At 42.8% G+C, this 67,487-nt stretch overlaps 1 pseudogene; it reads left to right on the forward strand.

The window, feature by feature from the left end:
* The first annotated feature begins 7,667 nt into the window (after nucleotides 1-7,667).
* On the forward strand, nucleotides 7,668-45,057 carry LOC101974113 (stimulated by retinoic acid gene 8 protein homolog; annotated as a pseudogene).
* The last annotated feature ends 22,430 nt before the right edge of the window (nucleotides 45,058-67,487 follow it).

Genomic DNA, 67,487 nt, shown 5'->3' on the forward strand with positions numbered 1-67,487 from the left:
CCACCCGTGCCCGCAATGTAGGCAGACCTGTAACCGACTGGCAGAACAGGCCCAGCGGTCCGCAGGCGTGGTAGATATGTCACACCAATTGAAGGAGGGGCAGAGCAGAGCTGCTTCCCACGCCTGCAAGGTAGGCAGACCTGCGACTGACCAGTGGATCAGGCCTAGCGGCCTGCCGGCTTGGTAGTCACATCACCCCAATTGGAGTAGGGGCAGAGCAGAGCCGCCGGCCAAACCCGGAACAGGCCAAGCGACCTGCCGGTGTGGTAGTCACGACACCCCAATTGGAGTAGGGGCAGAGCAGAGCTGCCACTCATGCCCACAAGGTAGGCAGGCCTGTGACCGACCAGCGGAACAGGCCCAGCAGCCTGCCAGCGCAGCAGACACATCACCCCATTTGGAGTAGGGGCAGAGCAGAGCTGCCGCCCATGCCCGCAAGGTAGGCAGACTTGCGCCCAACTGGAGAAACAGGCCCAGCGGCCTGCCGACATGGTAGACACATCACCCCAATTGGAGGAGGGGCAGAGCAGAGCCGCTGCCCGCGCCCGGAACAGGACCAGAGGCCCGCCTTCATGGTAGTCACGTCACCCCAATTGGAGTAGGGGTAGAGCAGAGCCATCACCCGTGCCCAGAACAGGCCCAGCGACCCAACGGCGTGGAAGTCACGTCACCCCAATTGGAGTAGAGGCAGAACAGAGCTGCCTCCCATGCCCGGAACAGGCACAGCGACCCGCCAGGGTAGTAGACATGTCACCCCAATTGGAGTAAGGTCAGAGCAGAGCCTCCGCCCGTGCCTGCAATGTAGGAAGACCTGGGACCAACCGGCAGAATAAGCCCAGGGGCCCGCCTGTGTGGTAGTCACGTCACCACTGGAGCAACAGGCCCAGAGATCTGCTGGCATGGTAGACACGTCACCCCAATTGGAGTAGGGGCAGAGCAAAGCCGCCGCCCATGCCCGGAACAGGCCCAGAGGCCTGCCGGCATGGTAGTCATGTCACCCCAATTGGAGTAGGGGCAGAGCAGAGCCACCGCCCGCACCCTGAATAGGCCCAGCAGCCTGCCGGCGTGGTAGTCACGTCACCCAATTGGAGTAGGGGTAGAGCAGAGCCGCTGCCCCGGCCCAGCGACCCGCCGGCATGGTAGACACGTCACCCCAATTGGAGTAAGGGGAGAGCAGAGCCGCCACCCGTGGTAGCAAGGTAGGCAGACCTGCGACCGACCGGCAGAATAGGCCCAGGTGCCCGAGGGCATGGTAGAAAGATCACCCCAATTGGAGGAGTAGCATAGTTGCCGCCCGCCCTTGCAAGGGAGACTTTTCAACTATACAAGAGCAATATAAATATATAGGGGAAAAATTTCAAAAACACAACAGTTTCACCAAGCAGAAAGAAATGCAAGCAGTATGAAAAGACAAGGAAAGAAAGGACCACAAGCAATGCAGGTCAACTCAACTTCAGAAGAGGTAATAGCTGCAGCAGATGGAATGTCAGATAAAGAATTCAGGATATACATGCTTCAGATGATCTGGAGTCTCAAGGAAGACATTAGACAGCAAAATCACACAATGAAAGATCACTTCGACAATGAATTACATGAACAAATCCAAGAAGCAAAAGATCAACTATACAGGGAGATAGAGGTTATAAAAAACAAACAGAAATCCTGGAAATGCAGGAAGCAATAAATCAACTTAAAAACTCAATTGAGAATACTACCAGCAGAGTAGAACACTTAGAAGATAGAACATCAGACAATGAAGACAAAGTATTTCAACTTGAAAAGAACATAGACAGCTCAGCAACACTGTTAAGAAACCATAGCAGAACATCCAAGAAATATGGGATAACATAAAGAGACCAAACTTAAGAGTCATTGGGATACAGGAAGGTATAGAGATCCAAACCAAAGGAATGAACAATGTGTTCAATAAAATAACAAAATAACAAAAACAGCATAGTACTGGTACCAAAACAGGCGTGTGGACCAATGGTACAGAATAGAGGACACAGAAACCAATCCACAAAACTACAACTATCTTATATTTGATAAAGTGGCTAAAAGCATGAAATGGAGAAAGGATAGTATCTTCAACAAAATGGTGCTGGGAAAACTGGAAATCCATATGCAACAGAATGAAACTGAATCCCTTTCTCTTGCCATGCACAAAAGTTAACTCAAAATGGATCAAGGAGCTTGATATCAAATCAGAGACTCTGCGTCTGATAGAAGAAAAAGTTGGCTATGATCTACATACTGTGGGGTCAGCCTCCAAATTCCTCAATAGGACACCCATAGCACAAGAGTTAATAACTAGAATCAACAAATGGGACTTACTTAAACTAAAAAGTTTTTTTCTCAGCAAAAGAAACAACAAGAGAGGTAAATAGGGAGCCTACATCCTGGGAACAGATCTTTACTCCTCACACTTCAGATAGAGCCCTAATATCCAGAGTATACAAAGAACTCAAAAAATTAGACAATAAGATAACAAATAACCCAATCAACAAGGACCTGAACAGACACTTCTCAGAGGAGGACATACAATCAATCAACAAGTACATGAAAAAATGCTCACCATCTCTAGAAATCAGAGAAATGCAAATCAAAACCACCCTAAGATACCATCTCACTCCAGTAAGATTGGCAGCCATTATGAAGTCAAACAACAACAAGTGCTGGCAAGGATGTGGGGAAAAGGGTACACTTGTACATTGTTGGTGGGACTGCAAATTGGTGCAGCCAATTTGGAAAGCAGTATGGAGATTTCTTGGAAAGCTGGGAATGGAACCACCATTTGACCCAACTACTCCCCTTCTTGGTCTATTCCCTAAAGACCTAAAAAGAGCATGCTACAGGGACACGGCTACATCGATGTTCATAGCAGCACAATTCACAATAGCAAGACTGTGGAAGCAACCTAGATGCCCTTCAATAGACGAATGGATAAAAAAATGTGGCATTTATACACAATGGAGTATTACTCTGCATTAAAAAAGGACAAAATCATAGAATTTGGAGGGAAATGGATGGCATTAGAGCAGATTATGCTAAGTGAGCTAGTGAATCCCTAAAAAACAAATGCCAAATGTCTTCTTTCATATAAGGAGAAAAACTAAGAACAGAGTAGGGACGAAGAGCATGAGAAGAAGATTAACATGAAACAGGGATGAGAGGTGGGAGGGAAAGGGAGAGAGAAGGGAAATTGCATGGAAATGGAAGGAGACCCTCAGGGTTATACAAAATTACATACAAGAGAAAGTGAGAGAAAGGGAAAAATAATACAAGGGGGAAAAATGAATTACAGTAGATGAGGTAAAGACAGAAGAGGGGAGGGGAGGGGAGGGGGAATAGTAGAGGATAGGAAAGGCAGTAGAATACAACAGACACGAGTATGGCAATATGTAAATCAATGGAAGTGTAACTGATGTGATTCTGCAATCTTTAAATGGGGTAAAAATGGGAGTTCATAACCCACTTTAATCAAAGTCTGAAATAAGATATATCAAGAACTATGTAATGTTTTGAACAACCAACAATAAAAAAAAGAATTAAAAAAATCATTATAATAGCCTTCCTATCTTCCTGAAATGTCCATCCGTCCTTTCTCCCTATCTGTTTCTCAGATGCAAATAGTTTTTCCTCAGATGTGAGCGGTTTTTCTTCTGTCTCACTCATCTCCAGGGACAGGCAACTTAAAACAAAAGTGAAACAAAAAAAAGAAGTATCTTAAAATGGCTACCCATCCTCTCACTCTGCCCTCAGGGGCGAGCAGTTTACCTTATCACTTACCCTCAGTTGTTCCCCATGCGGGCCACCAAATGCCGCAGTCTGTCTGGGCACAATTCAGGAGCCACTTATCAAGCAGAAACAAACTTTATTTTTAGAACACACACGTCACACCACACGAGCTCTTCAGGAATTCCCTCAGAGCCCAACTGCCACCACTGGCTTCCCACAAGCTTCTCCACTCCCCCACTCCTCCTGCTCTTGAGGCTGATTGGCTGGCTCGCATGGGCGGAGCCAAAAAAAGTCCACCAGTGAGCAGCTCCATGGTCTTAAAGGGCGGGAAACAGCCCAATGAGCATCACTACAGAGGAGCCAATCAGCTGGCAGCTAGAAGTTTGCTGGGGAAGCTGTGAGCCAATCATCAGCTGGCAGCTGAAAGTTTGCTGGGGAAGCTGTGAGCCAATCATCAACTGGCAGCTGGAAGCTTGCTGGCAGCTGGAAGTTTACTGGGGCCCCTTCGGCTGTGGCTCTCAACATCCAACAATCCCACTTTGCTGATTAAGAATGTGATATCCAGGTTCTTGCCCCTGTATAACCTCTCCACCTTTCTTATAAAGGAATTCGTCAATGCCACCTTGAAAGGGGCTTTTTAAAGCTTTTCAAATGCTCCCACTGTGAATCTTGCCAAGAACTTAATTCATGTGACAGTGAACACTTGGGATCCAGAGAGGTCTTTAGAGTTAGGGTAGAACTAAAATGTTACTTCCCCTCTATCAATTTTTTCTCTTAATCTTCATTTCCTTCAGCTTATTTCAACTCAGAATCTCTGCTCCTTCCCATGCCTGGAAGAGTTTCTCCTCATGGGCCAGGCAATAGAACTCTTAGCAGGTTAGGTCTGGGAGAAGCTACCAGGAAAGGGAGTGTGTGATGAACCATTCTGTATCAAGGGAAGGACACCATCATCACTTGGTACATGAGTCCTGACCAAGGATTTTACTGACCTGTGGGAAAACAAGATTAGGTTAGAAACTAGTGTGGTCTGGGGATGAGATGCTTCTTTGAGTTCCAGGGGAACTTTAAAGACACATTAGCTCTAGATAGGAGGAAACTGGGGGTAGGGGCAGAGAAGGTGGCACTATAGATAACAGGAAGAGCAGTGGGAACTGTATGGAGGTTAATAGACAGAAGACCAAAAGTGTATCCTTTTAAAAAACAAAGTGAGAGGAAGGGAAACTTGGGAGATTCTGAGTTTTCAAGGATATTAAAATGCGGACTCATAGCCCTGGAAGTGGAGCTGCAGGCAGTACACTCTACACTGCTCTAATTCCTTGCACTGCTGGGAGCTGTTTTCTTAATACACTTTTGTCCATAGAGGGTTTTGATTTTTTTAAAAAAAAAAAAAGGTGTTTTATTTTAAATAAAAGATCACTTCTTGGGCTGGGATTGTGGCTCAGTGGAAGAGCACTCACCTAGTATGTGCGAGGCCCTGGGTTTGATCCTCAGCACCACATAATAATAAATAAATAAAACAAAAGTATTAAAAATAATAATTAAAAAAAGATCACTTCGTAATCTCATTTTACACTACACATGGGCCCCATTTCACAAGATGTTCCATTCCCCCTTCCTAAGGAAAAGAGCTAACTTTGGCTCTGTGCAGTGGTACATACCTGTAATCCCAGAGACTCAGAAAGCTGAAGCAGGAAGATTGTGAGATTGAGACCAGCATCAGCAAAATTTTGTGAGACCCTGCTTCAAAATAAAATTAAAAAATAAGGCTAGGAATGTAACTCTCAGATTGCCTCTGGATTAAATCCCTAGTACCACAAAATAAAAAGAATAAAAATCCCTAAATTTAGAATAAGGCAGAGGAGACTCCTGTCTCCCCTCCCCCATTCGAGACAATGACTTCTGTGGCACTTGTCCCAGGCCAGCCAGCCCTTTGCACCAATATTAGGTGCTAACCGAACAGATCTAAATGTATTATTGCAACAAAAAGCTTACTGAAAACTATTAACCAGTGCCCCTATTGGGGCCACAGAAAACCAAATTCCAAGCCAATAAAGATAACTGGGAAAGAATGCCTTTTGGAATCATAGCAACATCACTGCGTGGTGAACAGGAGGAACAGCATTTATGGGAAGGATATAGAAAATTACACACGTTCCACTTAAGTTTAATATCTGTTGGGCTTCACTCTCCCCTTCAAGCAGAGGGGAGGCTCTGTTTCTAGCTTTCTTAAAGTGTCACGGCACCCCAACCCAAAGGGAAAATTTTTCCAGGCTCCTGACTAGGTGGAGGGAGATGACTGCCTCAGCTCCAGGCAGGTGGCCAAGATGTGCTGGCACTGTTCCCACCCCTTAAGGTTGGTAGGGAAGGTCCCCAGAAGCAAGCCCCCTCTTGTAGGTGGCTGGAGGCTGAAGACTGTACCCATATCCAGTGACTGTACCCATAGCCAGTGACTCTACCCATAGCCATCTAGATATCAGAGTGTGTTTTAGAAGATGTCTTAAAGGAAACTCAAATCATTGACATGGAGAGAGTTCCAGACTCCCCATATCCCAGAGGGATTTGGTATTAATATTTGATGACTGTTAGAGAATTTGAAGTCCTAGGAGGACTCTGTTAATTTTATACTTTCATTTACCTAGAGTAGGGTTTCCCACCACCTTCCCATTTTGTGTGTTTTCTTAGTCCATGTTCTGCTGCTGTAACAAAACACCAGAGTGGGTGAATTAGAAACAATAGAAGTTTATTCTTCTCAGGGTTCTGGAGGCTGGGAAATTCAGAATCAGGAAGCCATATGTAGTAAAGGACTTCTTCCTGAAGCATGACATGGCAAAATGTGTCTTATGGCAAAAGATTGCCTTGTGGTGAGGAAGCACGAGAGTACAGGAGCATGAAAGTGAGAAAGAGAGGATAGTAGGGGACAGAACTCATCTTTTCATCAGGAGCCCATTCCTATGATAACCCACTCCAGAGCTAAAATTAATCCATTTGTGAGGGGAGATCCCTCATGGCCCACTCACTGCTAAAAGGTTCCACCTCTTAATACTGTCATAATGACAAACTTCAACCTGAGTCTTAGAGAGAACATTCAAATCACAGCATTCTTATATTTTCAACAGTCTTCCCAAGTGACTGACGTACTTGAAAACTGGCAAAAGCCTGCCCAAAGTCATTCGATGTCCCTATATTGCAGGAATGAGCTCAGGAGAGAATGGACCCAGCAGAAATTTCCCATTCTAATTCACTCATAACTGAACTCTGAGCACCTGTTGGGAGCTGGGTGGGTACCAGGCACTGGGGGTACAGATGTAAAGATACGGGCTCTCTGCTCAAAGAACCATGGGGTGTGGGAAGCAACTCTCCTCTGAGTGTATGTGGGGTACACCCTTCTCTGATAGGAGGGGCCAGGCTCAGGCAAGACACCCTCATCTCTGCCTGTCATTAAAACAGACATTATTCAGACATTAGAACAATCTATCTAATCCAGACTGATTCTGGATCAGTCCCACAATCACCTCATTTAGGGAAGGGCTCCTGGTTTGCAAGCTCAGAAGTGACACAAGCCAACGTAATGATCATCTTCCGACCCCACCAGAAGCAAGACAAGGCTTCCACTTCCACCTCCTCATAAAGTAACAGGTAACTTTTTGCTTTTCTGGGAGATCAGTGTGTTCTCTTCTTTTCCTTCTTTTTGAGGTATAGTATATCTATGGAAAGGCTCATGAATCTAGAGTGGATGCTTATTGGATGTGTGTGTATGTGTGTGTGTGTGTGTGTGTGTGTGTGTGTGTGTGTACACCAGTGCAACCCTACCCAGATCAAAGGGGCCATTCTTAAGTTTGCAAGGATCTCACAGGGTAGGAAATGCACCCATTCAGCTTTGAACAGACTGTGAGACACAGTATCTCAAGGTCTGACTGTGGTCCTTGACAATGGAGATGAACAAATGGCTAGTGAGTACCTGCAGTGTGCTAGAACCTTCATGGGGTAAGCTCCATCACCTCTCACCTTGAAATCTAACATAGGTGCCTTGGGGAGCCGAGCATCAGTAACACATTTTGTGTCATCTTAATTTATTTTGTGTCTGATATAACACTCGGGGACTTTTACTTGAGAGATACCTCTTTCTGCCAGTCTGCCTTCCCTTTGTCCTTGATTGCCGCAGTCTGGCTGGGCACAAAATCACTAGCCACTTAAGCAGGAACAAACTTTATTTCCAAAACTCCCATGAAAGCCATGCACATGGCCTTCTCCCGAGACACACTACACCAACAGGAAATACCTCCTCCAGAATTCCCTCCTACCGCACTTCCCCAACCAATGGGAACTCCCTGGGGGTCCTGAGAGAGCTCCAAAGTAGCAGGCTGAGGCAGACAGCAGGGGTCTAATCTCCAATCGAAGGCACAACTTAACATAATCATTATCATCTCAATGGCTTGCTGGGGTCACCTTTCAACCAAAAATGCCATGCATCATTCCTACTTGGCTATAGCTCTCAGCACTTGATGTTGTATCATTATTATTGCAGGTAAAAAGAAGCATAATATTATGTTACAGCTTATAATGGCAACCTCTGGAGAAGGGCAGCCACCTCAGTGGCACAGCGACACCCAGGCCACTGGCACAGCTGCAGGAGCTCGAACCGCGTGTAGCCCGCAGACGCCTGTCCCAGGCCCGCCATAGGGCCACCTGGCAGGGCTCTTCACCAACCTAAGGAAGACTGTTTACTCCCAGTCTGAGCTCACAGCCTGGAAGGTACAGGGACCTCAATGTGGGGCCTGGCCCTGCCACCCTTGGTGCACAAGGCTGAGGGCTGGACCTCCCTGTGGTGGGTGATCTTCGGTGGATGCTTCCGTGGCTATACCTGCTGTGAGAGATGGGTCTTTTCTACCTGCAGCAGACCAGCCTGGCATAAGTAAAGCAATTATGGGCCTGAGGAGGGGCCTAGTTTGCCAGCCCCTTCTGTGCCTGTCCACTCAACAGGCAGTGGCCTTTAGCACACGCTCAGGCACCCTGTACATCTACCCAAACACACACACCTGTATGCACACACAACACCACACACACGTGCACACACCATAGACATACACGCATGCATGCATTATACCACTATCACACACATACACATGGCCACACGTGCCACACATGCACGCACACCCCCAGTTTTGCATCATCCAGGTCTTTCCCCCAGGCAACAGGGCTCTCCAGGCAAGTATTTATCTTTTCCTGTTCTTAATTCTGCTTTTGTCCTCATACAATTTTTTAATTGCTAATTAGCAATCAATAAATTAATTTTCTAGCAGAGCACCAAGGTCCAAGTATATTAGGGTGGTGGAAGGAATGGAGTAGTCATAATGGTGGAAGCATTATAGAAGGTCAGAGTGGAGGAGTCCCTCAAGAGGTGCAGTTCCCCACCCCCTTTTAGTAAAGGAGTTGAGCAAGGACTTACTAGCTGGTTGACATTAGGTCAGAAAGAGTCTCTGTTCCTACTCCAGGCCTGGCCCTCTCCCCACCCTCTACCTCTCTGGACTATCCTGTTGTCTGGTGTCTGTTCCCAACCCTGGGGGGAGGGCAGGGTCCCTTTTGGCTGATGCCTTCTGCAAAGCAACATTCACAAGCTTCATGTTTTCTGTTCATGGCGCTGGCAGAGGCTTCTCAGTGCATATGAAGAGCTCTTGAGCAAGCACGAACCAGGGCTTGGTGGAAATTTAAAAAGGTGCCCTGAAGCCTACATCCTGGGAACAAATATTTACCACTCACACTTCAGGTAGAGCTCTAATCTTCAGAGTATACAAAGAACTCACAAAATTAAACAACAAGAAAACAAATAACCCAATGAACAAATGGGCCAAGAATCTGAACAGACACTTCTCAGAAACAACAAATATACGAAAAAATGCTCACCATCTCTAGCAATCAGAGAAATGCAAATTAAAACCACTCTAAGATACCATCTCACTCCAGTAAGAATGGCAGCCATTATGAAATCAAACAATAACAAGTGTGGCAAGGATGTGGGGGAAAGGGTACACTTGTACATTGCTGGTGGGACTGCAAATTGGTTCAGCCAATTTGGAAAGCAGTATGGAGATTCCTGGGAAAGCTGGGATTGGAACCACCATTTGACCCAGCTATTTCCCTTCTCGGACTATACCCAAAAGACCTAAAAAGAGCATACAACAGGGACACAGCTAATCAATGTTCATAGCAGCACAATTCAGAATAGCTAGACTGTGGAACCAACCCAGACGCCCTTCAATAGATGAATAATAAAAAAATGTGGCATTTATACACAATGGAATATTACTCAGCACTAAAAAATATCAAAACCATGGCATTTGCAGGGAAATGGATGGCATTAGAGCAGATTATGCTAAGTGAAGCTAGCCAATCCCTAAAAAACAAATGCCAAATGTCTTCTTTGATATAAGGTGGTGACTCAAAACAGAGCAGGGAGGAAGAGCATGAGAAGAAGATTATCATTAAATAGGGATGAGAGGTGCGTGGGAATGGAAGAGAGAAGGGGAATTGCATGGAAGATGGTAGGAGACCCTCATGGTTATGCAAAATTACATATAAGATGGTGTGAGGGGAAAGAAAAAAGAGAGAGAAACGTGTCACAGTAGATTGGGTAGAAAGAGGTGATGGGAGGGGAGGGGAGGGGAGGGGAGGGGGGATAGAAGGGCAGCACAATACAATAGACACTAGTATGGCCCTATGTATAAACGTGGGCGTATAACCAATGTGATCCTGCAATCTGTACACGTGGAAACATAAGATTACGTGCCCCATTTGAATCAAATGTATGAAATGTCAAGATCATTGTAACGTCTTGAGCAACTAATGAAAAAATTTAAAATAAATAAATAAATAAAAATAAAAAGGTGCCCTGAGCACCTTGGTGCAGACTTTATTATATTTAGCTAAAAGAATCCCAACACAGACCCCACCTGCTCTTGTAGAATGGTATAGGGGCCTGGTGAGGGATGGAGGGAGAATCATTCTTCCCCTCTCTGCTAAGGTGAGATCAGGATCCAGTAGGAGGATGGCACATCTGGGCCTTTCTGTCAAGAACCTGACCAGCATAGCTGAGCTTCATGTCCATTGGATGAAGAGACATTTGCTGTGTGCTTCCAGAGGTGCATGAAAACCTAAGTTCCTAAAATAGGCCCATGGAGATGTGCTCATAGGTTGGCAGCTGGAACAAAGAAAAAATAGACCTTCAGAACCTCACAGTAAGAAGTCAAGTAAATCCAGAGGAAAACCACATCCATACCCCTAAAATTTGTGCCACATGACTTAGCATGTGCTAGCATGGCTATTAACTGGCCTCAGTGATGGGAGGCAGGTGACTTCTGGCCTTCAGTCAACATGTCCATTAAATAGGGAGGATAGTAATGGCTGCCTCATTGGCCTAGAATAGAGTTTAATGGGATAATCCAACACAACATTGCTCTTAGAGCCTTAAAATGTTAGAAACATTATTCCCTAATATATTATCTTATTTATCCCCCACAGCTCTATTCCTGTCATTCTCATTGTACGGGTCAGGAAACTGAGGCTTCAGAAGATTAAATTACTGGCCTAAAGGATGCAGCCATGAAAATATCTGGAACTCAGCTGTTCTCTTATTCTTCTTTATCTCACTTGAGGGAAGGCCCAGGATTGTGCATGAACAAAGGACTTGTTGTTCTATAAGACTAATGGTGTAACAAGGTCTCATGAGTCCTCTAGGCTGCCATAACCAGAAACTGGGCAGCTTAAAACAAGAGAAATTTATTGACTTCTGGCTCTCAATGCTGGAAGTCCAAGGTCAAGGTTTCACAGGGCCATGCTCCCTCTGAAGGCTCTAAGGGAGAACATTTTACCTCTGCTAGCCTCTAGCACTTGACAGTAGTGCTTGGCTTGCAGGTGCATCATTCTGACCACATGGCAACATTCCCCCAGTAACTTCACACCATCATTCCTCTGTGTGTGTTTATCTCTTTGTCCACATTTTTCCTTTTTGTAAGGATATGGGTCATACAGAATTGGGACCAAATCTAAAGACTTCATTTTAACTTGGTTATTCTATAAAGTCTCTGTTTCCAAATAAGGTCACATGCATAAGTTTCAGGGAGTTAGGACTTCAACATCTTTCATGGGGTGGGGGGACATAAATCCAACCCAAACAAACGTTCTACAAAAATTAGCACTTCCAAAACATTCTAGAAACAGAATTTCTATGAATGGCACACTGTTTCCCTGGATTGGATTGATGCAGTAAGGGTGCAAGCAGGCCTGAACTTGTCCTGCTGAGCCAGTGTGGGCAAATCATCCTGGACCAGAGGAATAGTGTTGGAGTCCATTCAGGCTGCTATAGAAAAATACCTTAGACCGAATAATTAATTAACAGAAATTTACTGCTCACAGTTCTGTAGATTGGAATTTCCACAATCCAGACACCAACAGATTCAGTGTCTGAAGAGGGCCAGCTCTCTGGCTCATAGGTGGCACCTTGTTCACATAGTAAAAGCAGCAAGTAAACTCTCTGAGGCCTCTTTTATTAGGGTACTAATCCAAATAGGGCCTCTACTATAAAGCACCTCCCCAAGGAAGGACTGTAGAGAAAGGCAAAATACCGGGGAGTGATATTGGCCAAATTATATTAATGTATTATGTGCATGAACAAATACATTAACAGTGAATCCTACCATTATGTATAATTATAACACACCAATAAAAATAGGAAAAAGAAAGAAAGACAGAAAAGAAAAGAAAAAAAGCACCTTCCTGAAGACCCCATCTCCTATTACGCTCACATGGGGGAGGGCAGGTTTCCAACATATGTGTTCGGGGGAACATAAACATTTAAACCATAGAAGCTGGGGAATCACCTTCTCACCCTAAGAACAAACCCAAGATTCTGGCCCCTCGTTCTGAGTCCTTGCTGCTTTGACACCATAGCCATGTCAGACTAGGACAACAGTGGATAGGAAGAAGGGGTGGGCCTTGCTCAAGAGGTGTTCAGAGGTTTTGCAATTAACTGTACACTCACATAGGTGTCTTTCCTGTCACCTGGTCTTTGGGTCAGCAAAGCATCATGCTTCCAGCTCCCCTTAAGTCTCTTTTTATGTACCATCAGAATCCCCAAAAATCTAGAATGACAAAACCCAGGCTGCCACCCCTAGCTTCTGTAGCTTCCTCTCCCACTGCCCACCCCAACTCTGGCCACATCTCACTATGGCAGTGCCCTGAGCAAGGCTGGCCTGGCCTGCCTCTGTCTTTACTCACACAGTTATTTGTGCCTTTAGACTGTGTTCTCTCCAGAGCTCTGTCTGGCTCACTCTGCTGCCTTGTTCCATGGAAGCTTTCCCCCTGCAGTCAGAATATTCTCTCCTTCCTATGTATTTCCACAGCCCTTTGCTTCTACCCCTGGTTAGCTCTTAATTTCATCTTGTGTTAAGGAGAGCTGTTGCCATGCTTGCCTTCCCTGTTAGAATATCAGCACCTTGATGAAAGGACCATTTTGTTGACCCTTCCTGGGGCCCAGCACAAAATTTGGGCTTATGCAACCTGAGGGAAGCCATGACCCATGGCAGATGTGGGTGCTCAGCCTCACAAATGACATTGAGGGTTTCTTGCTTTTGAATGGTCTTGCAGTTTCTATTTTGACACACAATAAAGAAGGAAGGAAGGAAGGAAGGAAGGAAGGAAGGAAGGAAGGAAGGAAGGAAGGAAGGAAGGAAGGAAGGAAGGAAGAAAATAAGGAGGGAGGAGGGCTGGATGGAGAGAGGGATGAAGGAAAGAAATTAAGGAGCGAAAGAAGGAAGGGGAAGGGGAAATGCAAAGTTCAAATTTATAGATCATTTGATAAGTTTTTAGATCATCTGGAGTGTATGCATTTAGTGAACACATATTGTGAGATTAGTAATGTAATATTAACTAGCCAGTTGCACATGGTCAAAACTAAGCAGAAATCTATTCATTTGGTGGTGCCTCCTCTGGCACCTTATCCCACCTTCTGGTAGCCATATAGTCACTTGCTTTCCTCAGTTTTTGAATGCAGCTCATTTCCAAATCTTTGGTATTTCAGTGAGAACTCATTTCTAGGATACAAAGGAGATTTCCTGCCTTCTGTGCACTTAAATAAACTTTCCAATCTCTTCACCATCAAGGCCAAAGATGTAACTTTGCATCTGAGAGAAATGAATGTGGCCTTAGGCTAGGGAGGGGGTTCCTGGGTCCACAAAAGCAGTCTCTGCATTGAAAGGCTATATTTCCAGCACTGTCTCTGTCCTCAGTGGCAGGTTCTGAATAAGGCGAAGAATCACATTCAGGAACTGGAACAAACCCTGGACAACTTGCTGAAACTGAAAGGTAACAGATCCCTCCCTGGAGAAGGCTGGCTCCATTTTTCTATTGAAAACAGAGAGAGATTGGGTCACATTGAGTCAATAGATATTTATTGAGGGTCACTGTGTGCCAGGCACTGTGCTTGGTTATCACTAAGGTTGATGTCCAAGTCCCTAGGGAGCTTGCAGTGTGGCCGGACAGGCAGGGGTCACCAGACTGTGGGGGTTTGATGAATCCCCTAATGGGGTGCTGCTGAGAGCACCTGACCTCACCTTGAGAGGTCAGAGAAGTGGTCAGTACTTGTACTGAGCTGCCCTCTTGCACCCAGAAAGGGAGGTGGAAAATGGCCTCTGGACTCCCTAGTACTGAGCCTGGGAGGGTTCAGAGCTCCACCATGGAGCAGAAAGGCAGGAGAGACTTAATGCAGGTCTGACTTTCTCCTTTGTGACTCTTGCCTCAACTTCCTAATAGAATCCTTCAATCTGGAGGATAGGAATGCAAGCAGCTTAGAGGAAGTCAAGGAAGAATATGCCAGAATGTTCTCTGGAAATGACAGATAAGAACCAGTGACCACAGGAGAACGAGAACCTGCTGTCTTGCCCCTTTGGCCTTGGAGGCTGCCTCCCAGTAGTCCACCCTCCCTCTATGTGCAAGATGGTCAGGGCTGCTGCTCACTCACAGCTGTCTGTCCTGGGTTCTCCTTTATCTTAGGTGCATGCATCAATTTATTTTTATAATTATAAAAATGATTATTACAGAAAATGATTACTATAGAAAGTGATTATTACAGAAAATATAAAAAAATACAGGAAAACCTGAGAATATGTATCAATTCACCTTTCAGAGAAAATATTGATTTTGAGGAATATTCATCCATCTATTTTTCAAATTTTACATGTTATTTTTAGAGTGATGACATCGTCATGTTTATCTTATATAGTGTATTACTACATCTCATATCTTATATATATTTCTTAAAATCCTCAGTTAATAGCGTTATTGGAAAGTACATATGAAAATAGGGAAAATACAAATCTTGGCCTATTTTACAAGTCTCTTAGGAACCTAGGAAAAAGCACATTATACTTGAAAGAGGTAAATAACCATCGTACACATAGGTGTCACAGATGCTGAACGGGGAATGTTATTAATAATGCCACATTTAAATTGTGAAAGACTGATTTGAGAAATGTCTTTCTTGTACTTTTTTATATTTAACTCATGCAGTTTCTGGGCTTTTCATGCATGCTGTGTGGATATATGCTCAGCACTCAAAGGATGACCTAACCCTTGCGTTCACCTGCAGCTTGCAAAGCTGCTTTGACTACAACCTGGACTTTAGGGGCAATGGCTGGGCCCCTGTCATCTCTGGTAGCTCTGGGCATGTTCAGCTCTAATAGCATGGTGTACATCCAAGTTGCCCTCTGACAAAACAGAGCTCAAGCCATCTTTTCCCCCTCCCAGAAGGGGGCTGCGAACTACTTGCTATTCAGAGTAAAAAGTCCTCCTGGATGAAGCGATGTGGCTTCTAGTGTTTGATGGTGTGATCACGCATGACTTTTACTGTCTTCTCAGTATTTTTTGGTGTTTTCCAAATGTTTAAACAGTGAATGTGTATTATTTCTGATGTCAAATAATCAGGGGAAACAATTATTAAAAATGAAATAAAATTCACATTGTAAATGATGTGAAAATATACAAAAATGTGTCAAGAGGAAAATAACTGCCTATGTTTAATCTTATTTCATAGACAACTTGATCACCATTTTGTTCCCAGATGGGAGGCAGGTGTGGTGTGTATGTGTGCATGAAGGTGGCAGTTAGTAGCCTTGTTTTAAAAATCACACTGGGGGGCTTGGGATGTGGCTCAAGTGGTAGCGCGCTCGCCTGGCATGCGTGCGGCCCGGGTTCTATCCTCAGCACCACATACCAACAAAGATGTTGTGTCTGCCGAGAACTAAAAAAAATAAATATTAAAAATTCTCTCTCTCTCTCCTCTCTCACTCTTTCTTTAAAAAAAAATCACACTGGGCTGATGGTAAGGTGGGGCCCAATCCGAGATGGTTTCAGTCAGGCAGAATTCTACATCGGCTTTTCCCAAATGACTAACAGTGATCCCAACCCCATTTATTATAAGTTGTCTTTTCTTTACTGGAATAAAATATGAAATTTATCATACATTAAAAATCTTATAAGTCCTTTTATCACCTGCTCATAAAAGAATAGCTAAATTATAATAATTAGGGAGGAAATTTTTGCTATACTAATTAAAACTGTAGTGCCAGCATAGAAAAGACTAATTTTATTTTGTAATTATTATATTTTAGTAATTAATTATGTAATTGAGTGCCTTTGTTCAAGATAATTTTTATTTCCATTCCTGGGAATTGTTTGTACCTTTTGTTTTGTCTGTTTTCCTGTTGCACTGTCTATCTTTTTCTTATTTAATTATAGAAGTTCTTTATATATACAGAGGAATTAGCTCTCTATGGTGAGACTTGCCAAATTCTTTCTTTTGGTCATTTGTTCTATTATTTTTCCTATTGTTTTTTGCTTTTTGTATTTGCCATGCAAAAAAAATGAAGTCTGATCTATCAATCTGTTATGACAACCTGGGTTGTAGAGAATAGATTCTGTCTTTCTCTATTCTGAGATTTAAAAGTTGTGTTTGTTGTTGTTTGTTTTTTTCTGGCAAGTTTGCTTTTTAACAGAACTTGGTTGATTGGAGAGTATTCCTATCAGTATGAAGAGAAGCTGGTTTTAAGTTCTGACTTTCTAAATTGTGTTTCATGCTATTAAAAATGTATTTTGAAGAGCAAAATTCTATAATGTTGATGCGTCCATCTTATTCTTTTCTCATACTTTGAACTTTTGATTTAAACTTAAATATTTCATGATTTTGGTACTATTATAAATAATAATTTTAAAAATGTTAATATTCAATTGTTCATTCCTAGTATACAGAAATATATGTGTGTATATATATATATACATATATATATATATATGTTTTTAACATATATATTAATTGGCACATAGTAGTTGTACATATTTATGTGTTAGTGGGATACTTCAATACGTGTATATAATGTTTAATTATCAGACCAAGGTAATTGACATTTCTATCACTTTAAACATTTATCATTTCTTTGAGCTGGGAATATTCCAAATCTTCTTTATTAACTATTCTGAAACAATTAATTCTTGTTAGCCATAGTTATCTCTATAGAACATTAGAAAATCTACCTCCTCTCCTGGAACCCTATACCTGTTAACCATCCATTCTCTATTTCCCACTTCCCATACCCTTTCTAGGCTCTGGTAACCTTTATTCTAGAAATAGTATTGATTTTTGAGTATTGATCTTGGTTCTGCAACTGCCGCAGTCTGGCTGGGCACAATTCAGGAGGCACTTGTCAAAAGAAACGAACTTTATTTTTAGAACCACACACGCCAAACAAAACAGCTCCTAAGAAAAAACCCTCAGAGCCCAACTGCCACCACCAGCTTCTCACAGCCTCTCCACCTCCCCTACTTCTCCTGCTCTTGAGGCTGATTGACTGGGTTGTGTAGGCGGAGCTAAAAAGTCCCCAATCAGCAGCTCCATGGTCTGAAAGGGCAGGGAAACAGCCCAATGAGCATCACCCCAGAGAAGCCAATCAGCTAGAAGTTGCTAGGGCCACTGTGAGCCAATCATCAGCTGGCAGTCTGAAAGTTTGCTGGGGCCCCTTCGGCTGTGGCTCTCAACATCTCCCCCTCTCTGTTTAAACAACAAGCATGTGGCTTAGAGACTGTGCCTGCCTTAGGTTGTCCAATTCTACATATGGTCCTTACCTGTTATCAGATGAGCTGACCTCAGGGCGTCAGCATCCTGTCTTAGGTTGGTACCATTGTAATTGGATCTTACCCATCACTGACTACCGGTCCACTATACAGCCACACCTGTGGATAGGTCTTTGTACCAGCAAGGGGGTGAGGTTCTTTGCCTCACCTCTGTTGGCCCTCAAATATTAGCTGAATGATCATGACAAGCAGAAGGGAAGAAGATATAATGGTTCCTTTTGGAAAAATTGTACCACCGATGACATCATCAGAAAAAAATACCCCAACACTACCACAAGTCACTGCACCAACAGATAGTTCACAATGCATACAGGTGAGTTCACAATGCATACAAGTGATACATAGTCCAGGCAAGTTCTGCAAGCAGTTCAGTGATGGCTATTGTAGAAGCTGTAGATTGGTTTTATCTTTGTCTTCACTGCACTGGGATGAAGATAGGAATTCTGGCAATAATGGCTAAAGAAAAAATTATGTAACATTCCAGAAGGCACTAAAAGAAAACAATTTTCTTAAAAATTTACCTTATCTTGAACAGAATGATTAAATATAATGAAAAGAAAAAGTAAAAGTAAACAAACATATCTGTTAACCTCCTTTTTTGTTCACATATTAAAACAACCCTCAACAGTTGTTTACCCAATTTAAATTAAACCATTTAAATCATGTAAATAAAAAAAAATATTTGGATCCAGTTTTTCATGAGCACTCATCATATATGATATATGGACATATGTACATTCAAACATATAACACAAAACACAAGTGTGCACACATAATATAATACATAAAACACATAACATAATAGTAAAGGCCTTATAACTTTTTACACGTGAAATCTCCATTGCAATGTTTAAAAACTCTATATTCAAAAAATAGAACTAGGTGTGTATGAGCTCAAAAAACAAAATACAACTTCATGATATGGGAAAGGGCAATAATAAAATAGATATTGAAAAAAGCATCCTGGTTCTGTCGCAGATGTAAGGGTAGCCAAACTGCAGTTTTGGAAATCAGCTGTTATGGATTTGAGCCAAATTAACTTCTTTTTGGTCTGTAGAAATCACGTTAGTTAATCTCTCTGGAATTCATATCGGTTACCGTTCTCCCTGTGGAAGCAAATAAACAGACCCCCGATTCCAGGCAATCACTGGGTCAGGACCTTAGTTAATCTCTCTGGAATCCAAATCCGCTGCTGTTCTCCCTGTGGAAACACACAAACAGACCCCCGACTACAGATAATTCTGGGTCAGAACCTTTCCATTGTCCTGTTAGAATATCTTTCCAAAATACCTTGGGCTTATGCACATTTTTGGACACATATGCCTTCATGCAGCACTAAGCCCTGAAGAATCCAAATTTAAAAAGTTTAGAGTAAAAAGGGTTATTTTAAGTTTATCTTTGGGGAATATATACCCCTTCTCAACTCCCTCTTTTGGCTTTAATAAGTACATTTTAATAGTTTGATGAGCTCTTTCAACTATGCCTTGTCCCTGTGGATTGTATGGGATTCCTGTTATATGAGTAATGCCAAATGATGAGCAAAATTGTTTAAAAGAGGTTAAAGTATAACCAGGGGCATTATAGGTTTTTAACTGTTTTGGAACGTCCATAGTGGCAAAATTTTGTAAGCAATGAGCTATAATATCTTTAGTTTATTCTCCAGCATGAAGGGAGCCCATCAAAAATCCGGAAGAAGTATCAACTGTAACATGCAAATATTTCAATTTTCCAAATTCTGGCAAGTGTGTGATGTCCATCTGCCAAATATGGGTAGGTATCAGTCCTCTAGGATTGACTCCAAGATTAACTTGTGGTAAAAAGGTCACACAATTTTGACATTGTTTTATTATTTATCTAGCTTGTTCCTTAGTTATTTTAAAATGCTTTTGTAAAGTAGTAGCATTGACATGGAACTTTTTATGAAAATTTGTAGCTTCTTCTAGTGTAGAAAAATATGTATGTTATGTGTAGTTTTATCTGCTAAATCATTGCCCAAACCAAGGGCTCCAGGCAATCCTGTATGTGCCCTGAAATGTCCGACAAAGAACGGATCATTTCTGTCCCAGATTAGACTTTGTATAGTGGAAAGCAAAGAGAAAACAGTAGAGGAAGGGGAAATCCTACCAGCATCTTCAAGGGATACTATAGCATTAACGATATACTGACTATCAGAAAATAAATTAAACACAGAATCTTTAAACATCACAAAAGCTTGTAATACTGCATTAAGCTTTACATTTTGAACTGATTATTTAGGTACTAAAAATGTAAAAGTTTGATCAGGGGTAACTATTGCTGCTGTACCATTATTTGACCCATCAGTGAATATATTTGGAGCATTCATGGTAGGTGTTTTTCTTGTCATTTTTGGAAAAATTACAGGATGCAATGACCAAAAAGACAATAAAGGATTAAATGGTAAGTGGTTATCAAATGAAACATTAGATTTGCACACGATTATTGCCCAAGTATTTAACTCATTAGCGAACTCATCCATTTGATTCATAGTATATGGAGTAATAATTTTATTGGGAGAAATTCCAAACACTCCCTTTGCTGCTTTTATTCCTTTGAGTATTAATTGTCCTACAGCCTCAGGATACCTAGTAAGAATAGTGTTAGAAGAATAAGATGAATGTATCCATAATAATGGACCTTCTTGCCAAAATACTCCTGTAGGAATATTTTTGTTGGTAGTACAATAAATAATAAAGGCAAACTTATATCAATTCTATGCAAATGCATATTTTCCATATATGTTTCAATAATTTTTAATGCCTTTCTTGCTTCAGGCATTAACATTCAGGGTGAATTTGGATCTGATGGACCCTTTAGGATATCAAACAAAGGGCCCAACTCTCCTGTTGGTATATCTTGATAAGGCCTTATCCAATTTATGTCTCCTAATAACTTTTGAAAGTCATTAAGTGATTTGAGTTGATCTACTCATATTTGAATTTTTGGTGGACGGACCATGGTTGAGGATAATAGAACTCCTAAATAATTAATTGGAAAATTTAATTGTACTTTAATATTGCTATTATAATTTTTAATGAGTTTGTAAGTGTGGCATAACATTCTAACAATGTGTTTTTTCAATATCGAGATTGATTTATTAATTTTCTAACATCAATCATAAGTCATTATTGAAAACATATATTATGATCAAAAGTGCTACTAAGGGAGCTAAAAACATGAGTAATACACAGTTCCCACACTCTGTGAGCTTAAAACTCCACCAAGGATTGCAAACTGAGAATTTGTAGAACATCGAGGATAAAGTGAATATGGGAGTTCCTTGTGCCAAGATTTCAAATTGGAAGACTAGTATTATTTCACAGAGAAGCCACTTAGATCTCATTGGACAGCACAGTCAAATGCAGGGAGGATTGCCAGAATCACATGCACCCACACACAAAGTCCAATAATGGGAAGAGATGTCAGGCAACACAGAGATCCATGCTTAAGTTAACACTTACACGCACCAATGGTAGGGATTGTGTTAACTTTTGCCTTGTTTAAAATTGTACTTGTTTATCTTTCTTTTGTTTTTACTTTTTTATTTTTTTATTGTTGGTTGTTCAAAACATTACATAGTTCTTGATATATCACATTTCACACTTTGATTCAAGTGGGTTATGAACTCCCATCTTTACCCCGTATACAGATTGCAGAATCACATCAGTTACACTTTCATTGATTTACATATTGCCATAACTAGTGTCTGTTGTATTCTGCTGCCTTTCCTATCCTCTACTATCCCCCTCCCCTCCCCTCTTCTCCTCTCTTCTCTCTCTACCCCCTCTACAGTAATTCATTTCTCTCCCTTGTATTACTTTTCCCTTACCCCTCACTTCCTCTTGTATGTAATTTTGTATAACCCTGAGGGTCTCCTTCCATTTCCATGCAATTTCCCTTCTCTCTCCCTTTCCCTCCCACCTCTCATCCCTGTTTCATGTTAATCTTCTTCTCATGCTCTTCGTCCCTACTCTATTCTTAGTTACTCTCCTTATATCAAAGAAGACATTTGGCATTTGTTTTTTAGGGATTGGCTAGCTTCACTTAGCATAATCAGCTCTAATGCCATCCATTTCGCTCCAAATTCTATGATTTTGTCTTTTTAATGCAGAGTAGTACTCCATTGTGTATAAATGCCACATCTTTTTATCCATTCGTCTATTGAAGGGCATCTAGGTTGCTTCCACAGTCTTGCTATTGTGAATTGTGCTGCTATGAACATCGATGTAGCCGTGTCCCTGTAGCATGCTCTTTTTAGGTCTTTAGGTAATAGGCCAAGAAGGGGAGTAGTTGGGTCAAAAGGTGGTTCCATTCCCAGCTTTCCAAGAAATCTCCATACTGCTTTCCAAATTGGCTGCACCAATTTGCAGTCCCACCAACAATGAACAAGTGTACCCTTTTCCCCACATCCTTGCCAGCTCTTGTTGTTGTTTGACTTCATAATGGCTGCCAATCTTACTGGAGTGAGATGGTATCTTAGGGTGGTTTTGATTTGCATTTCTCTGACTCTAGCAATGTGTTTTTCACTTTGTGTGCTAATAATACATCATCCACATAGTGAAATATTTGTAGTTCGGGATTTTGATTTCTAAGTGGCTGGATTACTTTCTTAATATAAATTTGACACATAGTTGGGGTGTAAGCCATCCCTTGAAGGAGTACTTTCCATTCATATCTCTGATCAGGACCTTCATGATTCAGTGCAGGGATAGTAAATGCAAAACGTGGACTATCCTCAGAATGAATTGGAATTGAAACAAAAACAAACTTTAATATCTATAACTAAAACATACCAGGTTTTTGGCAAAGCAGACAATTGAGGAATCCCCGATTGAGCAGGTCCCATAATAACCATCTCATTATTAATGGCTCTTAAATCTTGCAATCATCTCTGTTTACCAGAATTCTTTTTGATGACAAAAATGGGAGTATAATGGGGAGATACAGAAGGTTGTATATGTCCTTCTGCTAATTGTTGTTTGACCAGGTCATGGGCTACTTGTATTTTTTCGTTAGTCAGGGGCCACTGAGGAACCCATACTGGTCTTTCTGATTTCCAAGTAATTTTCATTGTCTCAGTGACTCCTTCTGAAAATCCAATCCATGTCTGTCTGTTCCTTGATCTGTTTGTATTGTAGCTGCTATAACTTGTTCTTGTTCTCCTAATCTTTTTTCTTTCCTGAAACCTTGTCCAGCCATAATAGTGGGCGCATTTGAATTGATGTTATTTGTTAATGTTAGTCTTAATTGATTTAGGACATCTCATCCCGTAAATTTATGGGAAGATGATCCATTACATATGGCTGTATAGTTCCTTCACATCCTTCAGGATCCTTCCAATCTAATGCCATTGCACTTCTATGGGGATTAGTCGCCACTCTTGGCCACGAAGCTTTTGAGAGGCTTGTCATAATGGCCAATTTTTGGCTACTCTTGACGAGAGATGTAGCTAAGGTCTGCACCTGTATCCAGTAGCACATTAAATTTATGTCCTTGAATATTTAGTTTTAGCATGGGGCGCGAATCTAAATTGAAAGATAGCATAGCCCAATCTACACCTGTGGAGTCTAATCCCCTGGAACCTCTTTCTATAGTATGACTGGAAAATTTATCATGTAGGCTGGGTATTATCAGAAACTGTGCTATTCTATCTCTTGGTGAAATTACTGATAGACCCTTTGGAGAACTGGCTATAATTTTTATTTCACCTTCATAATCAGGATCAATTATGGCAGGACTTATCATAAGTTCTTTTAGAGTAGAAGAACTGCATCCCAATAATAAGCCTACTGTTCCTTTGGGAAGATGTCCATTTACCCCTATGGGAATGATTTGAACTCCCATCTCTAGAGTCAGTACTGTTCTGGCGGAGGCAAAGATGTCCAATCCTGTGCTTCCCCTAGTTTGTCTAGTGAGAGATTTAATGGACAATGTGTCCTGGGCACTGCCCTGATGGGGTTGCTGGGTTCTTCCAGTGCCCCATTTATTTGTGGTCGTGGGCCCTGGAGCATTGGACCCCCTGTCCATTTTTTGGCAATGGAGCCTGATGCCTTTCTCCACAATATCGTGGATAAACACCTGGTCCTTGTTCGTTTTTTGATAATGGAGTACCCTCTATGGTGGTTTGAGAATGGCATTCATTAGCCCAATGTCTCCCTTTATGGCATCGTGGGCAAATACCCAGTATTCTACTCCTTTGATACCTAGTTTTGTTAAACCCTCCTCCTATGGGGCAATTCCTTTTAAAATGTCCTGTTTGTTCACAATTGTACCATGTTTTTGGCCTGGCATCTAAAGCCTGTTGTACTGCAGCTGCCAAGACTTGCCCTTGTTCATTAATGTCTCTAAATAATTTAATATATGTGTTTAAATCTTCATGTTTCCATGGTCTAATGACTTCCCTGTACCAATGATTCGCTTGCTCATAGGGCAGTTGTGTTATTAATAGCATTGCTTGTTCTGTATTCCCCAAAACTCTGGTAGCTGTTTTAATGAGCCTATCTACAAATTCAGTGTAAGATTCATTAACTCCTTGTATTACCTTAGATATTTGACCTTGTAAACCTCCATGTCCTTGTAAAGTCTTCCATGCCCTAACCGCATCTGCAGCAATTTGTAAGTATACGCCAGGATCATATGCAATTTGTTGCTGCTGATCCTCATAAGGTCCCTTTCCTAACAACATATCTAGATTTCTCTGAGGATAACCAGCTGCTGCATTTTGCCTAGACTTCTCCTTGCAAAATTCCTCATTGGGAACCTTCCATAACAGGTATTGTCATCCATTTAGCACAGCTTTACACATACTAGTCCAATCTGCTGGCGTCATGTTCGAGTTGGTAATAGATTCGACTATACTTACAGTGAAGGGTGCTTGAGGACCATAGGTTGTTACAGCCCCTTTTAGCTGCTTCACTGTTTTGAAATCTAAAGCATGGTGAATTCACTGCCCTCCTGCCTGCTCAAATACAGAGCATGTTAATATTTGAGGTCTTACCTCAGGATCCCATCTATCAACTACGGGTGTTGGGGGCCTCCCAGCAAATAGAGGTGGCGCTGTTGGTTGGACACTTACACCCTCTGCAGATAGAAAGTTGTTAGTAGCAGTCTCTTGTTGTAACTTTTCCCCTGATGGCTTTTTCTGCTTTAAACTTTCTTTCTCTGTCTGAGTAGTTCGAGAGACCTTCTTTTTTACTTGATTTTTTTTCTGTCTGACTAGTTTGAGAGACCTTCGTTTTTGCTTGAATTTTTTTCTCTGTCTGACTAGCTTGAGAGACCTTCTCTTTTACTTGAATATTTCTACTATAACTATAACACATCCCAACGAGATAACGCCAAACAAAATTGAAACAGAGTAAAACAAAATTCGAACAACAAAAAATCATTATAATAGCCTCCTGTAATGTCCATCCGTCCTTTCTCTCTATCTGTTCCTCAGATGTGAGCAGTTTTTCTTCCATCTTACACATCTCCAGGGACAGGCAACTTAAAACAAATGTGAAGCAAAACAAAAGAAGAATCTTAAAATGGCTACACATCCTCTTGCCCTGCCTCAGGTGCGAGCAGTTTACCTTATCACTTACCTTCAGTCATTCCCTGTACAGGCCACCAAATGCTGCAGTCTAGCTGGGCACAATTCAGGAGCCACTTGTCAAAAGAAATGAACTTTATTTTTAGAACACACACACCGCACAACAGCTCTTCAAGAATTCCCTCAGAGTCCAACTGCCACTACAGGCTTCCCACAAGCCTCTCAACCTCCTCCACTCCTCCTGCTCTTGAGGCTGATTTGCTGGGTTGTGTGGGCGGAGCCAAAAAAAGTCCCCCAGTGAGCAGCTCTGTGGTCTGAAAGGATGGTAAAACAGCCCAATGAGCATAACCGCAGAGGAGCCAATCAGTTGGCAGCTAGAAGTTTGCTGGGGCCGCTGTAAGCCCATCATCAGCTGGCAGCTGGTTGCTGGCAGCTGGAAGTTTGCTGGGGCCCCTTCAGCTGTGGTTCTCAACACTCTCAGGTTTCTCATCCTTCCTTCCACTCCCCACTTCTCTCACCCCCAGTGGTCATTCTTCCTCCTATACACCAGGTAGAGAGAGAATCCCTGTAAAAGCTCTTAATTAAGGAGAAACTTTTCCAGAAGCTTCTACCATACTTCTCCTCCCCTCTCATTGGCCCAAATTGTCCAGCTTACTGAGCCGATGATAAAGGATGATACAAGCACCCATCAGGCACAGACCCAGAGAGGTGACCAGTTCCCATAGAACATTGCAACCAGTGGGTGAAGAGGGGGCAACCACAGCTTCCACTGTAAATGCCTTTCTCGGCTTTCCAGTAGTTGAATGCCACAGTCCACAGAGTGGGCACCAGGTGGTGTTAGCCATCATCCTGTGCTGAGATAAAAGCAGGGCAACAGCAGCTCCTCCAGATTTAGGAGCACTTCAAAAGACTGCTGCTCCCACATGGGCCCAGGCTGCCCTCACTCTGTTAGCCCAGGGACAGGAGGTTCTTTGCTCCCTGCACCTGACCAGTTCTTAGTAGGACATTTAACATCCATGGCTATGACCCCTTTCCCCCTTGCTGTGACTATCCAAATGCCCCTCGGTGGGTGGTCCCTTTGAGGAGACCCCCATACTCGTCTCCCTTCACTCCCTCTGGGGAGTCTTAGAACCAGAGAACTTCCATGTGCTTCTGACCCTACAGTTACAGCCATGGAATACCCCAATCCTTCTGGAAACTTCCACAGTCATCTCTAAGTCTAGCGAACAACAGAGCTGTCACCTAGTCCTACCCTCCATTTGGCAGACCTAGTTAGAGGTGTGATTTGTCCAAACGCACACCTCCTACTTCAGGGATTGTATTCCTCTCATTTGCTCAAATCTCTCTGTCCTTGGACTATGTGTGGATAGTCAGCCTCTCATTATCTTCCTGAATCACCCATGGAGCACAGTAAGGAGGCAGGTTCCTGGCTCCCACCCCAGATCCACTGAATCAGAATTCCTGAGGTTAGGGTTTGGGGATCCACATTTTAAACAAGCACTCCAGATGATTGATGCACCAGACATTATTGGCAAGACCTCCCAGAGCACATGTGCAAGTGTCCATGGCTACTGCCTTAGACCACCCCCAATCACGAATGCAGCAGCTTCCCATCTGTTTTTCCCCTAATGTTGGGTCCACCATGAGAGGATGCAAGTCCTCTATAATGGATTAAGAAAAACCAAGGCAACCAGCAGCCCAAGATTTCATACCTGAGGCACACAGGAGAGGGGAGCCAGGGTAGATGTCTTTGTAACCCTAAGGTACCTAGCCCTTGAGTCTTGCATACACACACACACACACACACACACACACACACAAAGTATATATCAAAATCCTGAGTAACTGAACGTGTGTGTGTGTGTGTGTGTGGTGTACACAAGCACCTGTGCATTTGCCAACATGAACATTTCCTCAAGGAAGAACAGCTCCAAACAGAAAACAGACTCTAATGTCCCAAATCATGGGAATGATTTGCCTGGCCTTTCTCAGAGAAGGCTGGTGCTTTTCTGGTGCTGAGGGAAACAGGCAGCAGATTCCCCCAGCCATGCCCAAGAATAGGAGCTTCCTGCCCAGGGTTTGGTCAAGCCAGGCAGGTAAGAAGGTGAGTGGAACAGAGCACACTCATGCTCAAGACAGGGCCAACCACAGCTGTTCCTGCTGTGGCTTCTAGGTCAGCTCTGTGCTCTGCTAGTTCAGTTTTACTGCAGCTCCTGGTCCTTCTGGAAAAGTTAACAATTGTGTTGCTGCCAACCCCTGTTCTCAGGGTTCTCTGGGTCCAGGAGGCCCCAGAACATTCTGCTTCAGGTTTGGGATATGTGGTCCCTAAGTGTGGTGGGAACTCCAAAAGGAGCCTGGTCTGAGTCCTTTCCTGTTTGGATCATGAGGGGGCTTTGAATACATGGAGACAACGTGTGGCCTGCAACTCTGCAGGCTGTTTTGTTATGGAGGGGAATTTAGGGCTTGGGTCCCTGTCTCAGACCTGTGGGGAGAAGAGAGCACAGGCCTTTCTATGGCCTCTTGCAGAGCTTCTTTGAAGTAACAAAAGAAATGTAAGTAGGACACCAGAAAATATTCAGAAAACTGGAAGGGACCACCCACATAGCCAGAATTCCAAGGGATTCAGTTACACAGAAGTGAATTGAGTGAAGACATGAAGAGCTGGGCACGAGCAGTGTCCTGGGTAGGAGTGAGGAGGGACCCTGGCAGGACCTGCAGGTACAGGGGGCCAGAGGACACCCCCTCCTTCCCTCAGGGTGATCACCAGAGTAAATAAGGTGCCAAAGAAAATAAAACATGTCCAGCTAAACTTTTTAAATATTTTTTTTCAAAAAATATCCTGTGTAATTTGGGGAGACATTCTTATGACAAAAAATTATTCTTTATCTGAAATTCAAATTTAACTAGGCGTCTTGTATTTCTATTTGCTACATCCATCAATCTTAAGGGTAAATCATGTTTTTACAGAATATTTACAGATTAAAGGACCAAATATTGTCTAAATAACCAAATTCTAAATTTGGAAGCTTATCGTCATTATCCTTATATTGCTACTAGCAGTCCTTGTCATTATCATTATATAATAGGCCTGGGGAAATAAAGGAAGAGAAGTGGATTGATATAGCAACAGCAGGTATCTCTGATGGATTCTAAGGGATTCTTATATTCCTTATCTGTTTCTATTTTCTAGAATTTCAACAACACTGTTTTGTTTATAAAGCAGATAATATTCAATACAGCCAACATATTGAGCCATTATTTTGTGTCCGGTGTATGATCTGAATTTTTGCAACAACCCTGAGTAGGCCACATTGTTAGCTCAGTCTACTTTGTGCTGCTGTGGCAGAATCCCTGAGATTGGGTAATGTATAATGTCCAGAAATTTGTTGGCTTATAGTTCTGGAGGCCAGCAATCTAGTATCAGTGTGCCGACATCTAGCAAGGACTTCCCTGCTGCACCGCACATACTGGAGAAGGGAGGTGGGGAGAGAGAGAGAGAGAGAGAGAGAGAGCTCATTCCAGAAAGCCCTTTTGTAAAGGCATTAAATCCACCTACAAGGGCAGAGTCCTCACTTCCTCACTTCCTCTTCAAGGCCTCCCCTCCCAATGGCATTACTTTGGCAGTTAAAATTTCTATGAGAGTTTTGGAGGGAACTGCAGCATTCAAACCATAGCAGCTGTGACTCCTGTTTTGTTGAGGACTGATGGGGAGATGAAGTAACTTGCCGGAAGTCACAGCTAGTACATGCCAAGGCTCGAGCTGTCCCTCCTGTAGGCGAACCCTGCCTTCAGCTGCCCTGATGTGAAAGTGCTGGATTATGCATTGTGGCTTAAACAGACTCTCCACCTTGGGAGGTTCAGATGAGACATTCCAGCTTGTAAACAGGATGGGCTCTGCTGTCACCTCCCATGCCTGAGCCACTCTCTTCTTTGGAAAGATGAGACAGTCCCAGTACTTCCTCTCTCTCAGCCATATCCAGGGCTGGCAATTTGTCCTCGGCAGTCAAGAGCTTAATGTTCAGCTCTGGGGAAGATTATGAAGCAGAGACCCTGAGTTTGGACCCCAGCTTTGACACTTGTGCATTTGGGGGATGAGTGTACAAAGAAAGCTTTCTACTCTCCGCCCAGCAGCCTCACCAGTGTCAAACTGCGAAGTTATTTCTGACTTAAGGAATTCTGTACTTTCTTTCAGATCCTTTGTGAAGATGCCTTTGATGTGGCAAGCTTCCTGGACAAAAGTGAGGCTCCCAGTACCTCCAGCCCTAGGTGAAAAAATGGTGTGAGACAACATGAGCAAGTGTGAGTCGGTGTGCAACTGTGTAAGTGAGTATGAGATTGTGGGGCATGTGGGTGTGTGTGTGTGTGTTCCATGAATAGGTGTGCACACATGTTTGTATGTCTGCTGGGCATTTCCTGCCTTTCCTCTGCAGCTCCCAGATAGGTGCAAGTTCTCAGGGACCCACTTTTTCCTTGTGATTGAAGTGGACTGATCCTAGGATTGTACTGTTACTTTGGGGATGACATTGTCTGGGGCATCCTCAGAGAAGAGAGTCTTCTGTCCTGGCCCAGGGCTAGAACACACCAGGTTATCAGCCCCAGGTTGTGTAAATGCACCTGTTTCCTTTGGTGGGTTTCCCAGTATGTCTTAGTCCTGCTTCAGGCTGATCTAGCCTTGCTAAAAGATCATTGTTATACAAAATACCAGAAACCAGCTGGTTTATAAACAACAGCATTTATTGCTCACAGTTCTAGGGAGCCGGAAGTCCAAAGTCAAGATGCTAGCAGATTCAGTCTAATGAAGGCCATTTCTCGTAGGAGGCATCTTCTCAATGTCATCGTATCTTGCTGGGCAAGGTGGTGCATGCTGGTAATCTCAGTGACTTTGGAGGCTGAGGCACTGAGAATTGCAAGTTTAAGGCCAGCCTCAGCAAATCAGGGAGGCCTTAAGCAAATTAGTGAAATAAAAAATAAAAGGGGCCAGGATGGGGGTATGTAGCTCAGTGTTGTCAGTGGTAAAGCTCCCCTGGGCTCAATGCCCAGGATGTCTCCCAGGCCTCTCCTATAAAGGTCCTAATCACCTGCCAAGGGCCCCACTTCCTAATACCATTGCCTTGGGGGTTAGGTTTCAGCATATGAATTGGGCGTGAGACACAGACCTTCAGTCCATAGCACCCAGGGTCAGGCAGCTCATGGACAGGAGAGTGGGCAGGGGTTCTGGGGCACAGAGGACCTGGGCCAACATGGAGGCAGGCCTGTGCCCTGACCTTAGGGGCTTCTCTGAGCTGTGTTTCACAGTGCTGATGAGAACAGCTCTGGAAAAAAGCAGAGAAGGGTGTGGCTCACCCAAGGAGCAAGAGGACATAAAACGGGGTCTGGGAAGATTTAAAACAGGGAGGACTTGGACTCAGTTTTTAGCAGGGGCATTTTCTCAGAGGAAGTCAGTCTGGCACTGAAATTCCCTGGCTGCTGCGTGCAAGGCTGGGCCTATGGCCTACAGGGACAGAGCTAGTGTCAAGGCTCAAAATAAACCTGGACCTTGAGTTTTTCTGCCTTGGGAATGAGGGTGCCATCTTCAACTGGGGATCCGAATGAGTGTCTTCATTGTCCTCTCAGTGGAAACCTGGCCTCCCGCTCAGGCCTTTGGTAAGGCACGAGAGCTGTGCAAGGTCCAGGACAGCTTCAAGTAGAACCCCAGTCCAGATCTGAGGGATGGTTCCTCCACCTCACCTGCCCCTGCAGGCCCTTTCAGATCAGAGGAGACAGGGATTGACGGAGGAGACTCTTCCCTCTCCAAAGCCACTTCATGTGGTGACATGAGCTCTCATCAGCTGTGTGCCGAGTGTCATTCTGCTGCAGCTGGCTGCAAGCTGACATTCCTATTTCTGCACTGGGCCCAGGCTGCAAAAACAACTTGGTCAAGAAGCCACCAAAGCACACTTGCCAAGCAATATTTGACATTTTAGTGGAACAAAAACCAACCCATTAAAAAGGCTTTCCCTGATTTCTCTAGAAAAGGTAGGGATTACTGCCAGTGGGGTTCTTAGTCTGGCTGTGGGACCTCATCCCAGGAGGAAGAGTGAAGGAAAAATATCATCTGGTTTACAGGACGCACAGCCACTGTACCTCAAGGCTTCAGTTGCACCGGGCTGCTCCCCTTGGAAGAAAGGAGAGCTGGAAGACCAGCCTCCTTTCTGCAGGGCCTGAGCTCCAGGCTAGACACACTGAGAGGGGGTCTTTCCTGGGACTGAACTCAAAATGTGCCTTAGCAGCCACAGGTGGGAACCAAACCTTGGGCTTTGCTCCAGCAGGTTGACTCAGAGGTAAAAGAAACCTTGCTCCCTCATTTGAAATGCCACAGCTCAAAACATTAAATTAGGGCACAAGATCCAGTCCTATCATAGTCTTGTTTTTCTGGAGGATTTCAGACATGAAACTTGACAAAATTAATACAAACCATTCAAGAAAAGCTGTGGGCTGTCCAAGAATTCGACTGGGTGTATGAAAGTGTTGCATATACACCACGATCCAAATGCTTGGCAGGGGGAAGGGTAGTCAAGAAGAGGTAAAAAAATCAGGATTCTAAACATTTGCTGTTTCTTCTTTCTTTCTGTTGACAGTTCATTGTTTGCCATCTGCAACCCAGAAAACCCAGAGGGGAAGTTTCAGCTCTATATGCAGATCATTGACTTTTTTAAAGGCCTTTGCTGCATTAACACTCAGTTAAAACAGGTAGGACAGCTAGATACTTACCCACCCTTGTTAGGATGGCAAAAAGAGCTCTTGAGGGGGCCTGGCCCACCCTCACCCTGATTACCCCAAGAAGGCAATGGGCAGACATTTTTTCAATCTTTCTGTCCTATTCCATGGATGGTCAACTTCAGCCTAAAGCCTCCTGTGAAAAGGAAGACATCAAGGAAACTGAGAAAAAAGCAGCAGGGTGTCCTCTGGGCAAAGCAGCACTGGTGACCAACCCCTGGAAGCAGGGACCAGATCCCAGGGCAGCTCTTGGCAGGCCTTCATACATGTTATGTAACATCTTTCCAAAAGGCTGAACCATTTCATCCTCTGAAATCTCACAGCGTTTAAGGGATAATTTCTACTCCTAAAAAACTTCCTCTGCAGCTTATGGTGACATAAATTGCTAAGAGCCATAGCCAAGTAGAAATGAGGCATGGCATTTTTGGTTGAAAGGTGACCCCAGAACCCATTGAGATGATAATGATTATGTTCAGATGTGCATTCAATTGGAGATTAGACCCCTGCTGTCTGCCTAGGCCTGCTACTTTGGAGCTCTCCCAGGTCTCCCAGAGAGTTCCTGTTGGTTGGGGAAGTGCAGTAGGAGGAAATTCCGGAGGAGCGATTTCCTATTGGTGTAGTGTATCCCGAGAGAACCCCTAACCCTAAGGAGCGTGTGTGGAGTGTGCTGTTGGAGTTCAGAAATAAAGTATGCTCCTGCTTCAGTGGCTCATGATTTGTGCCCAGCCACAGTGCGGCATTTGGTGGCCCATAAAGGGAGATACAGAAGGTTGTATATGTCCCTCCACTAATTGTTGTTTTACAGGTCATGGGCTACTTGTATCTTTTCTTTAGTCAGGGGCCACTGACGAACCCATACTGGTCTTTCTGATTTACAATTAATTATGATTGTCTCAGTGGCCCCTTCTGAAAACCCAATCCATGTCTGTTTATTCCTTGATCTATTTGAATTGGTGCTGCTATAACGTGTTCTTGTTCTCCTAATCATTTTTCTTTCCTAAAACCTTGTCTAGCCCTAGTAGTAGGCGCATTAGGATTTATGTTATTTGTTAACACAAACCTAATTGATCTAGGACATCTTGTCCCCATAAATTTATAGGAAGATTATCCAATACATATGGCTGTATAGTTCCTTCACATCCTTCAGGATCCTTCCAATCTAATACCATTGCACTTCTATGGGGATTAGTTGCCACTCCTAGGCTTCGAAGCATTTGAGTGGCTTGTTGTAACGGCCAATGTTTTGGCCATTCTTGACAAGATATGATGCTAAAGTCTGCACCTGTGTCCAGTAGCACACTAAATTCACATCCTTGAATATTTAGATTTAGCATTGGGTGAGAATCTAAATTTTTTTTTTTTTATTGTTGGTCGTTCAAAACCTTACACAGTTCTTAATACATCATATTTCACAGTTTGATTCAAGCGGGTTATGAACTCCCAACTTTACCCCGTATACAGATTGCTGTATCACATCAGTTACCCTTCCATTGATTCACATATTGCCTTTCTAGTGTCTGATGTATTCTGCTGTCAGTCCTATTTTCTACTATCCCCCCTCCCCTCCCCTCCCCTCCCCTTTTCTCTCTACCCCTTCTACTGTAAATCATTTCTTCCATTTGTATTATCTTGTCTTACCCCTCCATTACATATTTCTTGATATATCATATTTCACATTTTGATTCAAGTGGGTTATGCACTCCCATATTGCCCCTTATACAGATTGCAGATTCACATCAGTTTCACTTCCATTGCTTTACATATTGCCATCCTAGTGTCTGTTGTATTCTGCTGCCTTTCCTATCCTCTACTATCCCCCCTCCCCTCCCCTCCCCTCCCCTCTTCTCTCTCTACCCCCACTACTGCAATTCATTCCTCCCCCTTGTATTATTTTTCCCTTTCCCCTCACTTCCTCTTGTATGTAATTTTGTATAAACCTGAGGGTCTCGTTCCATTTCCATGCTATTTCCCTTCTCTCTCCCTTTCCCTCCCACCTCTCAACCCTGTTTAATGATGGTCTTCTTCTTGTGCTCTTCTTCCCTAGTCTGTTCTTAATTACTCTCCTTATATCAAAGAAGACATTTGGCATTTGTTTTTTAGGGCTTGGCTAGCTTCACTGAGCATAATCTGCTCTAATGCCATCCATTTCCCTCCAAATTCTATGATTTTGTCATTTCTTAATGCAGAGTAATACTCCATTGTGTATAAATGCCACATTTTTTTTATCCATTCGTCTATTGAAGGGCATCTAGGTTGGTTCCACAGTCTTCCTATTGTGAATTGTGCTGCTATGAACATCGATGTAGCAGTGTCCCTGTAGCATGCTCTTTTTAGGTCTTTAGGGAATAGACCCAGAAGGGGGATAGCTGGGTCAAATGGTGGTTCCATTCCCAGCTTTCCAAGAAATCTCCATACTGCTTTCCAAATTGGCTGCACCAATTTGCAGTCCCACCAACAATGTACAAGTGTACCCTTTTCCCCACATCCTCGCCAGCACTTATTGTTGTTTGACTTCGTGATGGCTGCCAATCTTACTGGAGTGAGATGGTATCTTAGGGTGGTTTTGATTTGCATTTCTCTGACTGCTAGAGATGGTGAGCATTTTTTCATGTACTTGTTGATTGATTGTATGTCCTCCTCTAAGAAGTGTCTGTTCAAGTCCTTGGCCCATTTGTTGATGGGATTATTTGTTATCTTATTGTCTAATTTTCTGAGTTCTTTATATACTCTGGATATTAGGGCTCTATCTGAAGTGTGAGGAGTAAAGATTTGTTCCCATGATGTAGGCTCCCTATTTACCTCTCTTATTGTTTCTTTTGCTGAGAAAAAACTTTTTAGTTTGAGTAAGTCCCATTTGTTGATTCTAGATGTTAACTCTTGTGCTATGGGTGTCCTATTGAGGAATTTGGAGCCCGACCCCACAGCATGTAGGTCGTAGCCAACTTTCTCTTCTATCAGATGCCGTGTCTCTGATTTGATATCAAGCTCCTTGATCCATTTTGAGTTAACTTTTGTGCATGGCGAGAGAAAGGGATTCAATTTCATTTTGTTGCATATGGATTTCCAATTTTCCCAGCACCATTTGTTGAAGATGCTATCCTTCCTCCATTGCATGCTTTTAGCCCCTTTATCAAATATAAGAAAGTTGTAGTTTTGTGGGTTGGTTTCTGTGTCCTCTATTCTGTACCATTGGTCTACCCGCCTGTTTTGGTACCAGTACCATGCTGTTTTTGTTACTATTGCTCTGTAGTATAGTTTGAAATCTGGAATCGTTATACCACCTGATTCACCTTTCCTGCTTAGTATTGTTTTTGCAATTCTGGGTCTTTTATTCTTCCATATGAATTTCATGATTGCTTTCTCCATTTCTATAAGAAATGCCGTTGGGATTTTGATTGGCATTGCATTAAACCTATAGAGAACTTTTGGTAATATCGCCATTTTGATGATGTTAGTTCTGCCTATCCATGAACAGGGTATATTTTTCCATCTTCTAAGGTCTTCTTCAATTTCTCTCTTTAGGGTTCTGTAGTTTTCATTGTATAAGTCTTTCACCTCTTTTGTTAGGTTGATTCCCAAGTATTTTATTCTTTTTGAGGATATTGTGAATGGGGTGGTTGTCCTCGTGTCCATTTCAGAGGATTTGTCGCTGATATACAGGAATGCCTTTGATTTATGCGTGTTGATTTTATAACCTGCCACTTTGCTGAATTCATTTATTAGCTCTAACAGTTTCTTTGTAGACCATATTGGGTCTGCTAGGTATAGAATCATGTCATCTGCAAATAGTGATAACTTAAGTTCTTCTTTTCCTATTTTTATGCCTTTAATTTCTTTCGTCTGTCTAATTGCTCTGGCCAGTGTTTCGAGAACTATGTTGAACAGGAGTGGTGAGAGAGGGCATCCCTGTCTTGTTCCAGATTTTAGAGGGAATGCCTTCAATTTTTCTCCATTCAGAATGATGCTAGCCTGAGGCTTAGCATAAATTGCTTTTACAATGTTGAGGTATGTTCCTGTTATCCCTAGTTTTTCGAGAGTTTTGAACATAAACGGATGCTGTACTTTGTCGAATGCTTTTTCTGCATCTATCGAGATGATCATATGGTTCTTATTTTTAAGTCTATTGATGTGGTGAATAACATTTATTGATTTCCGTATATTGAACCACCCTTGCATACCAGGGATGAATCCTACTTGATCATGGTGCACAATTTTTTTGATATGTTTTTGTATCCGATTTGCCAGAATTTTATTGAGGATTTTTGCATCTAGGTTCATTAGAGATATTGGTCTGTAGTTTTCTTTCTTTGAAGTGTCTTTGTCTGGTTTCGGAATCAGGGTGATGTTGGCCTCGTAGAATGAATTTGGAAGTTCTCCCTCTTTTTCTATTTCCTGGAATAGCTTGAAAAGTATTGGTATTAGTTCCTCTTTAAAGGTTTTGTAAAACTCTGCTGTAAACCCATCAGGTCCTGGGCTTTTCTTAGATGGTAATCTTTTGATGGTTTCTTCTATTTCCTCAATTGATATTGGTCTGTTTAGGTTGTCTATATCCTCCTGACTCAATCTGGGCAGATTATATGACTTAAGAAATTTATCGATGCCTTCACTATCTTCTATTTTATTGGAGTATAAGGATTCAAAATAATTTCTGATTATCTTCTGTATTTCTGAAGTGTCTGTCGCGATCTTGCCTTTTTCATTCCTTATGCTAGTAATTTGAGTTCTCTCTCTTCTTCTCTTCACTAGCATGGCTAAGGGTCTGTCAATTTTATTTATCTTTTCGAAGAACCAACTTTTCGTTTTGTCAATTTTTTCAATTGTTTCTTTTGTTTCGATTTCATTAATTTCAGCTCTGATTTTAATTATTTCTTGCCTTCTACTTCTTTTGCTGTTGTTTTGCTCTTCTTTTTCTAGAATTTTGAGATGAAGTATGAGATCATTTATTTGTTGGTTTTTTCTTTTTTTAAGGAATGAACTCCAAGCAATGAATTTTCCTCTTAGAACTGCTTTCAATGTGTCCCATAGATTCCGATATGTTGTGTCTGTGTTTTCATTATACTCTAAGAATTTTTTAATTTCCTCCTTGATGTCTTCTAAAACCCATTGATCATTCAGTAACCTATTGTTCATTCTCCAAGTGATGCATGATTTTTCCTTGCTTCTTTTATGGTTGATTTTTAGTTTCATTCCATTATGATCAGATAAGATGCATGGTATTATCTCCGCTCCTTTATATTGTCTAAGAGTTGCCCTGTGACATAATATATGATCTATTTTTGAGAAGGATCCATGTGCTGCTGAGAAAAAAGTGTAGCTGCTTGATGTTGGGTGGTATATTCTATATATGTCAATTAAGTCTAGGTTGTTAATTGTGTTATTGAGTTCTATAGTTTCCTTATTCAACTTTTGTTTGGAAGATCTGTCCAGTGGTGAGAGAGGTGTGTTGAAGTCTCCCATGATTATTGTATGGTGGTCTATTAGACTCTTGAACTTGAGAAGAGTTTGCTTGATGAACGCAGCAGCACCGTTGTTTGGGGCATATATATTTATGATTGTTATGTCTTGTTGGTGTATGGTTCCCTTGAGCAGTATGTAGTGTCCTTCTTTATCCCTTTTGATTAACTTTGGTTTGAAATCTATTTTATTTGATATGAGTATGGACACTCCTGCTTGTTTCCGCAGTCCATATGAGTGATATGATTTTTCCCAACCTTTCACCTTCAGTCTATGTATATCCTTTTCTATCAAATGCGTCTCCTGAAGGCAGCATATTGTTGGATCTTGTTTTGTGATCCATTCAACTAGCCTGTGTCTCTTAATTGGTGAGTTTAAGCCATTAACATTTAGAGTTATTATTGAGATATGGTTTGTTCTTCCAGCCATATTTGTTTATTAATGCTGTTAAACCTGATTTGTTTTTCTCTTTGATTTTTCCCCCCTTTACTGTCCTACCTCCCACTGTTGGTTTTCATTGTTGTTTTCCATTTCCTCTTCCTGTAGTGTTTTGCCAAGGATTTTTTGAAGAGATGGTTTTCTAGCTGCAAATTCTTTTAACTTTTGTTTATCATGGAATGTTTTAATTTCATCTTCCATCCTGAAGCTTAATTTTGCTGGATACACGATTCTTGGTTGGAACCCATTTTCTTTTAGCGTTTGAAATATGTTATTCCAGGATCTTCTAGCTTTTAGAGTCTGTGTTGAGAGATCAGCTGTTATCCTGATTGGTTTACCCCTAAATGTAATCTGCTTCCTTTCTCTTGTAGCTTTTAAAATTCTCTCCTTATTCTGTATGTTGGACATCTTCATTATAATGTGTCTAGGTGTGGATCTCTTATGATTTTGCACATTCGGCGTCCTGTAGGCTTCTAGGATTTGGGGTTCTGTCTCATTCTTCAAGTCTGGGAAGTTTTCTCGTATTATTTCACTGAATAAGTTGTCTATTCCTTTGGTTTGGAGCTCTGTGCCTTCCTGTATCCCAATGACTCTTAAGTTTGGTCTTTTGATATTATCCCATATTTCTTGGATGTTCTGCTCATGGTTTCTTAGCAGACTTGCTGAGCTGTCTATGCTCTTTTCAAGTTGAAATACTCTGTCTTCATTGTCTGATGTTCTATCTTCTAAGTGATCCACTCTGCTGGTAGTTTTCTCAATTGAGTTTTTAAGTTGGTTTATTGCTTCCTGCATTTCTAGGATTTGTATTTGTTTGTTTTTTATTTCCTCTATCTCCCTGTGAAATTGATCTTTTACTTCCTGGATTTGTTTATGAAGTTCCTTGTCAATGTGATCTTTCATTGTCTGATTTTGCTGTCTCATGTCTTCCTTGAGACTCCAGATCATCTGAAGCATGTATATCCTGACCTCTCTGTCTGACATTCCATCTGTTGCAGCTATTACCTCTTCTAGAGTTGAGTTGACCTGCATTGCCTGTGGTCCTTTCTTTCCTTGTCTTTTCATACTGCTGGCGTTTCTTTCTGCTTGGTGAAGCTGTTGTGTTTTTGAGATTTTCCCTCTATTTATTTATATTGCTCTTGTATAGTTGAAAAGTCTCCCTTGCAGGACAGATGGTGGCTGTGATCCTCCACCAATTGGTGCGATCTGTCTACCACGCTGGCGGGCCCTAGGTCTGCTCTGCTGGCCGGTCGAAGGTCCGCCTACCCAGCAGGCGCGAGGGGCACCTCTGTCTCTCCGTAGGTTGCTGGGCCTAACCTCCCGATGGGTCCCTGGTATGCCTACCTTGCAGGCACTGGGGGTGGCGCTGGCTCCGGCCGCAACAAGCCGCTGGGCCTGATCTGCCGCTGGTCGCAGTCCCGCCTACCTTGCAGGCACTGGGGGAGGGGACTGTCCTGCCCCTCAGCAGGCCACTAAGCCTGATCTGCTAGAGGTGACAGTCCCGCCTACCTTGCAGGCTCTGGGGGAGGGGACGGGCCTGCCCCACAGAAGGCCGCTGGTGGGTCGCAGGACCCTGTTCCCTGCAGACGCGTGTGTCAGCTCTGTCTGTCCGCCGATTGCTGGGCCTGGCCTGCCCGTAGGTCGCCGGTTCTCCTACCTTGCAGGCACTGGGGGTGGGGCCGGCTCTGGCCCCAACCAGCCACTGGGCCTGCTCTGCCGGTGGTCACAGTCCCTCCTACCTTGCAGGCACTGGGGGAGGGGACGGGCCTGCCCCACAGAAGGCCGCTGGTGGGTCGCAGGACCCTGTTCCCTGCAGGCGCGTGTGTCAGCTCTGTCTCTTCGCAGATTGCTGGGCCTGACCTGCCTGTGGGTCGCCGGTTCTCCTACTTTGCAGGCACTTGAGAATCTAAATTTAAAGACAGCATAGCCCAATCTACACCTGTGAAGCCTACTCCCCTGGAACCTCTTTCTACAGTATGACTGGAAATTTTATCATGCAGGCTGGGTATTATTAGTGACTGTGCTATTCTATCTCCTGGGGAAATTACTGATATACCTCCTGGAGAACTAGCTATAATTTTTATTTCACCTACATAATCGGGATCAATTACCCTAGGACTTATCATAAGTCCTTTTAGTGTAGAAGTACTGCATCCCAATAATAAGCCTACTGTTCATTTTGGAAGAGGTCCTTTTACTCCTGTGGGAATGATTTGAACTCCCATCTCTGAAGTTAGTACTGCTCTGGTGGAGGTGCAAATGTCCAACCCTGTGCTCCCTCTGGTTTGTCTGATGAGGGATTTAATGGACAATGTGTCCTGGGCACTACCATGATGGGGTTGCTGGGATCCTCCATTGCTTTGTATATTTGTGCTTGTGGGCCCCGGAGCATTGGGCCCCCCATCCATTTTTTGGCAATGGAGCCTGATGCCTTTCTCCACAATATCGTGGGTAAACACCTGGTCCTTGTCTGTTTTTTGATAATGGAGTACCATCTATGGTGGTTTGAGAATGGCATTCATTAGACCAAAGTCTCCCTCTACGGCATCGTGGGTAAATACCTGGTATTCTATTCCTTTGATACCTAGTTATGTTAATCCCTCCCCCTATGGGGCAACTTCTTTTAAGATGTCCTGTTTTTTCATAATTGTAGCATGTTTTGGGCCTGGCATCTAAAGCCTGTTGTACTGCAGCTGCCAAGACTTGCCCTTGTTCATTAATGTCTCTACATAATTTAATATATGTGTTTAAATCTTCATGTTTCCATGGTCTAATGACCTCTCTGCAGCAATGATTTGCGTGGTCATAATCCAGTTGTTTTATTAATGGTATTGCTTTTTCTGTATCCCCAAAAACTTTGGCAGCTGTTTGAATAACCTATCTACAAATTCAGTGTAAGGTTCATTCACTCTCTGTATTACCTTAGATAATTGACCGTGTAAATTTCCATGTCCTTGTAAAGGCTTCCATGCCCTAACTGTGTCTGCAGCAATTTGTATGTATATAGCAGGATCATATTTAATTTGTTGCCGTTGACCTTCAGAAGGTCCTTTTCCTAACAACATATCTAGATTTCTTTGAGGGTAACCAGCTGCTGCATTTCGCCTAGCGGTCTCCATGCAAAATTCCTATTGGCAACCTTCCATAACAAATATTTTCCTCCATTTAGCACAGATTTACACATTCTAGCCCAATCTGCTGGCATCATGTTCAAGATGGTAATGGATTCAACCATGCTTACAGTGAAGGGTGCTTGGGGACCATAGGTTGTTACGGCCTCCTTTAACTGCTTCACTGTTTTGAAATCTAGCACACTGTGAATTCACTGCCCTGCTGCCTGCTCAAGTATAGGGCATGCTAATCTTTGAGGTCCTGTCTCAGGATCCCATCTATCAACTAGGGGGGGTTGAGGGCCACTCAGCTGTCTCTGGAGCTATTGGTTAAATTACGCCCTCTGGTGATAGAATGGTGTTAGTAGCAGGCTCTTGTTGTAGCTTTTTCCCTAATAGCCCCTTTTCTTTTAAATTTTCTTCCTCTGTCTAACTAGCAAAAGACACCTTCTCTTTTGCTTGATCTAAAATGTCTTTCTGAACCTCTAACAATTTACCAACACTCTTTCGGTTCGTTTTTTACTGATTTCTAATCTACTATAAAGATAACACAACCCAATAAAATAACACAAAACAAAACCGAAACCGCATGAAACAAAAATGGAACAAAAAATTGTTGTATCAATTTTCTCTTTTTCAGGTCCGAACAACTTCAAACCTTGAGCCAACCATTTTTCCCATTTTGCCTGAGAAAGTTCTAGGGATAGGCAGCTTGAAACAAAAACAAAATAAATTAAAACAAGAACACATTTTTTTTTTTGAAATGGTCACCCATTCTCTCACCTTCCCTCAGAAGCGAGCAATTTCACTTACCTCCGAGCTTCAGGTGTTCCCTGTACAGGCCACAAAATGCCACAATCTGGCTGGGCACAAATCACGAGCCACTGAAGCAGGAACAAACTTTATTTCTGAACTCCACCAGCACACTCCATACACACTCCCTGGGAATTCTCCTGTGAACCACGCACGTGGCATTCTCTCAGGACACACTACACCAGCAGGAAATCCCTCCTCCAGAATTCCCTTCTACCGTACTTCCCCAACCAATGGAACTCTCTGGGAGTCCCGGAAGAGCTCCAAAGTAGCAGGCCTAGGCAGACAGCAGGAGTCTAATCTCCAATTGAATGCACATCTTAACATTATCATTATCTTCTCAATGGCTTGCTGGGGTCACCTTTCAACCAAAAATGCCATGCCTCCTTTCTACTTGGCTATGGCTCTCAGCAATAAATCATGGGGGTCTTGGTTAGGGTGTCCATTCCTGAAGCTCTCAGAGGGTGAAGGGCTGTCTGACCTACCAGGAGACAGGCCCTTTGAGATTCATAGCTATCAATTTTTCTCTGCTAATTTGGCAAAAATACAACTGTTTATTTAAAAGGGCAAGCTTAACAATGGCTCACATTTGCCTAAAAATAATTAGGCCACCTTTTCCATAGGCTAAGGTGTAATAGGCCCCTTTCCCCTTCATTCATTTCCCCATGTGGGCACCACTTCCAATCCCCACTTGGAGTTCAGAGCTCATTCCTGTAGTTGTCTCCACTTCCCACCAACAGCGGTGTAACTGTCTCATAGCAACTGTCCCAGCTTTCTGTCCGACACTATTAAATAAGTCCACTTCAACACGGCTTTGGGAACAAATAAAGGGGACAGTCTTTGCTTTCCTGACTTCCTTTCCCCACAGGTGGCAAAAAAGCCAGGAGCAGAGGTCAGAGTGTCTCCATAAAGCACAGGCTCTTGAACTTCAGTGTTCCCTAGACTCACCTTGGGAGATTATTCTCAAGGTTCTCATTCAGTGTTATGAGAATGGGGTGCTGGGATTTGAGTTTTGAGCAAGCTGTCCAAGGGGTTCTAGGCAGGAGGCCTTGGATTTGGTAGACTCTAGTGAAAAGAGGAAAATTTCATTCTCCTTCAGTTTCACCTCCAACTCACTGCTACCCCTATCAGCTTTATGGGAGGTGGCTGAATCAGGCTTCATTAGTACCTGAACTGGGTTCCTGGGGCTGCTTTAACAAGTGACCCTAAACCTGTGGCTTGAAACAACAGGCGTATTTCAATGTTCTGGAGGCCAGAAGCTTGAGATCAAGGTGTTGGCAGAGCCATACTGCCTCCAAAGGCTTCAGGAAAGGGTCCCTCTTGGCCACTGCCTGGCTCCCAGTGGCTTCTGGTACCACTCAGCATTCTTGCCCTGTATGGCTCCATGCCCCCAGGCACTGCCTCTGTTTTCACAGGTCCTTCTTCTCTGTCCCTCTGCCCCTCTCATTTTTATGGCACAAATCACTTGGATCTAAAGCCCACACTAAATTCAGGATGGCTTCATCTTGAGATCCTTAACTAATTACATCTGCCCAGACCCTGTTTCAAATTAATTTCCAGGGGGACATGACTTTGGGGGAGCACTTCAGCAACCAGTAACAGAAAATATCTCTCACAACCTGCTCCTTTCAGCTTAAAAATATGCAGCTTAAAAGTGCCTCATTTGGTTGTTTTGTTCCCTCCCAGGACACTTGGCCCCTTGGGACCCCCTGTGCTCTCTTGACTAAATCTTGTCTCAAGCTTGGCAGTTGTCTTCATTCTGAACCAGGGGCACATGTTATTCCCTTAGAGATTACCTGATCCAACTTCTCTGATTCTCTCTCTTTCTTTCTCATTTTCAATACTGGAGCTAGAGCCTGGGCATGGCATGTGCTAGGCAATACTGAGCCATCCCAGCCTCTCTGATCCTCTTGATTCTCTTTTCCCTTCCCCACCAGGAGATCATGTGGAATGAGAAACTAGCAGAGGTCATCCCCGCATCTAGGTATCCACCTTGGGACCAACCTACTTTCATTAGATACCTGATGGGGATACTGCCCAGGACCCCTGGAGAGCAACCCTGATATGCAGGGACAATAAATGACAAGGGTCATTTCTCAGCTGGGTGGAGAGACACAGGAAGAGAAAATACCTGAGAACATACTTTTAGTGGAAGAAGTAATGAACAAGCCCGAGAGGTTGGCCAGGTCATTGTAAAGGGAATGAGAAACTTCATAAACACATATAGCACTGCTTCTTAAAAGCTGATCACCTCATAGGTAACCCATGTCCATGGCACAAAAAGTATTCAGTAAAACATAGGCTTTCTCCTGCCATGACTTGTTTACTCATCAAACTTTTCTCTTCCTTGACAGTATCTTATATACCCATCCAAAGACGGTCTACAAGAATTCATATATTCTTTCAAACACAAATAGTACCTACTATACAAATTGTTTTGAACTTCACCTCTTTTCTAATAGTTACCCCACAAATAGTGATCTCATTCTTTAAAATAAATGCAGCTGCAGGCTGGTGGATGTAGCTTGTCTAGCACTGTGAGGTCCTGGCTCCCATTCCCACCTCTGCAATATAGTAATAAAAATTATGATGAATAAAAAAATTTGAGTAAAAATAAACTAAACCACAGCTTCATGGCATTCCATGAGGGGCATACCATGGTGTAGTGTGCTGTCTATTGATGGGCCTGTGGATAAAGATTTACGGCTTTCCCATTTCTCTTATGGGATCCTGGAAATCCCCAGGATAGGAGAGTAGCCAATTCTGCTTCCTTTCTGGTGCTGTGTGAGTTGAGTGAAATCGAAATAAGACCACCCACCTTCTTCCCTGGATGGGGGCTGAAGGTGATAGCTGTGGAGACTGGGAGAGTTGGGCACACCCAAGATGATGGGACCTTCCTATTTGCCTGGAACTCTTAAATCAAAATTTCAACCTCTTCCACCTTTTTGGCAGGAACCAGACCTTCCCAATGACAATGAGATGATAATGTTGAGGTGCCTGGAGACTTTTGACGATGAAGATTTGTAATGCAGAAGGACTGGAAGGGGAGGGACTGAAGGAGAGCGGGAGTTTCCGAGTTTGAATGATCCAGTTATACCTGCCTTGGACTTCCAGGACTGTTTGGAGGGCACTGTCCCAGAAGCGTTCTGATGGTTTTAGTTTCTGATTAGTATAAAGTACAAGATAAGCAAGGCCTTGTGTTGGTCTTTCGGGGTTGTTTGGTATAAGGGGCTGTTCTTCTCCAGGGCAATCCACTCTGTCCCTACTCAGGAGGTACCAGGTACAGACTGTACCAGGTACAGTCCTTGGGCCTTTCACGAAGAAAACAGGCAAGATCTGCCCCTGGGAGTGGCATAGCACCAGGCCCTGGACTCAGGGCATTGCTCTGATGGGTTCTGGAATTCTGGAGCCCACCGACTCATCTTGCATGATCTTGGAACAGTGCCCACCTCAACCTCAACCCTGTACTGTACAACATCAGGTAGACCCAGATACATCTGCTTTTTCAAGAATGTATACCTGAATGGTTGCTGTAGTAAAATTCCAGAGTTCTGAACACTTTCTAGTGAAAGTCCTGGGCAGAGGATATATGAACATCCCTGGGCTTATACACTTATGAGAAGAGTGAATTTTGTGTCAAATTGATTAGGCCATGGTAGCTAGACATAAGGTCAACCATTATTTTAGATGTTTCTGTGAAGGTATTTTTGTTTTGTTTTTTATTTTTTTAATTTATTGTAATTTGTTATATATGACAGAAGAATGCATTTCAATTCATAGGACACATATAGAGCACAATTTTTCATGTTTCTGGTTGTCTTCATACATGTACTTAGGGTAATGATATCCATCTTTCCTACCCCCATACCCCCTCCCTTCCCATCCATCCCTTTTGCCCTATCTAAAGTCTGTCTATTCCTCTCATGCTCCACCCCCTATCCCCATTATGAATTAGCCTCCTTATATCAGAGAAAACATTTGGCATTTAGTTCTTTGGGACAGGCTTACTTCACTTAGCATTATATTCTCCAACTTTATCCATTTATCTGCAAATGCCATGATTTTATTCTCTTTTAATGCTGAGTAATATTCCACTGTGTACATATACCACATTTTCTTTATCCATTCATCTACTGAAGGGCATCTAGGTTGCCTCCACAATATAGCTATTGTGAATTGTGCTGCTATAAACATTGATGTGGCTGTGTCCCTGTAGTATACTGTTTTTAAGCCCCTTGGGTATAAACCGAGGAGAGGGATAGCTGGGTCAAATGGTGGTTCCACTTCCAGTTTTCCAAGGAATCTCCATACTGCTTTCCATAATGACTGCACCAATTTGCAGTCCCACCAGCAGTGTATGAGTGTGCCTTTCCCCCGCATCCTCGCCAACACTTATAGTTGTTTGCCTTCATAATAGCTACCATTCTGACTGGAGTGAGATAAAATCTTAGAGTACTTTTGGTTTGCATTTCTCTAATTGCTAGAGATGTTGAAAATTTTTTCATATATTTGATGATTGATTGTATATCATCTTCTGAAAAGTATCTGTTCAGTTCCTTGGCCCATTTATTGATTGGGTAACTTTTTCTTTTTTGGTGTTAAGATTTTTGAGTCTGTGCAGGTATTTTCTTGAAGATGAGATTAACATTTAGATCAGCAGATTTTTAATGAAGTTGATAACCCTCCATAATTCATTCAACAGAAGGTCTTAAGAGAAAAAGACTGACCTCCCCAGAAGAAGAGGGAAATCTGCTAGCAGACCTCTGCATCACCTGAGGCTCTTCCCTACCGACAGCCCATCTTGCAGATTTTGCATTTACACCTCCACCATAGCATGGCCCATTCCTTAAAATAACTTTTTCTCCTCTTTCCCTGGTATATCCTATTGGTTCTGATTCTCTGGCACACCATGACTAGCATACTAGGTGTGCAGGGAAAATGGTTTTACTGGCTCTTTACGGTTTTTTAAGTCCTGATAACAGCAACTCCCCTCCACAGAAGGCCTCCCAGTGCTTCTGCTGTATTTCCTCATGAGAGCTGACATGCAGGTTAAGTCTGAGGATCTCAACTCGGTCCTATCTGACACCAGGGCCCAGCTCTTAAGGTACCATTCTGTGAAGCATGAGCTCACCTTCAGAGACTCCTACTGAGGATATGCAGGGGTGTAGCTTTGCCTTGAACTTCACAGTTTACAAATGATCAAAATGAGGGGGGCACATGGGCTTTCCAGGCAGCTCCTCAGCAGGGCTTTTGTGCTCAGAAATGGTCTGAACTTGCTTTGGAAAAAAGGACAGGTGGCTACAGCTACCTACTCAGAAAGCCCCTGGAAGTGCATGGAAAAGAAGAAGTGAGTCTTCACTGGCGCCTGTGCTGTCGGCCTTCAGGCCACCTCATCAGATAAGGCCCAGCCCTGAATTTGTTTAGCCCAAGGTTGTGATGGAGTCCTGTAACAGAATGTGCCAGAGGCCCCTGGGCATGGTGAACTTTAGCAGGAGGTGGACTATCCCTTCTCTCATAGCCATGAGCTGGGTGATGTCCACACCTCAGTCCTCAGTCCCAATAGCCCTCTGCTTCCTTCCCTCTCTCCTGCAGGCCTTATTGAGATGGGTGCATACCATGATGTATTTTGTGCATAAACCCCATCACCTGGTACTCATTTCCCTTTCCTCCCCTCCAAGGACTCTTCCCACACCTGGCATGTATCTTCCTGTACCTGCCTGTTCCCTTTCTGTGTCAGTGCTGTCTGGCTCAGGGTTCTGTCCAGAAATAGACCAGCAGACTATGTAGAGAGGCCAACAGATTTTCTTAAAGGATCTGGTTCTCACAGCTATGGGGACTGTGAGTCACACCTGTATGGAAGGCCAGCAGGCAGGGGTTGATGTTGAAGTTGTCAGGCAGAATTTCTTCTCCTAAAATTTGCAGTTCTGCTCTAGGGCCTTCAGCTAATTGGGCAAGTCCCACCTATGCGATCCAGGTCAATCTCTTTAATTTAAAGTCAATTGAGGGGATGCATTAGCCACATCTATAAAATATCCTCACAGCCCCCCACTGAGATGAGTGTTTCATTGGATAGCAGCATACTGTAGCTTGCCAAGTTGACACACAAAGCCGACTGGGGGAGCTTTATGTTGTTCTAATAGATCTCCAGGGGGAGAGCTATTCTTACCTCCCTTTGGCAGAAGAAGAGACAGCACACTTGGCTAAAGCCACAAAACCAATCAAAAAGAGAACTTTAGATTGACTCACCTCTGACTCTGTTTTGTGCCCCACACCCCCAATGAATTAGTGACTGGGGGGGACTTTTATTTTTTTAAGGAGAAAAAAATTTTAAAAGCTCCAGTTGGATTAGGACATAGAAATGTGAAATCAGCCCTCAGAAGTCACAACACCATCCACCAGCATCACCTCTAGGTCACAGCTGAAGGGAGACCAGGAAGGTAGAATGGTGGTAGAGGAGATGATGGAAGGAGGTCAGGAAGCTTCAGCCACCATATTACCTGGATGGGGCATGCAGATTCTGACAATGCCCTGGGAATTCCTGGATACCTTGAGCTGTGCCAGGTCAGTGTTTACTGAGTGCGGATTGCATGGGCCAGAGGGTGACTGGCAGGGCATCAGATTGAGCTCCCAGCCTGATATCTAGCTTGAGTAGCTCAGCTCTACAAGGTACTGATTTCATTATGCTGATGACCTCATGCATATCTGGCCATCAGCTCTCACCCACCAGCTACTAGGGGTGGGGGAAAGGCACTCCTCTGACCTTGACTCTGAACAAAATGGGCCTTTCTGTCTTTATGGAAATGTCGAAAATCTACCCCTTCTATACATGCTTCTCACAAAACTGCGTTTCCATGGAGCTCTGGAACCACGTGTTCTGAAAGAAACAGGACAGCACAGGGAAGTCGGGTGCCACAGTCTGGCTGGGCACAATTCAGGAGCCACAGGTCAAAAGAAATGAATGTTATTTTAAGAACACACACACCGCACCACACAGCTCTTCAGGAATTCCCTCAGAGCCCAACTGCCACCACCAGCTTCCCACATGCCTCTCCACCTCCCCCAGCCCTCCTGCTCTTGAGGCAGATTGGCTGGGTCGCATGGGCAGAGCCAAAAAAAGTCCCCCAATGAGCAGCTCCGTGGTCTGAAAGGGCAGGGAAACAGCCCAATGAGCATCACCACAGAGGAGCCAATCAGCTGGCAGCTAAAAGTTTGCTGGGGCTGCTGTGAGCCAATCATCAGCTGGCAGCTGGAAGATTGCTGGGGCCACTGTGAGCCAATCATCAGCTGGCAGCTGGAAGTTTGCTGGGGTCCCTTCAGCTGTGGCTCTCAACATCTCTCCCTCTCTGTTTAAACAACAAGCATGTGGTTTAGGGACTGTGCTTGCCTTAGGTTGTCCAATACTACATATGGTCTTTACCCGTCAATGGATGAGCTGACCTCAAGGCGTCAGCCTCCTGTCTTAGGTTGGTAACATTGCAATTGGATTTTACCCATAATTGAATACTGGTCCAGCATACAGCCATACCTGTGGATAGTTCTTTGTACCACCAAGGGGGTGAGGTTCTTTTCCTCACCTCTGTTGGACCCCAAATTTTAGCTGAATGATCATCACAAGCAGAAGGGAGGAAGATACAACAAGCCAATTGACAGCTCCTTTTGGAAAAATTGTACCACCAATGACACCATCAGCAAAAATACCCCAACACTACCACAAGTCGCTGTACCAACAGAGATTTCACGATGCATACAAGTGAGTTCACAATGCATACAAGTGAAACATAGTCCAGGCAAGTTCTGCAAGCAGTTCAGTGATAGATATTGCAGAAGCTGTAGTTTGGTTTTATCTTTGTCTTCACTGGCACTGGGATGAAGATAGGAATTCTGGCAATAATGGCTAAAGAAAAAATTATGTAACATTCCAGAATGCACTAAAAGAAAACAATTTTCTGAACAATTTACATTATCTTGAAGAGAATTATTAAATATAATGAAAGAAAAGGTGAAAGTAAACAAACATCTGTTAACCTCCTTTTTTGTTCACATATTAAAATAATCCTCAACATCTGTTTACCCAATTTAAATTAAACCATTTAAATCATGTGAATTTAAAAAATATATTTGGATCCATTTTTCATGAGCGCTCATCAAATATGATATATGGACATACATACATACAAACATACAACACAAAACACAAGTGTGCACACATAATATAATACATACAACACATAACATAATAGTAAAGGCCTTATGACTTTTTACAGGTGAAATCTCCATTGCAATGTTTAAAAATTCTATAGTGAAAAAAAATAGAACTGATCAGCAAAAACATTAACCTAGGTCTGTATGAGCTCAAAAAACAAAATAGAACTTCATGATGTGGGAAAGGACAATAAGAAAATAGATATTGAAAAAAGTATCCTGGTTTCATTAGCCTCCAGGTGTTGGAAAACCACTGTTGCAGATGTAAGGATAGCCAAACTGGAGTTCTGGATATCAGCTGCTATGGATTTGAGCCAAATCATCTTCTTTTTGGTCTGTAGAAATCGCTTTAGTTAATATCTCTGGAATCCAAATCAGCTGCTGTTTTCCCTGTGGAAACACACAAACAGACCCCCGACTCCAGACAATTCTGGGTCAGGACCTTTCCATTGTCCTGTTAGAAGATCCTTCCAAAGTACCTTGAGCTTATGTACATTTTTTGGACACATATGACTTTCCATAGCACTAAGCCCTGATGAATCCAAATTTTAAAAGTTTAGAGTAAAAGAGGTTATTTTAAGTTTATCTTTGGGGAATACATACCCCTGCCCAATTCCCTCTTTTGGCTTTAATAAGTACATTTTAATAGTTTGATGAGCTCTTTCAACTATGCCTTGTCCCTGTGGATTCTATGAGATTCCTGTTATATGAGTAATGCCAAATGATGAGCAAAATTGTTTAAAAGATATAGAAGTATAAACAGGGGCATTATCTGTTTTTAATTGTTTTGGAACACCCACAGTGGCAATATTTTGTAAGCAATGAGCTATAATATCTTTAGTTTTTTCTCCGGCAGGAAGGGAGCCCATCAAAAGTCCAGAAGAAGTATCAACTGTAACATGCAAATATTTTAATTGTCCAAATTCTGGCAAGTGTGTGACGTCCATCTGCCAAATATGCTTAGGTATCAGTCCTCTAGGATTGACTCCAAGATTAACTTGTGGTAAAAAGGTCACACAATTTTGACATTGTTTTAGGATTTATCTAGATTGTTCCTTAGTTATTTTAAAACACTTTTGTAAAGCATTAGCATTGACATGGAACTTTTTATGAAAATTTGTAGCTTCTTCTAGTGTAGAGAAAATATGTATGTCATGTGTAGTTTTATCTGCTAAATCATTGCCCAAACTAAGGGCTCCAGGCAATCCTGTATATGCCCTGATATGTTCTATAAAGAATGGATCTTTTCAGTCTCAGATTAGACTTTGTATAGTGGAAAAGAAAGAGAAAACAGTAGAGGAAGGAGAAATTCTACCAGCATCTTCAAGGGATACTATAGCATTAACTACATACTGACTATCAGAAAATAAATTAAATACAGAATCTTTAAACTCGCAAAAGCTTGTAATACTGCATTAACCTCTACCTTTTGAGCTGATTGTTTGGGTATTAAAAATGTAAAAGTTTGATCAGGTGTAACTATTGCTGCTGTAGCATTATTTGACCCATCAGTGAATATATTTGGAGCATTCATGATAGGTGTTTTTCTTGTCATTTTTGGAAAAATTACAGGATGCAATGACCAAAAAGACAATAAAGGAATAGATGGTAAGTAGTAATCAAATGAAACATTAGATTTGCACATGATTATTGCCCAAGTATATAACTCATTAGCCAACTCATCAATTAGATCCATAGTATTGGAGTAATAATTTTATTGGGAGAAATTCCAAACACTCCCTTTGCTGCTTTTATTCCTTTGAGTATTAATTTTCTTCAGCCTCAGGATACCTAGTAAGAATAGTGTTAGGAGAATAAGATAAATGTATACACAATAATGGATCTTCTTGCCAAAATACTCCTGTAGGAATATTTTTTGTTGGTAGTACAATAAATAATAAAGGCAAACTTATATCAATTTTATCAAATGCATATTTTCCATATATGTTTCAATGATTTTTAATGTCTTTCTTGCTTCAGGCATTAACATTCGGGGTGAATTTGGATCTGATGGACCTTTTAGGATATCAAATAAAGGTCCCAACTCTCCTGTTGGTATACTTAGATAAGGTCTTATCCAATTTATATATCCAAATAACTTTTGAAAATCGTTAAGTGATTTGAGTTGCTCTACTCGTATTTGAATTTTTGGTGGACGGACCATGGATGAGGATAATAGAAGTCCTAAATAATTAATTAGAAATTTAATTGTAATTTATCTATTGCTATCTCTAGATTATAATTTTTTAATAAGTTTGTAAGTGTGGCATAACATTCTAGCAATGTGTGTTTATCTTTGTGTGCTAATAATATATCAACCATATAGTAAAATATTTGTAGTTCAGGATTTTCATTTCTAAGTGGCTGGATTACTTTCTTAACATAAATTTGACATATAGTTGGGCTGTTAGCCATCCCTTGAAGGAGTACTTTCCATTCATATCTCTGATCAGGACCTTCATGATTCAGTGCAGGGATAGTAAATGCAAAATGTGGATTATGCTCAGGACAAATTGGAATTGAAAAAAAACAAACTTTAATATCTATAACTAAAACATACCAGGTTTTTGGCAAAGCAGACAATTGAGGAATCCCCGATTGAGCAGGTCTCATAATAACCATCTCATTATTAATGGCTCTTAAATCTTGCAACAATCTCCATTTACCAGATTTCTTTTTGGTGACAAAAATGGGAGTATTACGGGGGAGATACAGAAGGTTGTATATGTTCTTCTGATAATTGTTGTTTGACCAGGTCATGGGTTGCTTGTATCTTTTCTTTAGTCAGGGGCCACTGAGGAACCCATACTGGTCTTTCTGATTTCCAAGTAATTTTGATTCTCTCAGTGACCCCTTCTGAAAATCCAATCTATATCTGTCTGTTCCTTGATTTATTTGTATTGGTGTTGCTATACCGTGTTCTTGTAGTCCTAAACTTTTTCTTTTCCTAAAACCTTGTCTAACCATAATAGTGGGCGCATTTGGATTGATGTTATTTGTTAATGTTAGTTCTAATTGATCTAGGACATCTCATCCCCATAAATTTATGGGAAGATGATCCAATTCATATGGCTGTATAGTTCCTTCACATCTTTCAGGATCCTTCCAATCTAATACCATTGCACTTCTATGGGGATTAGTCGCCACTCCTAGGCCTTGAAGCGATTGAGTGGCTTGTTGTAATGGCCAATGTTTGGGCCATTCTTGACGAGAGATTATGCTAAGATCTGCACCTCTATCCAGTAGCCCATTAAATTCATGTCCTTGAATATTTAGTTTTAGTCTGGGGCAAGAATCTAAATTGAAAGACAGCATATCCCAATCTGCACCTGTGGAGCCTAATCATCTAGAACCCCTTTCTACAGTAAGACTGGAAAATTTATCACGTAGGCTGGGTATTATTAGTAACTGTTCTATTCTATCTCCTGGTGAATTTATTGGCATACCCTTTGGAGAACTGGCTATAATTTTTATTTCACCTTCATAATCAGGATCAATTACCCCAGGACTTATCATAAGTCCTTTTAGAGTAGAAGAACTGCATCTCAATAATAAGCCTACTGTTCCTTTGGGAAGAGGCCCTTTTACCCCTGTGGGAATAATTTGAACTACCATCTCTGGAGTTAGCACTGTTCTGGCGGAGGTGCAGATGTCCAATCTTGTGCTTCCCCTCTTTTGTCTAGAGAGAGATTTAATGGACAATGTGTCCTGGGCACTACCCTGATGGGGTTGCTGTGTTCCTCCAGTGCTCCATATATTTGTGGTTTTGGACCCCAGAGCATTGCCCCCCCCGTCCATTTTGTGGCAATGGAGCCCAATGCCTTTCTCCAAAATATCATGGATAAACACCTGGACCTTGTTTGTTTTTTGATAATGGAGTACCCTCTATGGTGGTTTGAGAATGGCATTCATTAGCCCAAAGTCTCCCTCTATGGCATTGTGGGCAAATACCCAGTATTCTACTCCTTTGATACCTAGTTTTGTTAAACCCTCCTCCTATGGGGCAATTCCTTTTAAAATGTCCCGTTTGTTCACAATTGTAGCATGTTTTTGGCCTGGCATCTAAAACATGTTGTACTGTAGCTGCCACGACTTGCCCTTGTTCATTAATGTCTCTACATAATTTAATATGTGTGTTTAAATCTTCACGTTTCCATGGTCTAATGACTTCTCTGCACCAACGATTCGCTTGTTCATAAGCCAGTTGTTTTATTAATGGCATTGCTTGTTTTGTATTTTCAAAAACTCTGGTAGCTGTTTGAATAAGCCCATCTAAAAATTCAGCGTAAGGTTCATTAGCTCCTTGTATTACCTTAGATAATTGACCTTGTATATTTCCATGTCCTTGTAAAGTTTTTCATGCCCTAACCGCATCTGCAGCAATATGTAAGTATACGCCAGAATCACATGCAATTTGTTGCTGCTTATCCTCATAAGGTCCCTTTCCTAACTACATATCTAGATTTCTCTGAGGATAACCAGCTGCTGCATTTCGCTTGCCGTCTCCTTGCAAAATCCTTCATTGGCAACCTTCCATAACAGGTATTGTCCTCCATTTTGCACAGCTTTAGACATATTAGCCCAATCTGCTGGTGTCATGTTCAAGTTGGTAATGGATTTGACCATGCTTAGAGTGAAGGGTGCTTGAGGACCATAGGTTGTTACAGCCTCGTTTAGCTGCTTCACTGTTTTGAAATTTAAAGCATAGTGAATTTGCTTCCCTCCTGCCTGCTCAAATACAGAGCATGTTAATATTTGAGGTCCTGTCTCAGGATTCCATCTATCAACTACAGGTTTTGGAGGCCTCCCAGCATATGGAGGTGGCGCTCTTGGTTAGACACTTATGCCCTCTATTGACAGAAGGGTGTTAGTAGCAGTCTCCTGTAGAGGTGGCGCTATTTGTTGGACACTTACGCCCTCTGGTGTTAGAAAGGTGTTAGTAGCAGTCTCCTGTTGTAACTTTTCCCCTAATGGCTTTTTCTGCTCTAAAGTTTCTTCCTCTGTCTGATTAGCTGGAGAGACCTTTTTTTTAATTTGAATTTTTTCCTCTGTCTGACTAGTTGGAGAGACCTTCTCTTTTACTTGAATTTTTATGTCTTCTCCTTCCTCTACCATTGTCTGAACTGAAGGCTTTGGACTAAGCAAACAAGATACCAACGTTCACAATGGCAATGTGCCAACTGGCAGAGTACCTGGGCTTTTCTTTTCTATTCTTTTTAAATCTTCACCATGATGGTTCCATTGTGATACATTTAATAACTCCTCCTTAAAAAGCCATAGACTACATTTTTGTATTTTATCAACGTATGCCCTGACTGCTCTTGATTTTACTGAGATACCTCCTTCCTCTAACAATTTACTTACCACTCTTTCTGTTTGTTTTTTACTAATTTCTGATCCCATATTTCTACTATAACTATAATGCAACCCAACAATATAACGCCAAACAAAACTGAAACAGAATGAAACAAAAATGGAACAACAAAGAATCATTATATCAACCTTTCTATCCTCCTGGAATGTCCATCCGTCCTTTCTCTCTATCTGTTCCTCAAACACAAATAGTTTTTCCTCAGATGTGAGCGGTTTTTCTTCCATCTTACACATCTCCAGGGACAGGCAACTTAAAACAGAAGCAAAACAAAACAAAAGAAGAATCTTAAAATGGCTACCCATCCTCTCGCCCTGCCCTCAGGAGCAAGAAGTTTACCTTATCACTTACCCTCAGTTGTTCCCCTTGCTGGCCACCAAATGCTGCAGTCGGGCTGGGCACAATTCAGGAGCCACTTGTCAAAAGAAACAAACTTTATTTTTAGAACATACACACCGCACCACACAGCTCTTCAGGAATTCCCTCAGAGCCCAACTGCCACCACCAGCTTCCCACACGCCTCTCCACCTCCCCTACCCCTCCTGCTCTTGAGGCCAATTGGCTGGGTCGCATGGGCAGAGCCAAAAACAGTCCCCCAATGAGCAGCTCCGTGGTCTGAAAGGGCGGGGAAACAGCCCAATGAGCATCACCACAGAGGAGTCAATCAGCTGGCAGCTAGAAGTTTGCTGGGACCGCTGTGAGACAATCATCAGCTGGCAGCTGGAAGTTTGCTGGGGCCCCTTCGGCTGTGGCTCTCAACAGCCGAGAAACTTTCCCAGAAGGACGCTGCTCTCCTGGCCTGCTTTGTCCTGCATTGGCTCCCTTATGACAGCACACAATAGGGATAAAGCACAGGAACATGGACTTGGAAAGCTGAGCCTGGCTGGAAGCTACTTAATGAAAACACTGGAAACACTCAGAAGACCTAGAGGCATCAACCTAAGGAAAAGAATAAATGAAACCACCTAATTGGACAGGATTTAAATGGCCACAGGGGCAGAAAGGGCAGGAGGGAGGACATGCCTGCTCTTGAATAATTTGAGAGGTGACCTGGGTCCCCTAGAGCAGTGAGCCCAGGTCCTGGGTTCACAGCAGAGTTACTACAGCATTTTGTAAATCTGACTCTGTTACTCTTAAAGTAATATCTAAGCCACCATGCCACACACTCACAAGAAATCAGACTTGAAAAACAAGTGGAAGTAAAAGCAGGTGTGTATGAAGTCAGAAATTATTAAAAGAAAGAGAAATTCTGATGATGCAAAAGGGGAGATCACTGCAGTGAAATCCTTGAGTAGGAATCAGGGAACAGGCTGTGAAGCAGAAGGAGAGAGAGAGCTTCCAGAAGAACCAGGGTGTTCATTCAGGAGGGACACTGAGGACAGGATTGCAGAAGGTGGGAGGGGGAGCGATGCGAGGTCTGCATGGACTCTCTGGGAGGCTTTCCTATGGATTTATCAGTGAAATAGGAAGCTGAGAGTCAGGGTGAGGATAGAGGCAGAGTTTTAAAAGACAGAGAGAGCCACAGACTTGGGAAAGCAGGAAGCATGGAGGGCCTGTGTTAAGTCCACGGTCAGGAGCCTAAGGCCAACAGGGTTGCGTGTTTTCTCCAGCGCCACTGCATGCAAGAACAGGGAGGGTGAAAAATGGTTTCTGACCAGTATTAAAGTTTTACCAAGAGGGTGTGATGAAGAGAGCAGTGACCAAGATCATTAAGAGCACAGGAAGGTGTTTTCTTAAGATTGACCGTGGACTTGAGCCTGGACAAGGATGGAAGAGAGGGCAAGTGGGAGGTGGGAAGATAGCATGTTCATAGGAGTGAGCTACAAACAGTATTGTTGGAATTGTTGGAAACTGAGGATGGTGGGGGGGGACAGCTGTGGGTAATCCCAAATCCACCGAGTGAGACATGACCACCAGGAGGACAGTGGAGGTGAGTAAAGGGCCAGATAATTGTGAACCTTGAAGGAAGGAGAGGCCAGGGGCGGCTCCATCGGCATCAAGTCACCAACTGTTCAGATAAGATGATTGGAGAAGGACAGAAGCAGATGCACTAACATTCCCAGAGAATGGGGTGTCAGTGTGTGGAGGACTGATGAGGGCCACAACCAACTTAAGATGGCGCCTGGCAGTATGCTAGGAGGAGTGGTTTCTGAGCCAACGCCAACGAGCCATTAAGATGATGAGGATTCCTGAATGACTGACTGCTATGTCTAGATGATGTCAATTAAGTTAAGCTGTGTGGAATTTGTTGGGTATATGTACCTCTGCAGTCCAGCAGAGAAGCGGCTCCTGCTACCTTGGGTGCCTGCTACTTTGAGTTCTCAGTTCCTGCTGAGTTCACTCGCAATAAAGTAGTTCCTGATTCAACCTTCAAGTTGCTTGTCATCTCTCAGTTATTTAACCCAGCCAGACTACGGCAGAGGACAACAGCAAAGAAGGACGTGGTAGAAAAATCTGATGATGTGAGAGTCAAAGTGTTCACTTTTGTCATCGACCAGCTTCCAGAACAACTTTCCAAAGGCTACATTTTGTGCAAATGTATTCTCTAACTGGACATCAAGGAGAAAAATATTTTGAGGAGTGACTGACCACTGATGCCATAATCTGATCAGTTTTTTTGTAGGCTGATGGCAGAATATCTTCTAAGAACAAACAGATCAGATATATTGCAAAATCAGCACAAAATATTTGTATTGGGCATGAAAAACTTTTTCAAAAGAGCAGAATTGGTTCAGAAACTTTACCAGGAAGTGGTGAGAAAAAATACACAACTTTGCATCAACTAAAGGTAAATGCAAGGAGGACATCCTCATGAAAGCAAGAAAAATTTAGACTGTGGATGTGTTTTAAAATGTGGAGGTGACTATATCACCAGGAGACCTACTATGGGAGGGCACTGACAGCTTCACCCCAAGAAAATTAGATGTCAATCCAGCGGATCTGTAAAGATTTGGACATGTGTGCCTGTCAATCTCCAAAAATACAGATCAGACTCATGGTCTTAAAGAAACAGTCATCATTACTATAAAGTAAATTCTATGGTCTGAATGTCTGTGTCCAAAATTTGTGTTAAAATTTCTAACCCCAAGGTAATGGGATTAGGAGGTGGGTCCTTTTCAAGGTGATCAGGTCATGAGCAGAATCTCATGAATGAGACTAGTGTCCTCATAAAAGAGGCTCTAGAGAGATATCTCACCTTTTGTAACATGACATTTTTTTGGTGAGGATATGTCACCAACGTAGGAAGTCTGCCCTCACCCACCCCAGTTTGTTGGAACCTTGATCTTGGATTTACAAGTCTCCAGCAAAGTGAGAAATATATTTCTGATGTTTAACAAGCCACTCAGTTAGTGTATTTTGTTATAGCAGCCTGAACAGACTTCCTGGCAGCCAAGCCAGAGACCCTGTCTGGATTCCAGCTGGCCAGATTTGGCCACCTGCCTGCATAAGAAATAAGCAATGATTCATAAAAGAAAAAATGAATTTTATGCAGGTTCCCTGGCTTGGCTTCTGGCAATAAGGCTGCAGCTAATACAGGATTTTAATTAGGATTATAGTAGGCTGAATAAGGTCTCCCAAAGATGTCCATGTCCTGACCACCAAAACCAGTGAATGTTACCTTTAGAGTAAAGACATTTTTTCACAAGTGACTAATTTGTGATCTTAAGATGGAGAGATTATCCTAGGTAAAGTGGATGGGCCCTAAGTGTAAACACAAGTATAAAATAAAAGGCAAAGAAGTCAGAGGAGGTAAAGCAAAGGAGGCTGAGATCAGACCATTACACCCTGAAGATAAGGGAAGGGGCCCTGAGCCAAGGAATATAGGCCCCTTCTAGAAGATGGAAAAGGCAGTAAATGTTTCCCCTTAGAACCACCAGAAGGAAGCAGGCCTTACACTATCTTTATTTTAGCCACATAAGACTCCCAACTTCCAGAATTTAAAGAGTATAAAGTGTGTTTTTTTTATACCATTAAATAACTAACACAGGAACAGGAAAGGTTGACGCTTCAAACTCTATACCTACCCGACTTGTTTGCAGAGCCCTCCCCCCACCACCTCTGTTGTGTTTCAAGCCAAAGGAGAAGGCAGGGGTTTTTGTTTATTTGTTTGTTTTTGGTTGTTGTTGTTGTTGTTGTTGCGGGGGAGGAGGGGGGTATTTGTTTTTGGTACTGGGGATTGAACCCAGGGGCACTTACCCACTGAGCCATATCCCCATCCCTTTTATATTTTATGACAGGGTCTCACTAAGTTGCTTAGGGCCTTGCTAAGTTGCTGAGGCTGCCTTTGAACTTGTGGATCCTCCTTCCTCAGCTTTTTGAGTAGCCAGGATTATACACAAGTGCCATCATGCCCATCATAAGGCAGCTTTTTCTTCTGTCTTTGCAGTCACAGGGGAAGTTCCACACCTGGAGTCTTGTTACCATCAACCTCAGCTGGGGTAATTGAGAATGAGGCCAACAGGCAGGCAGAAGGAGCAGGGGAGATGGACATAGGGTGTGTGTGGAGCAGGAATGGAGAGAGAGAAAGAGAGACAGAGAGAGAGAGAGAGAGAGAGAGAGAGAGAGAGAGAGAGAGAGAGAGAGAGAGAGAGAGAAGACTTAGGTCTCAGTGTTCAGGTCCTGATTCTTCTTAGGATCCTGCTCTGGTTCTGTGACCTCTCCCAGGTTTCTTCCTTCCCAGTGACAAGAGTCAATAAATCCCATCCCCTCTTTTTTGAGTTGAGCTTTTCTCATTTGCAGCCAAGGGTCCCTGACTAAATCCACAGAGATCTCATGCATTTCAGCAGGGAAATCAGAGGCCGTGACCACCTCTGGATGGCTCTGCCAACCCATGTTCCTGCCAGGCCACAGTGACTCTATGTGCCAGATGATTTCAAAGGTATGCTCAGCCTGGATCATCTTCTGGGGTGCTGTTATGTTCCTCTTTCCTTATGTACTTAGCACTCAGCCCTCAAGCCAGCAGGCTAGCACCACTCCTGCAGCATTCCAGGGGCAGCCGAGCAATTGAGACACTGGTGCCATGCAGGAGGGTTCTTAGGAGCATGATTATTACTCGGGTCCATGAGACACAGTGTATCACACTTAACCCACATGTCACTTTCTCAACCCCTCATTTTAAGTGGCAATCCTCCTTGTGCCCCTTATCCATTATATTTTAAGTGACAACTGAGCTGTCAACACTAAGAGGGGTGGAGACTGCTCACCTCTTTGAGGGACTTTGATGGGAGAATAGAAATTACTAAGTCTCAGAAAATTCATTACAGAGGCCAACTCCCACATCCAATGCCGAGGAGAGATGAGTCAATGGTGGGAGGGGAGGAGGCTGAGGAGGTCCTCATAGAAATGCAGTGTTCTCTGAGACAGCATCATATTTCCCTTCCCCACCCCCAGAGCCAAACTTCTGCCCTTCTTTCTTCTGGAGGAGTGGGTTTGGCCAAAGGAAGGTAACGTTCTTGATGGGGAATGAGGGGTTGGAAGAGGACCTGGATCTTTTTCTTGTTAGCAGGACCCAGTGCTTATTAAAACCTGAGGGCAAAAGCCTGAGTCCTCCAGGGAAACAGTGGAATTTTCTGGAAATCCATCAGGCAGAAGAATTGAGCTCAACTTCTTAGCAGCCTGTAGCCCAAGCTAGCCTGGCAGAGGTTTCATTCCTGTCTGCCATTCCTGGACTTGGCCTCCTGAGTTGGTAATCTCTGCCCTACTGGAAGGGGCCTGATGTCCACTACTCCATGGCTCCCAGGTGTCCAGGCCTGGGTTCACTCCTGGAGGGAGGCTGAAGAGCAGTGAGGAGACCAAGGGGAGACTGTGAGCAGAACAGGGAACATAATGTGTGACAGAACCATGCAGGCCTGCTGGGTATTGTCCTGCTTTAACTCAACTTAAATAAGACCAGGCTGCAGGGCTATATGGGACAAGGACAGTAACTGGAAGGAGGTGTAGGAAGAACAGTGTGCTCTGGATGGTTCCTGAACACCAGCCTTAAAGGGAGGTCCAGGTGGGAAACTGATGGACAGGCTTGTTGAGAGCCACAGCTGAAGGGGCCCCAGCAATCTTCCAGCTGCCAGCAAACTTCCTCCTCCCAGCTGATGATTGGCTCACAGCAGCCCCAGCAAACTTCCAGCTCCCAGCTGATGATTGGCTCACAGCAGCCCCAGCAAACTTCTAGCTGCCAGCTAATTGGCTCCTCTGCGGTGATGTTAATTGGGAGGTTTCCCCACCCTTTCAGACCACGGAGCTGTTTATTGGGGGACTTTTTTTGGCTCCGCCCACACGACCCAGAAAATCGGCCTCAAGACAGGAGGAGTGGGGGGGGTGGAGAGGCTTGTGGGAAGCCGGTGGTAGCAGTTGGGCTCTAAGGGAATTCCTGAAGAGCTCCTGTGGTGCGGCATGTGTGTTCTAAAAATAAAGTTCGTTTCTGCTTAATAAGTGGCTTGTGAGTTGTGCCCAGACAGACTGCTGCAGTTGGTGGCCCGCACGGGGAACTACTGAGGGTAAGTGACAAGGTAAACTGCTGGCCCCTGAAGGCAGGGTGAGAGGATGGGTAGCCATTTTAAGATTCTTCTTTTGTTTTGTTTCGCTTTTGTTTTAAGTTGCCTGTCCCTGAGATGTGTAAGATGGAAGAAAAACCGCTCACATCTGAGGAAAAACTATTTGCGTCTGAGGAACAGATAGAGAGAAAGGACAGATGGACATTTCAGGAGAATAGAAAGGCTATTGATATAATGAATTTTTGTTGTTCCACTTTTGTTTCATTCTGTTTCAGTTTTGTTTGGCGTCATCTTGTTGGGTTATATTATAGTGGAAATATGGGATCAGAAATTAGTAAAAAACAAACCGAAAGAGTGTTAAGTAAATTGGTAGAGGAAGGATGATCCTAGTAAAATCAAGAACAGTCAGGGCATACGTTGATACAATACAAAAATGTAGCCCATGGCTTTTTAAGGAGGAGTTGTTAAATATATCAAAATGGAACCATCATGGTGAAGATTTAAAAAGAATAGAAAAGAAAAGCCCAGGGACTCTGCCAGTTGGCACATTGCCATTGTGGACATTGGTATCTTGTTTGCTTAGTCCAAAGCCTTCAGTTCAGACAATGGTAGAGGAAAGAGAAGATATATTGATTCAAGTAAAAGAGAAGGTCTCTCAAGTTAGTCAGCCAGAGGAAAAAATTCAAGTAAAAGAGAAGGTCTCTCGAGCTAGTCAGACAGAGGAAAAAAATCAAGTAAAAGATAAGGTTTCTCAAGCTAGTCAGACAAAGGAAGAAACTTTAGACCACAAAAAGCCATCAGGGGGAGAGTTACAACAGGAGACTGCCACTAACACCTTTCTATCACCAGAGGGAGTAAGTGTCCAACCAACAGCGCCACCTCCATATGCTGGGAGGCCCCAAGCCCCTGTAGTTGATAGATGGGATCCTGAGACAGGACCTCAAATATTAACATGCCCTGTATTTGAGCAGGCAGGAGGGCAGCTATTTAACCATGCTTTAGATTTCAAAACAGTGAAGCAGCTAAAAGAGGCTATAACAACCTATGGTACTCCATTATCAAAAACGAACAAGGACCAGGTGTCTATCCATGATATCATGTAGAAAGGCATCAGGCTCCATTGCCAAAAAATGGGCAGGGGGGCCCAATGCTCCGGGGCCCATGACCACAAATATACGGGGCACTGGAGGAACCCAGGAACCTCATCAGGGTAGTGCCCAGGACACATTGTCCATTAGATACCTCACTAGACAAACCAAAGGAAGCACAGGATTGGACATCTGCACCTCTACCAGAGCAGAACTAACTCCAGAGATGGGAGTTCAAATCATTCCCACAGGGGTAAAACGACCTCTTCCCAAAGGAACAGTAGGCTTATTATTGGGATGCAGTTCTTCTACTCTAAAAGGACTCATGATATTTCCTGGGGTAATTGATCCCAATTATAAAGGTGAAATAAAAATTATAGCCAGTTCTCCAAAGGGTATATCAGTAATTTCATCAGGAGATAGAATAGAACAGTTACTAATAATACCCAGCCTACATGATAAATTTTCCAGTAGTACTATAGAAAGAGGTTCTAGGGGATTAGACTCCACAGGTGTAGATTGGGCTATGATGTCTTTAAATTTAGATCCTTGCCTCATGCTAAAACTAAATATTCAAGGACATGAATTTATTGAGCTACTGTGCTAAGAGCCACAGCCAAGTAATATGATGCATAGCACTTTTGGTTGTAAGGTGACGCCAGCTAGCCATTGAGATGATATGATTATGTTAGGATTTGCATTCATATGGATATTGGACTCCTGCTGTTCACCTCGGCCTGCTATGGGACTCCTGGAGAGTTCCCATTGGTTGGGGAAGTACAGTAGAAGGGAATTCCGGGGGAGAAACTTGTTCCCGGTTCCGGGAGAATGCTGCCACATGGGTGGGCCAGCTTCTTCCCGGAGGTGTACGGGGTATTGGTGGCATTTTCAAAAATAAAGTTTGTTCCAGCTTGAGTGGCTCGTGATTTTGTGCCCAGCCAGACTGCGGCAATTGGTGGCCCATGCGGGGGACGCCTGAAGCTTGGAGGTGAGTAAAATTGCTCGCCCCTGAGGGAAGGAGACAGAATGGGTGACCATTTCAAAAAAACAATGTGTTCTTGTTTTGATTTATTTTGTTTTTGTTTCAAGCTCCCTAGCCCTAGAATTTTCTCAGGCAAACTGGAAAAATGGTTGGCTCAAGGTTTGAAGTTGTTCGGCCCTGAAAAAGAGAAAATTGATACAACTATTCTTTGTTCTGTTTTTGTTTCATTCTGTTCTGGCTTTGTTTTATGCTATCTTATTGGGTTGTGTTACCTTTATAGTAGATTAGAAGCTAATAAAAAACAAACTGAAAGACTGTTAAGTAAATTGTTAGAGGTCCAGTCTATGGTAGAAAACATGTTAGGTCAAGCAAAAGAGAAGGTCTCTTGAGCTAGTCAGACAGAGGAAAATTTGAAGAAAGAAAGCTTAGAAGAAAAACAGCCATCAGGTGGGGAATTATAACAGGAGACTGCTACTAACTCCGTTCTATCACCAGAGGGCATAATTCAACAAACAGCTTCATCTACAGCTGAGCGACCCTCAACTCCCGTAGTTGATGGACGGAATCCTGAGGCAGGACCCCAAAGATTAGCATGCCCTGTACTTGAGCAGTCAGGAGGGCAACGAAATCACTGTGCTTTATATTTCAAAACAGTGAAGCAATTAAAGGAGGCTGTAACAACCTATGGCCTGCAAGCCCCTTCACTGTGAGCATGGTCGAATCCATTACCAACTTCGACATGACGCCAGCATGTTGGGCTAACATGTGTCGATCTGTGCTAAATGGAGGACAATATTTGCTATGGAAGGTTGCCAATGAGGAATTTTGCATGGAGACAGCTAGGCGAAATGCAGCAGCCGGTTACCCTCAAAGAAATCTAGATATGTTATTAGGAAAGAGACCTTATGAGGGTCAGCGACAACAAATTGAATATGATCCTGGTGTATACGCACAAATTGCTGTAGATGCAGTTAGGGCATGGAAAACTTTACAGGGGCATGGAGATTTACAAGGTCAATTATCTAAGGTAATACAAGGAACTAATGAATCTTATGCTGAATTTGTAGATAGGCTTATTCAGACAGCTTCTAGAATATTTGGAGATACAGAACAGGCAATGCCATTTATAAAACAACTGGCTTATGACCAAGCAAATCATTGCTGCAGAGAGGTCATTAGACCATGGAGACATGAAGATTTAAACACATATATTAAATTATGTAGAGACATTAATGAACAAGGGCAAGTCTTAGCAGCAGTACAACAGGCTTTATATGCCAGGCCAAAAACATGCTATAATTGTAATCAAACAGGACATTTTAAAAGAAGTTGCACCATAGGAGGAGGGTTTAACAAAGCTAGGTATCAAAGGAATAGAATACCGGGTATTTGCCTACGATGCCATACTGGGAGACATTGGGCTAATGTATGCCATTCTCAAACAACCATAGAGGGTATTCCATTATCAAAAAATGGACAAGGACCAAGTGTTTACCCATGATATCATGGAGAAAGGCATCAGACTCCATTGCCAAAAAACGGACTGGAGGGCCCAATGCCCTGGGGCCCAAAACCACAAATATACGGGGCAATGGAGGAACCCAGCAGCACCATCAAGGTGGTGCCCACGACGCATTATCCATTAAATCCCTCATCAGACCAACTAGAGGGAGCACAGGGTTGGACATCTGCACCTCTGCCAGAGCAGTACTAACTTCAGAGATGGGAGTTCAAATCATTCCCACAGGAGTAAAAGGACCTCTTCCTCAGGGAACTGTAGGCTTATTATGGGGACGCAGTTCTTCTACACTAAAAGGACTTATGATAAGTCCTGGGGTAATTGATCCTGATTATGAGGGTGAAATAAAAATTATAACTAGTTCTCCAAGAGGTATATCAGTAATTTCACCAGGAGATAGAAAAGCACAGTTATTAATAATACCCAGCCTGAATGATAAATTTTCCAGTCATACTGTAGAAAGAGGTTCCAAGGGATTAGGCTCCACAGGTATAGATTGGGCTATGCTGTCTTTAAATTTAGATTCTTGCCCCATGCTAAAATTAAATATTCAAGGACATGATTTTAATGGACTACTGGACACAGGTGCTGACCTTAGCATCATATCTTGTCAAGAATGGCCAAAACATTGGCCATTACAAAAAGCCACTCAAACGCTTCGAGGCCTAGGAGTGGCAACAAATCCCCATAGAAGTGCAATGGTATTAGATTGGAAGGATCCTGAAGGATGTGAAGGATCTATACAGTCCTATGCATTGGATCATCTTCCTGTAAATTTATGGGGACGAGAAGTCCTAGATCATTTAGGATTGACATTAACAAATAACATCAATCCTAATGCGCCCACTACTAGGGCTAGACAAGGCTTTAGGAAAGAAAAAAGATTAAGAGAACAAAAACAAGGTATGACAGCACCAATTCAAAAAGATCAAGAAATAAATAGACATGGATTGGGTTTTCAGAAATGGCCACTGAGACAATAAAAATTACTTGGAGATCAGAAAGACCAGTGTGGGTTCCTCAGTGGCCCCTAACTAAAGAAAAGATACAAGCAGCCCATGACCTGGTCAAACAACAATTAGCAGAGGGACATATACAACCTTCCGTATCTCCCCCGTAATACTCCCATTTTTGTCACCAAAAAGAAATCTGGTAAATGGAGATTATTGCAAGATTTAAGAGCCATTAATAATGAGATGGTTATTATGGGACCTGCTAAATCAGGGATTCCAGAATTGTCTGCTTTACCAAAAACCTGGTACGTTTTAGCTATAGATATTAAAGATTGTTTTTTTTTCAATTCCAATTCATCCCGAGGATAGTCCACATTTTGCATTTACTATCCCTGCACTAAATCATGAAGGTCCTAATCAGTGATATGAATGGAAAGTACTCCCTCAAGGGATGGCTAATAGTCCAACTATGTGTCAAATTTATGTTAACAAAGCAATCTAGCCACTTAGAAATCAAAATCCTGAACTACAAATATTTCACTATATGGATGATGTGTTATTGGCACATAAAGATAAAAACACAATACTAGAAGGTTATACCACACTTACAAATTTATTAAAAAAATATAATCTAGAGACAGCAATAGATAAAGTACAATTAAATCTTCCAATTAATTATTTAGGAGTTCTATTATCCTCAACCATGGTCCGTCCACCTAAAATTCAAATACGAGTAGATCAACTCAAATCACTTAATGACTTTCAAAAGTTATTGGGAGATATAAATTGGATAAGGCCTTATCTAGGCATACCAACAGGAGAGTTGGGACTTTTATTTGATATTCTAAAAGGTC

Source organism: Ictidomys tridecemlineatus, chromosome 2 (assembly GCF_052094955.1).
Source record: "Ictidomys tridecemlineatus isolate mIctTri1 chromosome 2, mIctTri1.hap1, whole genome shotgun sequence".
Taxonomy (NCBI): Eukaryota; Metazoa; Chordata; class Mammalia; order Rodentia; family Sciuridae; genus Ictidomys; species Ictidomys tridecemlineatus.